At 44.5% G+C, this 72,089-nt stretch overlaps 1 long non-coding RNA gene and 1 pseudogene across 2 annotated transcripts; both read right to left on the reverse strand.

The window, feature by feature from the left end:
• Positions 1–7,704: 7,704 nt before the first annotated feature.
• On the reverse strand, positions 7,705–12,256 carry LOC149869289 (4-trimethylaminobutyraldehyde dehydrogenase pseudogene; annotated as a pseudogene).
• A 25,030-nt stretch (positions 12,257–37,286) lies between these two features.
• Positions 37,287–38,318, reverse strand: LOC149869290 (uncharacterized). 2 transcript variants are annotated; one of them, XR_016441091.1, is made up of 2 exons: positions 37,869–38,318; positions 37,287–37,610 (listed from the first exon to the last, which is right to left on the reverse strand). It is a non-coding gene; the product is annotated as an uncharacterized LOC149869290 (long non-coding RNA). The 2 variants fall into 2 exon arrangements; XR_016441092.1 differs by having other exon boundaries at positions 37,825–38,318.
• Positions 38,319–72,089: the final 33,771 nt, after the last annotated feature.

A 72,089-nucleotide genomic window follows, 5' to 3' on the forward strand; every position in this document is an offset into this window, starting at 1 on the left:
TCAGACATAGGCTCAAGTATCTCTGATTGGAATGGCACAGTGCTACATTAGACATACCCCATTTCTTGCTTATGAACATTCAAATGCATAGCAAGGAGTAGGTCCTGACTGAAATTATTTGTATTTATCTCATTTGTTTTGGTCTTAAAGAAATGCACCCATGAAACCAGTATCCTGGTCACCTACAGAGCACCACAGTTAGATATCCTATCAGTCCCTAATGTTCTTGGTTCAAAATTTTGCAGATGCCTACATTTTTGTTTCTGTGCATGCCCAGGCATTTATCCATCTAGAGAGAGCTGAGCTGAGTTTGGTGCCTATCTCATGTGTAAGACCAAATGGTAACCAGAAACTAGTCATTCCTCTGCCTGTCTTCCTTGAGGGACTGGATCTGGAAGGTGTTCACAGGGCAAATGCCTGACAAAATTGGGTTTTTCACAAAATGCACTGGTAGCTGAGGGTCACCATACCTTTGCCTCATGGTGGTAGAGCACTTGCATAAGATGAGGTCCAGGTTCTATTCCTTTCTCTGCTGAATGGGATTCAAACTATATGTTTAACCTCCTTGAAAAGTGTCCTAATTCCAAAGCTGCAGGGTGTTTTGGGATGGGCACTAGCTGCACCTCTCCTGGTGAAACTATGTCGCTATATAAAGGTGGGGAAGTGCCAACTCAACTGCTTCTTGTTCCTTTTCCAATCATGCCTTAAAGGGTGGCCCTGCTCAAGTTTTGAAAGAAATGGCATTATCTTCCAGAGAGGGTTCTTAGCTCTGGAACCTAAGTTGATAGAAGTATCTTTCTGGATACCTAGCAAGGGCCAGGATTTCAGACCCACACCACTCTGCAGCAGTTTCTGTTGGGTAGTTTGAGGCTGCTGCACATTAAGCGTGCTGACTTTAGGTGGTTCCCTACTCAGTGTACTGGCCCCTTTAGATCCTGTTCTGAGATGTTAACTCACCCAATGCACTTAACTTAGGGTTCTGGATTTTATTGCAAGAGCCAGGTTCTGCAACTTCTCACTTTTAGGTGCTTTTTAGGACCTAGCACAAAGAACTTGATCCCAAACCCAAGAAACTTAATGGAAGTTTTCCTGCTGACTTCAGGAAGTTTTGATTCAGACTTCAGGAGAATGAGCTGTCCTGGATCCAAACCATTTCACCGCATGTGGGTAATTTAACCCACTTGGTGCTTTTAGAGAAAATGGGAGTGTTGTGGAGAGGCAGAGTATGGTCCTTGCTGAATTTTTAAAAGGCTCTGAATGCATCCATCTACCACCTAAAATGCTCACTTTTGCAAAAATTGCCACTTGTCTTTACCAGCCTGTAAGAGGTCTGTTATCCTTTCCTTTTTATGGTCTCTTTGGGATACAGAAGATGATCCACAGTCAGCCAGACAATCTGACAAAAATAGAGTTGGCCTGAGGTGGTAGCTGTTAATTTTCAAGGCTGGTGCTACGAGGGCAAAGATTTACGTAGGAGTAGAGAGCTCATTAGCATGAACATATCATTAATGAACTCTATCCCACTTGCAGTAAACTTCACCTGATTCATTAGAATTTTTATAACTGACTCAGTTTACAGTGAGATGAACTTTTGGGAGTGAAGTCAGTTAACTGCTCTATCGATACACTGAATATGGATTAAGGAATGAACCTGGCAGCAAATATACAAAACTCTGGGGAATTAAATCTCTAGCAGTAGTTCCTGATTTGATATCATCTCTTCTTTGCATTGGAAAGTGGCATTCTCATTCTTCATGTATTGTGCTCATGTTTAAATAATAAAACATTTATCACAAGGTGATATTTCCTATACTTAAACTTAATATCATATTGAATTCGTTATACTGTACCATAGTGAAATAGTCATATTATTAATGCATCATTTGGTGATCTTGCAGTATTAATATATTGAACAGGTCACCAGTTTCTTGCCATATTTGTTCTCTTAATTCACTTGGAAGTTGTCACTGAAGACAGCTTTTCTAGACATGCTGCAAGGAAAGCTTGTGGTGTCATTTCCTCTCATGTGTTTAAAAACAAGTACTTACTGGCTTGCAAAAGAATTCTTAGCCCATGTTTCACATGCTGTTTGACTTCGAATGGCCATGTTTATTTTCCTGAAAAAAATGGAAAAATGGAACTGTTGTTGCAAATGTGGGCTCATTCAAGATTCTGGCGCAAGCTTTTGTACAGTACCTATTTACATAAGCAAAACCCAACCTGCATTTATGCGCTCACAGAAACTTTGGGCCTAATTAATATAGGTCCAGTCATTTAAAAAAAAGCTATCAAGAGCAATAGAACTCTGAAGAATTATAGGAGATGATGATCAGGTGACTAATATAAGCACAAAAGGTACTTGATTGCTTGACTTAAACATGTAAACACAGATGTACATACAGGTTCTAATTTTGCATATAACTTGAAAGATATGAGTTTGTGAGTGAAATGGCCAGTGACATGGTCTTATTTTTAAAGTAAACTTTGTAGTTATGGGAAACAAAACTGAACATGTATATAACTTCAAAGAAACTGTAAGAGATATAAACAAATAAAGGCGTATTCATTTATCAAAGTAAGTGCTCACATAGTAGCTCACATAGTAGTTACACTCTTTGAAAAAAGGCAATATAAAAATGCTTTATGACTTTTCCTTAACTAAAAACATTCTTTGTCTGCTCATAACAACAGTTTGTACATATTAAGAGATTAAACTTCTTGTCTGTATTCTAAAGACTCAGACTTGAGAGCTGCACAAATTACCTTGCATTGAAATGACTAAAAGTAAATTTTCAAAGTAGAGCATGAGATATAGGAGCACAAATCCTGTTAGCAAGTAATGGGATTTTTTGTGTTCTTCCTGTGCACCACAATGCAAAATCAGCTCTGAAACATTCATTATCTCTTTTTATTAAAAGATGATATGGGTTATAAGTGCTGATCTTTCTGTACTGGACAAATGGCCTGTCTTTAACAGGTTAAAACCATGATTACTAACTGGATCCCAGAGAAACCTGGTACTATTCTGTGTTCCTTACTGAATCCCATAGAGATGGGGTAAGTCAACATCTAAAGATCAGCATCTTTAAAGAGTATATGACTAATGGCAGTGTCAAGTTAATTATTTCTTTCCATGAGATCAGACAACCTTCCCAGAGGTATCAGAAATATTTGTTTAAATTAATAGCACTGGATCTTTGATAGATAATTGAATAAATAATCCTTTTAATATCTATATCTCTGTTGATACTACATTTTTTCAAAGTACCACATGCCCTCAAAGGGCACATACAATTTGCTCTGGAGGACAGAATTAAGAAAACAAGATTTTTTGAGGGTCTTCCCTTCTACAGCACAGTCTCACCATGGCTGAGGGCTCCCATGCATGTGTGTCACTCATCCTCTCTTTCTGTCTCCAAAGCTCAAGTTTTAATCATCGCAACCACTGCCAAATTGGCAGCAGCTTTGTGCTGAGCAGCCAGATTTGGCAACTTGATTGAAGTTTCAGTTCTGGATCTGGAAGGAGAGCTTGAGTAATGCTGAGCAACTTTTCTGCATGGGTCCTGGAAGGTAGCACAGCCTCCCATAGCCATTACAGCATTCCCATGCTGCCATGGAAGTCAGTTTCCTTGCTGACTCATAGACCATAGAAAATTAGGGTTGAAATCAGGAGGTCATCTAGTCCAATCCCTTGCTCAAAACAGGACCATCCCTAGCTAAATCATCCCAGGCAATGCTACCTGGGTCTTGAAAACCTCCAAGGATGAAGGTTCTATAATCTCTCTGAGTATCCTGTTCCAGTGCTTTACTACCCTCCTGGTGAGAAAGTGTTTCCTGATATCTAACCTAAACTTACCTTGCTACAACTTGAGACCATTGCTCCTTGTTCTGCCATCTGCCACCATTAAGAACTAATGGTCTAGCTCCATTCTCTTTGGACTCGTTGATCAGGTAGTTGAAGGCTGCTATTAAATCCCCTCTCGGTCTTCTCTTCTCAACACTAAATAAGTCCAGTTCCCTCAGCCTCTCCTCAGAAGTCATGGGCCCCAGCTCCCACATCATTTTCATTACCCTCCACTGGACTTTCTCCAATTTGTCTACACTCTTTCTGTAGTGGGGGTCCCTAACCTGTTCTCTTACCAATGTCAGCTGCTCACTTCCTCCCCAAACTGTGCTGCCAGGTGCAGCAATCTGGGAGCTGGCCTTGCCTGTGAAGACTGGGGTAAAAAAAAATCACTGAATACTTCAGCCTTTTCCAAATCCTTGATTACTAGATTGCCTCCCCCATTCAGGAAGGGACCCAACCTTCCCCTGATCTTCCTCTTGTTTCTGACATACTTGTAGAAACCCTTCTTGTTACCCTTTATGTCCTTTGCAAGTTGCAACTCCACTTGTGTTTTGACCTTCTTGATTTCATCCCTACATGCCTGAGCAATATTCTTATATTCCTTCCTAATTTTCCAAGTTTTTACTTCTTGTAAGCTTCCTGCATATTGGGATGATTCATTCCTGTGCCCTCATTCAGATTTCTTTAAAATGAAACCAGCTGTCTTGGACTCCTTTCCTCCTCAGACTAGCCTTCCAGGGGGTCCTGCCCATAAGTTCCTTGAATGAGTCAAAGTCTGCTTTTCTGAAGTCCAGGGTCCTTACTCTACTCTCTTTCCTTCCTTTCATCAGGATCATCTCAATCATCTCATGGCCACTGCTGCCCAAGTCACTATTCACTACTACATTCCTCACAAATTTGTTGCTGTTTGTGAGTAGCAGGTCAAGAAGAGCATGACATTTAGTTGGTGTCTCCAATACTTGCAGAACTTCTGGGGAACACAACACAACTTCTGGGGAAGTTATCCCCAGCACTCTCAAAAACATCTCAGAAAACTTCTTCTAGCTGTTTGAAGAAAGCCTCACCACCCTAATCATCCTGGTCTGGTGGCCTATAGCAGATATCCTCTACAACATCATCCTTGTTGCCCTCCCCTCTGACCTTAACCCAGAGACTTTCAACAGGCCTATCTCTAGTTTCATCCTGGAGCTCTGAGCAGTCATACAGCTCTTTTACATAAAGCACAACTCCTTCTTTTCTGCCGTCTGCCCTTTCTAACAGTTTATACCCATCCATGACAGTGCTCCAGTCATACAAGCTATCCCACCAAGTCTCTGTTATTTCAGTCACATCATAGTTCCATCACTGTGCAAAGACTTCCAGTTTTTCCTTCCTGTTTCCTAGGCTCTGTGCATTCTTGTACAGACTCCTGAGGTAAATAGCCAATTGCTCTACTTTCTCAGGAACAATGAGAAGGTCTCCCTTTTTGTCCCTTCCCGCTTTTGCTTCTTTCAGGTTATCCATTTCCCCACTTACCTCAGGGCTTTGTAAACCTATTTTAAAGCCCTCCTCACTAGGTTAGTAAGCTTGTCTGTGAAGATGCTCCTCCCTCTCTTCATCAGGTGGATTCCATCTCCTCCTAGCAATCCTTGGAACAACAACCCATAGTTGAAAAAGCCAAAGCTCTGCTGGTGACCATCTCCACAGCCATACACTGATCGGCAGGATGTCTCTGCTTCTACCTGGGCCCTTTCCCTTGACTGGAAGGATTGAGGAGAATACCACCTGAGATCCTGCCCCGTCACACTTGCACCCAGGGACCTGTAGTCACCTTTTATCTACTCAGGATCACCCCTGGCAGTATCATTGGTGCTCATATCGAGGAGCAGCGTGGAGTAGTAGTCAGAGGGCCAAATGAGTATTGGTAATCCTTCTTCTCCTTCTAAAGCATCTGGATCCAGGCTCTGGGCTATCATCAGGCCTCCCAAGACAATAGATCAGGCTGGAAGATGGATGCCTCCATCCCCTTTAAAAGGGAGTCTCCAACCACCATCGCCCATTGCTTCCTTTTGGTGGCAGTAGTCTTGATACACCCAAACTTGCAGAGGCCTGGCCTGGTCTCTTCCACTAATGGAGCATGCTCCATCTCCTCTGTTCCTAGGTCTCCATATCTATTCTTCAGGCAAACTGGTGCAGGTGGAGATGGTTCATTTTGGAGAAAAAAGATGCATGTTGCATGTGAGTAAATACAATACAGATATAGTTATAATGTGCAAAGCATTTTATAAAATCAGTAATAGTCTTTGCCAAGGGGGATGGAAAACTAAGACCTTGATCCTACAAATCTTTTCAGACATATTTAACTTTAGACACAGAAGGGATGCATCTATACATTAATTTCTGCACATTACTTACTGTGCATTTAGTTTAGTACTTGGTTAATGAAATACAAATTAAGTGTATAGTAACTACAGTTACTGCACAATAATGCCAGTGCATGGTTTTTTACTGATGCTTACTGCTCAGTAGCCTAATACTACTGTGCAGTAGCATATTAGCACTGTTTTTGCCCAGCACACCACTGCACATTTTTATTAGGCTAGTGTGCATTAAGCATCTTGTGTAGATGTGCCCAAAGAGTCCTATTAATTTCAATGGGGCTAAACATGTACACAGAGTGTTTGTAGCAGCTTCATGGCCCAATTCTGTAGTCACATCCTGTTAGACTTGGAACAGATTAGCTACTATTTGCATTGTTGCACTTGATCAGATCTGTGTTCAAGCTAATCCCAGTATCTCTATCCAGTAATTCAGAGGAGGCCAACAGAAGCCTTATAGTTGGCACTTAAAGAATGGGCATTTTTTTTTCTCAGCATCCCTCAGTTAGGTGATGGCTAGCATCTTGAAGCTTGGGCATTTGTGTCTTCTGCATAATCTTTTCATCTTTCATAACCCTTGCTATTATAACCCTTAATGTTTTCATTGTCCATATAAATGTCTGATCCTTTTTATTTTAATCTAGTGAATCACTTAGCCTGAAGGCTATCTTGTTGCAATGATTTTTGTAGGCAAATTGCAAATGGTGCAAATAAAAGTATTCCTGTTTATTTGTTTGTGTTTGCTGTAAGAAGAGGGGCTAGTAGAGAAGGACAATAATGCTGGGATTATGCAGTCTCATGAATAGCATGTGTTAAGGATAAGCATGTTTTAAGGATATTTGGACTTAATTTCATAATTATATTTTAGACTGTCGTTCTCAAATATCCATGAAGAGCTAAATTTTAAAGATGGACATAAAATCTCCCAAGCTTTAGGTGACCAATACTTGATATTTTTTGAAAGAAAACAAAAAACAGCTAGATTTTATATATTCATTAGTACCTTGTTATTCTTATATGTGACAACATCTTTCTTTTAAGTTGATGTGTGATTAGACATATTTGTCATTGTTTGTTGTCAGGAAAATGCTAATTGTTTCATTTTAATTTTTTTTAATTGAACATGAGATATATTTTACCAGAAGAACTTTAGATATTTGTGATTTCATATGCACTGCTGTACATATTTTAAATTGTGATGTTCAAAAATGTCTCGTGCTAGTGGTGTAGTAAATATACTTATTAGGGACATAAATGTAAAATGTATTCCTCTGCAGGTAGCCAAAATAGAGGAAAAAATTTTATACAGTATTATGTATGTTATTTGTATGGTCATGTTGTACTAGTAATACTTGCAGAAGATACATAGCAGATCACCATGATTCACAATCCTGCTTTATGAAGTGAGCATTTATTCCCCTTTTCCACTAGGAAAACGGATGAACAATTATCTAGCCCAATGACATTAAGAAAATTAGTGGCAGAGCCACTCAAGGTCTCCTAATTCCCAAATCTTTTTTCTAAACCATATTCCTTTAAGAAAAAAAGTAAGAGAGAGAAAAAAAAAATTGACCTATCCTTTGAGTATCTTTCTCAGAAAAGTAGTGAAGCAAGATGATGGCTGCATGGATGAGTGCTCATTCATTTCACTGCTGTGAAAGCTGTTCACTTGATCTTCAGTAATGTCTGTATGGAAATCTGGTAGTTGCTGGAGGCTTAATCTCCAGTGGCTTTATTTTTTGCACAAATTTTGAGATGGTGTTGAAGATACAAGAAAGGAAGAAGCAGGTGGCAAGTCCCCCAAAGCAGTTCTTGGACCTATAACCTCTTATTGCAACTGGAGTGAAAAAAAAGAGATTCAGCAACTTTGGCCTTCCTGTCACTGTGGCATTGAGACACCTTGGAAGTGTGGCTGCAGATGTTAAAACTGTTTCCAGTGGAAAGATTTCTGTATTATTAGGACAACAATAATTTTATTAGATACTTCCTGAGAAGCTTTCAATTCAAGAATTAATTCACTTAGTCCTGATTGGATAGGTCTGAAGAAGAAAACAATCAGAGAGAATATGGCAGTGGACAGAGGGGGAAGGTCTCTAATCAGAGTTGGTTAGCCCTATCCTTTTCTGCTTGCTTAAGTAATCAAAGACAATTTTACAGTGAAAAACTGAGATTCTCAAAACTACTTTCAAAAAAATTTCTGGTGGTACCCTGCCCCAGTGAAGTCAACAGCAGAATTCATATGGACTATAGCAGGGCCAGGATTTTAAGGCTCTTTAAGGCTGGGATCTGATTTTGCTTCAATTTACATTCAGTATGATTCCACTGAATGTCCCCTATGGAATAGCACCTATTTCATGTACCTCTTAAATATCTTTTTGGTCTAACTAAAATTCATAGTAACACAAGGCTTTAGAAGTATATTTATAGATTCATAGAGATTGTAGGGCTGGAAGGGACCTTGAAGGATCATTGGGTCCAGCCCTCTGCACCCAGCAGGAAAGATAACTGGGGGTCAGGTGACCCCAATGAGGTGACTGTCCAGGCTCCTCTTGAAAATTTGCAGGGTAGGTGACTGCACCACCTCTGGAGGGAGCTTATTCCACAGTCTGGACACCCTGATTGTGAAGAAATTTTTCCTAATGTTGGGCCTGAATCAACCTTCCAGGAGTTTGTGGCCGTTATTCCTGGTTTTCCCCTCAGGTGCCCTGGTGAACAGTTGCTCACGTAGCCCTTGATATACTTCCTTAGTGTATCAGTAAGCTGCCTTTGTGTGCTGAATTTTGTGCCTGTTCTTAAGTCAGAAATAAGGGCTAAAACACCTCCAATTAACACTGTGTGTAATAACACATGAGTATTATACCATATGGCTGAAATGACTGAAAAGTTGCCACCTTACATTACAATTTACTTTAGGCTGGCCACTGCACTAGTTCTAGAATGAGAAGAGTCAAGAAGACTGATCTTCCTGTTTCACTTCTGATATCTTGTTAAAGATTACAAATTCTTTAAAATGAAATTATGGATTTGGCACAATAAAGTGTATTTATCTACATGTCTTGGCCTTGCCACTTGAGTGCAAAATGCCATAGTGAGTGTATGCATGTGTTTCTACACAGAAGTTGATCATCCCAGACACATAGAAACACAGGATGAATAAGGCAGAATGAATAAAAAAAGAAATGGTTCAAATAATGGAAACAAATGGTTTTATGGCAACTAATTATAGAGGGTTGTCAAAAGCATAGCTCAGAGGAAGGAAGGTACAGAGGAAGTACAAAGAAGGGCAACCAAGATGATCAGGGGCATGGAGAACCTACCATGCTAGGAGAAACCAAAAAAACTAGGACTTTTCAGTTCGGAAAGAAGAAGGCTGAGGGGGGATATGATAGAGGTCTATTAAGCCATGAAGAGTGTGGACAAAGTAAATAGAGAACTGTTATTAACCAAGTTCCAGAATTAAAGGGCACCCATTGACGTTAACAGAAGATGGGTTTAAAACTAACAAAAGAAGGTATTTTTATGCAGCTTATAGTTAATTTGTGACATTCATTACCACAAGAGGTGGTAGAGGCAGGTAGTATAACCAGGTTCAAATGGGGACTAGACAAATTCAAGGATGCTAGAAACCATTAATAGCTCTTAAACTGAACAGTCAGGGATATTTCCTCTGGCACCTCTAAGCCAAGGGTGGTAGATGCTGAGGAAGGTATGTCGGGGATAGATCACTCTAGATATATCCTGTTCAATGCTGCTCACCTTCTAAAGCATCCACTCCTGCCACTGTTGAAGGTAAGCCTATTTTCTGTGCAAAAAACTAGTGGGCATAGGTGCACCAAAAGAATGATAAGTCTTCCTGAGTCAGGAAGGCCACCAGAAGCAAAATAACTGATTCCAGGTGCCTGTTGGAAACAGGCCTATTTCTTGTACCAAGGGAATCATGGGCCTAGGTTCATCAAGAAAAGTGTAAGTTTCCTTCAATTAGGGCAGCCACTGGGAGCACAACAACTAATTACAGGGAACAAAAAATTAAAAAACAAACAAACAGGGATGGGAGTGAGAAATCTAGACCTATTGGAGACAGGACTTTTATTTGCTTACTATAACAAGGAGTTAGATGGTTATTTTAAAGTAGTTTCTGAAAGTGTGTATACAAAGATCAATAAGCAACCTACTCCTGGGCATCTGTGGGGGTGGGATGGGGAGCATAGGGTTGTCACACCTCTGTCAGAATGAAAATTGGAGCTGTAGCAGCATCCCACAGCCACTTGGTATCATTATGCACTATCCTCACTACACATGTGCTTGACAGCATCAGCCTGGCCTCTTCATGTGATCACTGCATGTAGCGACAGCCAACTTAGGTTCAAAATGTGTTGTGAAGCCTGTAGACTTGTCAAACTAAGAGAGCTTTAGTAAAGGAAATAGAAGTAGATCATATAGCCCATGTTGTGTCTACTGCTCCTGGGACTGTTCTTCAGCCCTTAAATGTTTGTGTACATTGATTGTAGTAAGACGGGGTTCTTTGGGTGAATCTGATATCTTTTATTAGACCACCTTAAACAGTTGGGGGGAAAACATTTCTTAGCAAGCTTTTGGGTTTAAAACCCCTTTGTCAGGCTGAAGAAGCCTCTGCAATTTGTGTGTGCTTTTCCTGGTAGTAACACTTTTGTAAAGGGAGCCGTAACTGAAGAGAATGAGATTGGGGTGCAGAGTTTTCAGCTGTGAGTCATACTTCATTGCTGCTTTGCTGTTCTGTCTGCCAAACTATGGCATCTTGTACCCTCCAAATGGCAGCTGTATGGGGATTATGTTGTAGTTATTAATGAAGCAAGTTCCAGCCTGGAGAGCAGCCACCACTCTGTAAGCCTGCTGGATATCCCTAGTGAGGACACCAACCGCAAATCCAAATGAGTTGTTATTGGCTCTCTCCACAGTGTTCTCCTTAGTGTCAAATGGCAGGATGGACATTATAGGTCTAAAGAGCTCTTTCAGAAATTGTGTCATCTCTCCAATTACTAGAACAGAGGGTTTCATGTAGTTGCCATTTTTCAGCTTAGGATCTCCACCACATAGCACTTTTGCCTTCTGCTCCTTCACCTGCTTAATGACCCCCTAGACTCGCTCCAAGGGGGCTGGCTAAGGACATTTTTGTGTCCTCCAGAAGCAAGTCTCCCATTTGATCTTCTGGGTATGTTTCACCACTTCCTTTGTGAAGGCATCCAGGATCTCCCTCTGCACAAACACTTGAGTGCCCTTGCTGCAAAACACACCCTGGGTGAGGAAGCTGGCCATCAGAGCTCTTTCTCCAAGATTCAATCAGAGAAGATGATGAGGGGGGATTTTCCCCCCCAGCTCCAGTGTGAGTGGTTTGATCCCTTTGGCTGACATCTCCATGATCTTGATGCCTGTTGGCACACTCTCAGCGAAAGAGACCTTGGCCCTATCTAGGCGATGGTACAGAAACAGGTCACAGGTCACAGCTTCAGCTTGCACCACATTGAACAGTCCTTTGGGTACACCAGGCTTCGTGAAGATCTCTGCCAACATCATCACCTCATGGGGGTGAGGGGGAAAGGCTTGCCAAGACTAGAAAAGACATCCAACAGGCAATCTGGAAGAGGTAGTTCAAGACTTTATCCCAATTCACAACCCGAATGACTCTCTTCTGGTGTAAGCAAAAGATGTCCCAGGAAGCTGGACATGCTGACTTGCTAGGGCCCCTGCTACCTCTGCATAATATTCTGGGCACTGTCAAGTTATATCAAGGTGCACGCTGGCTTCAAAGATGAATTTCCCACGGTTGCTGGTTTCTGCCTAAATAACTTCATCCCTCCATTCCCAAATAATCCTAGCTGCCTCCAGCAGGACTCTGCTCCATTCCATGCCTGATTTCTGACTTCATATTTTAAAATCAGCTTTTGCACTGCACAGCCAAATCTACCTCTTTCTTCCCAAAGTGGATAAATTTACCCATCACGCAACCTGTGGCCAGCTTATGCACTTCCTCATTGTGGCTGCCATTGGTGGGCTGCACCCAGGCCCCTGCATGGTAGTTGAGCAGCTACTGCAGGTGAAGGCAGGATACTAGGCTTGATAAACCTTTGGTCTGATCTAGCACAGCATTTCTTATGTTCTTATGTTTTAATATTAATTTTAGTGATAGTAGAATTATGATCAGCAGAGAATGCATGTGAAGACATCACCCTAAATCACTGAGGAAGAGAGAGAACTCAGGAAAGAAAATGAATGACAACTGAAGGAACTATTTTCCACCAAAAGAATGATGGTAAAGAAGCTGAAAACAAGAATACAACAATAGTTGTTTTTTTTCCTTAATTGAGAACAAAAAGCGAGAGTATTGTATGAAAAGTTAACTGTAATTGTAGCTCAGTGACTAACAGTGAATAGAATACAAATTGGGGGAATGGCTGATTTTTTTTTAAGACAAATGAATTAAAATAAACATCCGTCTAGGAGTTAGTGGAAATAATAGATGCACTTGCACTAAGAAGTTGTTCTCAGGCTGTACTTTTCAGGTATTTTCTTATTTCATTTTTAAATACAACGTGATCCCTACTTTGCCACATGCAGTTGCAACACACACAGCTTTTTCTAATGAAAATCCCAGTAAGGAGTATGATTTTTAGTTTTACTATGTTTTATGAAGTGCTGGTGCCGCTGCACCGTGAATAAGAAGTAGGCTCAGTTATCACTGACAGATTAGCTTATTATGCAGATAAAAGAGATAAAGGATTAGCTTAATAAGGAACAGTTATAATGGAAAAAGACTGCAACTTCATTAAGAAGAACAACTACGGAAGTGGCAGATAAACTTTGCTGTAACTACTGCCTGAAACCCTTTAAGTTACAGTATTCTCAGTGCATGTTCAGATGGCTTGAATAGCTCTTTCCAAATGTGTTTTATTCTGAAGATTACAGCCACCTTTTTACAGTCACTCAGGGTATTTCTTCTCTACTAATGTGGATGGAACCCCCCCACTCTATTTCTTTTCCTTAGTAATGCTAAGAGTAATGCTGTCAGCTTACCAAATTGTTGGTGCAAGGAACAGCTGATATAGAATTGTGTCTCCTCCTGCTTTTAAGTATTGGCAAGGATGGAAAATAACAGATTCATGTCTGTCTCTGTAATATGCCCTGCCAAAATTCAGAGTTAAACCACAGACTGGTCTCCACTCCTCCAAAGCATCGGTGGACATCAATCCTGCAAATGAAGCACCTAATCCAAGTAGCTGACTGCACTCTTCTGCCAGATCCATTCCCAGAATTGGGACCCTCCCATCTCCTATAGGGATGTACATATTCATGCATATACATTGGCCGTGCACTGGAATTATCACTTTTATGAAAGTGTTAGAATAATTCTCATGGCAAACTTAATTTTATTAAAAGAAATAAAGGCCAAAATACTAATTTAATCACGTTCTCAGATTTTTGAGGTTCACTCAGTGACGTGACAAAATATAATATTTAAGAAAGTGCATCTTAAAACTCCTCCAAAGCGTTGTCATTAGAACCAAAGGGTGACTAATAAAATTGAAGAGGTAAATAGTTCAATAAATCTGAATGAAGAGGTTAAAAAAAAAAGGTCAAAATAATACAGTGCCACTAAATCCTTTTCTCTAAGGTATGAATTGCCAATCTGGCACAACTGCCACCCTGAGCTGCTTTGTTTAACAATGAGCTTAATCCAAAAAATAGCTGTCTTTGACAGATGGGCTATCAGTTCTCAAATATGGTAGCCCACTAAATTTATCCTCAGGCATCTTTTGACCCATTATCAAGTGTAAGCATGGTGATGAAAGCATATTTGTTGGAAAGATGTTTGCTGAAGTCATTTTATGAGCTTTCATTAAGCCTCATTCAACTGAAATACTGTAAGCTTATTTAAGGTATTGATAAAGATGAAATCCTTCTGAGGACAGATGATTCCATGTGTGTTAAAAAAGTTATTACTATGAAAGGAGGAACTTTCCTGGCTAAACCCAGTGTCTTTTATGAGTCCAATGCTCAGCTAAGCTCAAGGACTGTTCAGCCCACTGACTGAAATCCCTTATCTTATTCTATTATTTCTGGGACTGGGATTTCTGGGAAGACAAATCAAAAAAAAAAATCCTGGATGGGAAAAGTGATCTCTCTGTTGCCTAATTCAGCAGCAGAACACCCCTAAAGCCTTAGTGCTGCAGATGCTTGGAGTGCCTGAGGTAGCAACATGTAGTAATCACTTCAGGTACTTTGTGAGAATCTATAAAGGAGAAAATAGCACCATGTGCTAAATCCTTCCTTCATCCTGGTAGTGAAGACAATCAGGACAGAATTCAGTTTTGAAGTTTGCTTTGCAGATCACATTTAAAGGAAATAAGTAGAATGTGCACAGAGGTCTTGTTTTGACTACTATTACCATAAAAATATTTATCTTGTCTTTTTCGATGTGGCTCATTCAGACAACTTGTCCTCTAAAGACCTTTCTCTGCACAGTAAATATAAAAATCATTCTATAAAACTTATGGACTTTCTAATTTTCCACAGTTATGGCTGATACTCATTTTACAGGTATCAATAGTTGTACTTGACTCAATATAATCACATAAATTTAAAGGCCGACAAGTGTTTCTTTCTGAGTATGTCAAATGAATTAGTTATCCGAAGTGTGTGAGTTTGCAGTAGATAGTCTGATTCCTAGGATTAATCAGTTCATTATGACTGGTTAAAGGAACAATCTGAGGACAAAAATACAGCTTTAAAATTCTATAAATACTTTATTAAACCTCTAACAACTTGTATAGCTCATTTTTAGGGTTCCTAGCTTCAGCTGGCTACATAGCTCATTAATATTAGTGTAGTGGGTCTGGGCACATAATTTCATGTCTACGTAGAACTTCTAGTCATAATTCACAGTCGAAGGCAAGTTTACCAGTGATGGGAGCAGTAGTAGCTGTGGTAAGTAGATCTCTTACAGGTAGTACTCCTTAACCTGTGTAGCAGAAGGATTTATTTCCAAACTTAAATGGATTTCCTTAGAACAAGCACAGTTAGTTATATTTGACTGCCAGTGAGACTTGCACACTTCTAGAAACTATAAGCTGGAATCATAAACCTAGACAGAAACAGAGTGTAGAGCAGAGGAAGAGCATGCAAGAAACCATATTAAAACATCAACCCCGTTACTTCAAGGTGTGTAGTTGGATTGTATTCATACAATGATAGTGTGTTTAATAGCACTGTAATCCTCAAAAGTCTGTGCTGCTTTTTAAGGAGGTAGAAATTTGCTTCTGTAGCATGGTAAAAAAGTGATTGAGGACTATGGCTGGAAATCAAAGCAGTGATATAGATGTAAAGAATTTGTGTTGCTTTCTAGTACTTTCCCTTATACTACTGACTGTTACTGTGCATGGACCCCTATGAATATATAAGCACTTGCCTCAGTCTCTGTGATTTTGTCTTGGCTTCCTGGATCTCAGTACTTCCATTTTTTGTGATATTTTTATACTCCCATTTCCTAGAGTCAAGTAGTTATATGAGGCTCTGACCTTTCATCTTTAAAGTCAGTTTTTATCCTTCATGGCTGTAGAGAAAATCTTCACATACATGAAATCTAAATGCTCAAAAGACCCATCCAAGAAACTGGGGGGCAAATAAAGAGAAACCAATATTTATTGTTTTAAAAATCTTGTAGTTTTAAGCAAATATCAATATTAATGATTTTATACTTCTGAAATGTCATAGATTCTAATTCCTGAGTTTAGAAATGCTACCGTCTCTATTACACTGTGCCTTCTATGATCCCTCCACATTTCCTAGTCTTTTCTGAGAGCTACCATTTGTCTCGTTTAGTCACTCATTCAGCAAAACTGTAACTAATATAACCAGGGCAGCTGTGATTGTAATTAACATTATAAAAGATCACAGATTTGCTTAAAGTTCAGTCTAGGTAATGCCACTTAGAGGATCGATTCCAGGAAGAGACGTAGGTCAGCTTTTAGGATACATATTTTATATGTGAAGAACATACAAATATGAATGGTCTTTCATATGAGACAAACATTCCCACATATAGGAGCATTTCCACTGTGTGTGAGTATGTGTGTACATGTGATTCCAGTGTGGTGATCACAGCACTACCCCTCAAGAAACCTGCAAATGAAAATAAAACTATTTTTTCACACAAACTGTAATTACTTTAATTACACAATAATTATATAAATAATGCACTTGAATGTAGGTTTCAGTTTTTCTTTGTTTTCTAAATATTATCATCTTCCTATGTTTTCAGATGTGTAAACAGGAAACATTTAAGTTTAGATGAAGAGCAGGTGAACTGCCTCTGATACAAGGAAAGACAATCAAAAGATGATTAGGCTATTGAAAACTGTCTAACTATGTGGTAATTTTTAAGTGAGCAGGTGTACTTAGTCATTATAACTTTAAAATGGAAAATGCATTTGAATTAAGTACTGAAAACTCTACATTAACAAGTCTGATCTAACAGAGACAAAAAAGTCAGAAAGTTCTGTACTGAGGCTCAAATTCAATTACTTCTTCTGTGTCGTTAGCTAGAATGAAACACAGATGAAAAACAGAATATGAATGCTCATTGTTCCTAATAGGGATGGGCTAAAAGTTCTCTCCCTCAGAAAGCATTTTGGTTCATTACTCATACAAATCTTTGTTTTGTACCATCTCAGTGCTTCTTGGACCAGGGGAAAATAATCATCACTTCCCCTAATTACCACACACACTGCCCCTTTCACCATGCCACTATCGTTTTCTTTAGGGATCATGTTCATGTAAAGACCAGATTGTTACTGTGTCTAAGGGCATGTGAACAAATCCAAGCTAGTTAGCTCAGGTATCAGAAACAGCTTAGTACAGGATGTCATACAGAATAATTAATTACTTCTCAGGGAAGTTCTGCAGCCTGCTCTGAGCTGTAGGCTTCTTCAGCTAGACTGGTACTAGTCCCCACGTTATCAATGAATCCGACTTTCTCCTTGTAGTTCTATCAGTACAAGGTGGTTATACTACATACTTATAGTCTTACTACTCCCCTTAGAGAAGGTTCATTCTAGGGAATCAGAATATTATACCAATTAGGCTTTACAGAACACTTGAAGAAAAATGAGATTCAGGTTGTTTGGCTGGGTGTTTTTAACAAGTTAGTTTAAGCGTTGTGTGTGTAACTGTGTGAATTTTATGGGTAAAGTGTAGGACCACAGGTCAAAATTTGAGTTTCATTTATTGTTCTGCAATAGATTTCCTTTTAAACTTGAGCAGATCATTTAACTATTCTTTTTGGCCAAAAAGAAAGATGAAGGCAGATGAAAGACCCCAGGCATCCATTCTATGGTCACATAGAAGTAACTAAATGACTTAAAGCATGAAAGTTAATGTGACCCGTGTTGTGCTGTTGGACATGATGGCTGACGACATGACTGAAGTTATGGAAGGAAAGATGACATGAAGTTAGGTGCACTAAAATGGACCTGGAACCCCAGGAGTACCTTCCTAGAGGGCTTGATCTAGACTGGCCAATAGAAGTGTGTGAAGCTTCGGGTGTTGATTCAATTCAGAGGACATTCAGCCCAATTTGGTGGCCAAATCTTTAAATCCAAATCGAATCAGGAAACCAATTAAAAGGTCTGAATCAATTAGAAGCTCTCCAAATTGATTTGGAAAAGATTTGGAGAGCTTTGGTGATTCCGGCAGTCCCTGTTCGCTGCACCAGGGATCTGAACCTAGACTCCATGTTTGTAAGTAAGGGGTGGCGGGGGGGAGCTGGAGGAGGAGGGAGGGAACAGTGGGGGGATCCCTGCCAGGACCCACCCCCTGCCTGCTCTCCTAGTCCCCCTGAGCACCCCTGACTCCCTCCCACTCTCCCAACCCCTCCATGGCTGCCCCACCCGCATCAGCCCCTGGCCCTTTAAAAAAAAAAAGAATCCCCCACTCACCAGCTACTGCAGCAGCCTCTGGGCTTCTGGAGGCTCATAGCAGAGCTTCCCATGCAGTGTAGAGCAGTGGGGTGCAGTGGGGATTGTCCCCCCACACACACCTGGCAGCACCCACTGGGTCAGGGCTTTTATTTATTTATTTATTTTTAAAGAGGTGGGAGCTAGGGCTGGTGGGGAAGCCATGGGGGGGCTGGGAGATTGAGCAGGATTTGGGGGGGCTCATAGCAGAGCCCCCCACGCAATATGGGGCATCAGGGATAGCGGGGATCGCCCCCCCCCCACTTGGCAGCAGCCAGTGAGTACAGGCTTTTTTAAAAAGAGCCAGGAGCTGGGAGAGCGGGTGGGGCAGCCATTGAAAGTGGGCAGGGGATGGGGCCAATTTGGACATTCGGCCAATTTGACTGCAGCCAAATCTCATGATCAGATTTGGCCAAATCGATTCAAGACAGTGTTTTGAATCACTGTCCCTGGAATCAGCTGAATCCGAATCTGAAGCAAACACTAGCTGCTTTGCACAGGCCTACTAGCCAACATGGTGATGCCTGAATCACCGGCACATGCAGACTGGAAGATCAATTGCCTGACCACCTTATCAGGGGCCACCAGCAGGGACTCAGGGAAAGTCTGTTCACCATGGGCCCCGCTTGGAGTCACCAGGAACAATGGCCACAAGCTGAGGGAGGACAGGTTTAGGTTAGATATTAGGAAGAACTACTTCACTGTAAGGGTGGCCAGAGCCTGAAATACGCTTCCCAGAGAGGTGGTTCTCTCACCTTCCCTAGAAATCTTCAAGAGGAGACTGGATAGGCACTGGCTGGGGTCTTATGACCCCTCCCACCCCCAGTGCTCCTTCCTGCCCATGGCAGGGGGTCGGACTTGATGATCTGTCTAGGTCCCTTCTGACTCATTGAATCTATGATTCTATGATTCTATAACCAATCTGGTTTTGTTTTATGACAGGGTCACAAAACTCTTAGATGCAGGAGTAGGTGGATGTTGTTTTCTTGGATTTTAGCAAGGTCTTTGATGCAGTATCTCATCCCATTCTCATAAATAAACAGCCTGTGACATAGATATTTCCATGGTCTGGTGGTTGGCAAATTGGCTTAGCAGCCACACCCAGAGAGTGGCAGTAGATGGGTCAGTATCAGCCTGAAGCATGTGGGTAGTGGGATCCTGCAGAGTTCGGTCTTTGGACCTGTACCCTTCAATATCTTCATCAGTGACTTGGAAGTGGGTGTGAAGTGTACTCTGTCCAAGTTTGCAGATGATTTCATAGATTTCATAGATTTCATAGACATCAGGGCTGGAAGGGACCTCGGGAGATCATCGAGTCCAGCCCCCTGCCCAAAGGGCAGGAAGTCAGCTGGGGTCATAGGATCCCAGCAAGATAAGCATCCAATTTACTCTTGAAGGTGTTCAATGTAGGTGCTTGAACCACCTCCAAAGCCGGCTGTTCCAGACCTTGGGGGCTCGGACAGTAAAGAAATTCTTCCTTATGTCCAGCCTGAAACGGTCTTGCAGGAGTTTATGACTGTTCGACCTAGTCATTCCTTGGGGCGCTCTGGTGAACAAACGTTCCCCCAGATCCTGGTGGTCACCCCTGATAAACTTATAGGTGGCCATCAGATCACCCCTGAGCCTACGCTTTTCCAGGCTAAAGAGTGCCATGGCTCTCAGCCTATCATCGTAAGATCTGTTTTCCTGACCTCTGATCATGCGCATGGCTCTCCTCTGGACTCTCTCAAGCTTCTCCACATCCTTTTTGAATTGTGGAGCCCAAAACTGGACGCAGTACTCCAGCTGCGGCCTCACCAAGGCCGAGTACAAGGGGAGAATGACGTCCCGGGATTTGCTCGAGAAGCATCTATGGATGCAAGCCAGCGTTTTGGTCACTTTACTAACCGCAGCATCGCATTGCAGACTCATGTTCATCTTGTGGTCAATGATGACCCCCAAGTCTCTTTCTTCTGTAGTGCTATCCAACGTAGCACTGCCGAGCCTATAAGGATGCTGCAGGTTTTTCCTCCCAAGGTGGAGAACCTTGCATTTTTTGGTGTTAAATACCATCAGGTTCTCATCTGCCCATTTGCTGAGCTTGTCCAGGTCAGCCTGGATCACCCACCTATCTTCTGGCATGGATGCTTTGCCCCAAAGTTTGGTGTCATTGGCGAACTTGGCCAGTCCACTCCTGACTCCAATGTCCACATCATTAATGAAGATGTTGAACAGTATGGGTCCAAGGACAGAGCCTTGAGGGACCCCACTGGTCACAGGGCACCACGATGAGTGACTGCTATCAATTACAACCCTCTGGGTCCAACCACGGAGCCAGTTTCCCAGCCAGCAGATCGTGGTGGGCCAGTTTGGCCAAGAGGTGATCATGGGATACCAGATCAAAAGTTTTTTTGAAGTCAAGATATATGACATCAATCTCTTCTCCCTCGTCCAGGTGATAGGTCACCTGGTCGTAGAAGGAAATGAGATTGGTCAAAGAAGACCTACCCACAACAAACCCATGCTGGCTGTCCCTTAGGATGTTAGCCTGGGCCAGTCCATCAAAGATGGCCTCCTTAATAAACTTTTCTACGATCTTCCCCAGGATAATAGTCAGGCTAATGGGCCTGTAGTTAGCCGGATCCACTCTCCTCCCTTTCTTGAAGATCGGCACCACATTGGCCTTCTTCCAGTCTTCGGGCGCTACACCAGAGTGCCAGGAGTTTTCAAAGATCCGTGCCAGGGGCTGGGCTACGACACTCACCAGCTCCTTGAATACCCTGGGGTGCAGATTGTCAGGGCCAGCTGACTTGAAGGTATCCAGCTTCTCAAGGTGTTCCTTCACGAGGTCAGCATTGATGGAGGGTAGGGGATCCCCATCACCCGGATCTCCCTGTCCCATAGCAGGCATGGGCATCCCATGGGACTGATGAAAGACTGATGCAAAGTACCTATTTAATAGGTTGGCTTTTTCCTGGGCATCAGATGTCAGTTGCCCCATCTGGTTTAGCAGGGGTCCAACGTTGCCCTTGCTTTTCCTCCGGCTCCCCACATATCTGAAAAAGGACTTTTTGTTGTCCTTGATGCTTGAAGCTAGTTGGAGTTCAGTTGCAGCCTTGGCTTTCCTGGTTTGCTCCCTGCAGGACCGGAGCAGTGCAGAATAATCCTCCTTGGAGGTGAATCCCATCCTCCATCCTTTGTAGGCTTTCCTTTTTAGCTGTAGGAGGTCCGCTAGGTCCCTGGAGAGCCAGGGGGGCTGCTGTGGGTGAAGTGTGCACTCTGGAGGGTAGAGAATGATTGCAGACAGACCTGGACAGGTTAGAAAAATGAGCAGTACACAATAGGATTCAGTACAACAAAGATAAGTGCAGAGTACTGAACCTAGGGCACAAAAATATCCAGCATACGTACTGGCTGAGAAGTGACCCTCTCAGCAGCACAGAAGCAGAAAGGGATCTCAGAGTCATAGTGGACTCCAAGATTAACATGAGTTGTCAGTGTGATGAAATCATCAGAAAAGCTAACTGCATTTTATCATGCATCAGCAGATGCATGACAAATACATCCAAGGAGGTGATACTTCCCCTCTATGTGGCATTGGTTAGACCGCAGTTGGAGAACTGCATTCAGTTTTGGATGCTGTACTTCAAGGAGGATATTGATAGACTTGAGAGGGTCCAGAGGAGGGCCACTCATTTGGTTAGGAGCTTACAGGACAAACCCTAGGAGGAGAGACTGAGGGACCTGGACCTCTTCAGCCTCCACAAGAAAAGGCTGAGAGGTGATCTTGTGACTTGCCATAAAATCATTGGGGAGACACAGCAAGGGATCGGAGATGCTCTATTCACCAGGGTGCCTCTTGGGGTAGCAAGAAATAATGGTCACAAACTGACAGCAGATTTGGGCTAGATATCAGGAAAAACTTCTTCATGGTAAGGTTGGCCAAAATTTGGAATGGGCTTCAAAGGTGCTCTCCTGTACTTTGTGGGTCTTTAAGAGAAGGCTGGATAGGCATCTGGCTGTGGTCATCTGACCCTAGTGCTCTTTCGTGCCTAGACAGGGAGTTGGACTTGATGAACTATTGAGGTCCCTTCTGACCCTAGCATCTATGAATCTCTGAATCAAAACAAAGATGATCTAATGGGGCTACTCTGATCACAGGAAGATACCATGAGTGCAGTAAAGTGCAGACCATGGATGACCTGGTCATTTGTTGACTCCTTGGTGTGACCTGTATGAAGGAGGACCTCATTGTGGCACAGTGGCACCTTTAATCTCACTTTTTGCACCATACCTCCCCACCACCACCACCACCACTGGGTAGTGGAGATGCAAAAACCATGGCATTAATTGCATCTCAGTCATTCAGCAGCAGGTGGCAGGGGGTCATGAAGAAATGAGTGAGATTAAAGGTACAGCTGTGCTGCAAACCTGTGCTGAAATTTAGGTAGGTCCCTATTTATGGGTGAAAAGCCTGTAGAAAATAGTGGCAGAGTGGTCAAAGGGTCTTGAATTTTTTTCAGAAGCAGAAGCCAAGTCTAACTCTTGGTTTGTGACAAAGATTGTCCCAGTCAACCCAACCTGGTCATTTAAACTAGAGAATCAAAGGTGCCTGGTTTTAATGCTAGACACACAGCCCCACTATTGGTTACTGAAGCTGGCATGCCTTAACTGAAATAGCTTACTGGACTGCTAGCCTCAGGCAGATTTGTGGCCTTGACATAGAAGGCATATGCAGTGCCTAACACACTGACAAGCTGCTGGTATGTAAAGCTAAGCCATGAAGTCTATATCTAGACATGTGCCAGTAAATAATTGGCCTTATCTACTGTTCCTGAGCTCCCTGAAGCTATCTGAATTTATTTTATTTTATTGATAGACTTTTCTGTTGTGTTCATCACTATAGTAACTGAGGATGTTCCTCATGAACATTAACAAAGTTGTCCTGGTTTCACCCTTCCCAAGAGGGGAAATATTATTATTATTAACTACCCCTATTTTAAAAGAGGCGGCACTGAGTTACAACGAGGCTAAAACATTTTCAGAATTGAGTCCTAACTTTCATTCCTTCAAGGTTTTGATACCCAGCTTTCGAACCTGTCATTAAGAGGTATTGATCATCATCTAATCTATGACAGGTAGAAAGATTGAGACTTCTGAAACCCAAAGGTCTTGTTACAACTTTCACTGTAAGCTGCACACATGTTGATGTGTGTTAGTGATACCTCTGGTTTGTAGCAGTTACACTTCAGGCCAACACAGGCCTGCAGGACTGAAAAGTAAGAATCCCCTCCCCCATTCTGGTCTTTCCCCCTGCACCCTGCAGTTCCCCCAGTTTTCTCTCATTCCTGAGCTCCCCCCTTTCTCCTTTGGGGCTCCCCCACACCTTCTCCAGTCTTTTTGCCCCTGGGGAATTACTTGTGGCTGCCTACACTGCCTGTTCCAGAGGAGCAGGCAGGGAATTATTAATCTGCCTGTCTGGCCACCACTGCTGCCATGCTGTTGGTCTTATGGCCCAGACAGTAGCAGCAGCAACTGTGGCCAGGCAGTAGGTAATCCTTACCTGCCCTCTCCCCTTGGACGGACAATGCAGGCAGCCACAAATAAACAGGGGTGGGGGGCAGGGACAGTGAGTGGGGATCCAGGGTGCTGGGAAGGATGGAGGCAGGCAGTGTACCCAGTCTGGGCAAACAAGGGAGCGGGGAAGGTGGGATAGTTACACTAAGGTATAGCTTAGAATGGCTCCTCCTTAGTGTATCATGAACTGGGTAACACAGACCACAGATAATCCTGCCCTGAAGTGGTGTAACTTTGAGCTGCATAACAAGTAGTTAAAACTAGTTTCAGGTATTGATATGTGGACCATTCAGGGGTTAAGAGATACAGGAGCTACCCAAAATTACCATGTAAGGAGGCCTTCCAGCCAGTGGCCTACTGATGTGGAGGGGGGTGGTAGGGGGCCATGGCCCCTGGGTGCTGGTCTGGCGGGGGAGGGCACACCAGCAAGAGAGGCCAGGGCATCTCCCACATCTAGCAGGTTGTGGGTTTGTTTTTCAGACTGAAATTCCAGCCACTGCCCTTCCCCCCCATGGCTGGTGTGCCGTGCTGCTAATTCCTCCACATAAGTGCCATGAGGCAGGAGGTGGGGCCCTGCAGAGGCTGATTTGCCTCGGGACCCACACCCTGCTCAGATTGTCCTGGGGGGGTGCTGTAAATGCAGGCATTGGTCCCTGGGTGCTGGAGACCCATGGGACACCACTGCCTCTAGCTCTTGCAGCAAGATCTACAGACTTAGGTGTTTTACCATCATCTGACTATCACTTTCAGTGCCTAAGTCCAAAAATATGGATCCTTAAAACCTCAGGTGCTCTCTAATTTTGGGTTATTTAGAGTTCACCAGTACCTTAGCTGACTAAATGTCCATTGCTGTATGAGTCAATAGCAGTTGTGTCACAATAACACAAGTCACATTTGCTCAGCAGTTGTGGAAGTGAAGCCACTTATTTAGATGCCTAAATATGAATGTTCATGCCTAACAAGAACTGAAATGCACTAGCAAAGACAGGAAAGACACAGACACTTAGTTCTGTTAGTGTTTTTCAGCTATAGGTCATACAATGCTATTGGTCAAATGGCTTTAATGAAAATAAGTTCATGAAGTACAATCCTTGCAATAGAATCTTTTATCGTAATCATTATATGTGTGTGTGTGTGTGTGTGTGTGTGTGTATAAACACACACACACATACACACATATATATAATGATATACACATATATATATACACACACACATACACACACGCACACACACACATATATATAATATATATTCTTGTTTTAAACTTTGGATATGTGTTGCATGTAAGACACAAGCCTAGAGATCAGAGCTATTTATACTCATTGCTCTCGATATTGTCATTAGCCTGTAAGAACACATAGATTGTCCTGATAGCTTTGTTTTTATATAATAAGATATATTTTGACATATATTTAATAATAAGTATGTTATATATATTTAATTTATTTCTACGTGAAACTGGAATAATTGTGCTCTTCTTTTACTCTGTGCTCAAAACCTAGTTGGCTTTTAATTTTTATCGTGGACCTCTTTGATAGCTTCATTGCAGTTGGCTTCATGTTTCCTATGAGTCCTTCCATTGTTTAAATTCCGTAGAGATATTTGCTGATTATTCAATCAGATTATATCTTCAGCACTGTGATCTGACAAACATGTAGCCCCACAGAAATGACTTCAAAAACAGGAAAAAATTAAAACTCAAATTCCAAGCTATGAAGTATGACACAGTCACAGGTAAGAATTCAAACTAACAAATCATTCCTTTCAGTTTCTATGGTCTGCTTTATTAGCAGTTCTCTGAACACTTGCAGACTGAATTCTGCTTAGTTACACCAGTGCAAATTTGACAAACTTCACAGAAGTCAGGATTTGATACCACAGCAATAGATGTTCTGATGTCACTAGAACTGACAGCAGATTTTGAACCATTGTTTTTATTTTCAATTTACCCAAATACTTTCACTGTGAAACAGACCCAAACACATTTCAGCAAATATAAGGCTACTGTAGTGTCTTGTGTCAGATATGCTGTTGCAGGCATCCTTTTCTTGCTCCCATTAAGGCTGGCTATAATCAGACTATCTTTGTAGATTTAGATATTTCCTGCTTTGGGAAGTAAGGAACTATATGCTTTTTCTTTGCATGGACTTGTAATATATAAATGTACAAGAGGACATTCAATGACCTTTGTTTTTGTTTTTTTGGGGGTTTTTTAAATTCAGATACCTGTCTGCCAAAGGCACTGATTTGTGTGAGATAAGTAGAATAAAAAAAATTAAATGTCTGTCATGAAAGATAGATAACAGAAGGTAAAACGACAGGTATAAGAACATGCATTTGCACTGTTATTTCTATTGTTCTACATCCACAACATCATAGACTGCAGTACATACTGCTGGTGGAACAGGATACAAACAGGAAGAAAGCAGGAATAACAGAAGACAAATTTTCTTCTCATTGCCTGCTCTTGCTCTCCATGCTGTGCTTTCTGCAAGGTGGTGACTTGAAAGCAACCCTGGTGCCATTATCTCAGAGCAGTAATTTCATAATGACAGAAATAGATGCAAGAGAAGGTTCTTTTATTTCTTAATAAGACTTTTTAGACTTCATTAGCCAGATCCTGATCTTAGTTACACAGTACAAATCTATAGTAATTTTGCAGATTTCAGTGGAGTTACCTCAGGCATACATTGCACAATAGCATACTGCAGGTTCTGGCTACAAATCCTATGGCCTTCTTTACCTAGAGTAACTGTTGTTTATTGAAAGATGATTTTAGTCAGTTTATTTTTGATGCTTTGTAAAAACAACATCTAGCTTTTGAAGAAAAAATATTCTGAATATATTTTTCAAAGAAAAAGAATGCTTTATTTGGTATTCACACAATGGTGACTCCACTGTAACATGTCAGTAGGGGAAGATCCTGTCTTAAGCTCAGGACTGGACTAGATGACTTTGTGAGGTTTTTTCCAGCTGTACTTTCCTATGATCCTGTGATATTATGCTGTATACGTTTCTTTAAGGGAGCCAACTGTAAATACAGCTTTGCATTTTGAACCCTCCCCTCCTTAAAATAAGATACATTTTAGTAAAAATAATGATTTCAGTGAGCTGTGGGTCTGGCAAATCTGGTACGTGGTATTAAAACACTGATTCTCAATTGGTACTATTTCAGCACAACAAAAAATTCTAGTGTCCCCATCTTGTACCACCATTTGTTGGCAGTTCATCTACTAATTGACGGTCATCATTTCAAGCATAGTCATCATCCCTTTAGGTACAGCATCAAAAAATTGCAGTACATTTGCATGATACTAGAGAATCTAGTGGAAATTTTGATACTGTCCCCTAAATCCCAGTGTTTAAAATGTCTAGGCATAAAAATTCAGAGTCAGGAAGAATCCCCCTGTTTGGACATATCATACTTTTTCATTGTTGTTGCAGCTTTGTGACCATGACCTCTCTCATTAAAAATGGAGCATTTTCTTTTCCATTCCTGCTGTTCTTTCTCACTTCCCAGCTCTTAGACATTTAAGTGGTGCAAGCTGTTTATAGTACATTAAACACTTATGCTATTTCATGTTTTCCAAGTCATTTCCCATCATTGTCATATGAAACCATGTGAAAAAGCACTCAAACAAAGAAATAAACTACCAGTACCAGATATCAGAAGTAGAAGCTTGCAAATCATCTGTATAGTCAACACCTATATGCATTATAGAACTTGTGTTACTGTATGCCCAACTGTTTGTGAAGGGATACTGCAAGTCCCTAGTATGGGAGCATTTATTTGTTTTTTAAAATGAGTGCTTATTGGGCATTTTTTCAATAAAATACTTTGAAATCTACCCCGAAAAGGTCACTTTGAGCTCTCTCACATACATGATATCATCTACGGGATGAAAATGGGAAAGCCAGGAAGTAAGCAGTTCCCTTTAATGGAGAGGGATGGCAATTTCTCCAACAAATAACTCTCCATGATGACATTGTAGTTCAGAGAAAGAAAAAATATATTGATGGGAATTACACTGCAGAATCAACAGCTTCCTCAATCCCAGGGGGAAAGAGCTCGCTATTAGAACTATTGTTCTGACTGGCTTCGACAATTAAGTACTGTATACATTTGCTAAGTATTCATTATTTCAGATGTATTTACTATGTCTATTAGGACTCATGATTTGTATACTTTTACTTACTGTTACTGTCCTTGTTTATGCTTTAATAAACACTTATAGCACTCTAATTACAATACAGCAAACACTATATATGGCTTTTAATGTAAATAATCATGCTGCTTTCTGTTTTTGCACACAATTTTTAAGAAAAAGTTATTTAGCTTCAGCATTACATTACAAGCATCAAACTAATTAATTCTTCTAGGATCACTGTGATAAGATGTAATGTATATCTGTACTATACAGTCACAAGAAAATGTCTATGAGATGATTGGGACCAGTGTCATTCTTCTCTTGCCATGGGATTTGTCAAGCTTATGCTTGTCAGCCTCCATCTTTGCCCTAACGTTAAGGATGAGCTTTCAAGGTAGGTAATACTAACTAAACTCAAAAGAAATCCTCATTGGATATTGAAAATGGTTATGAGCTCTTTCATAAACTAGCATTCCTGTGGCTGCCAGTAAAACTGGCTAAAGCAACCTGTCCATTCTTGGTTTTCCAATTGAAATATCTAACTAGTATCTCAGTGTGGACACTTCTAGAGTTGGAACATGAATGATGAAAAGGCTTTGACCTTTTTTAAATAATGGAGTATAATCAAGTTTGAATTGGGTCCAGAAAGCCATATAATTCATAGTCTACAACAGTATCTCTGAGCACTGTACTGTATGCCTCTACTCATTTCTAAACTTCAATTATGTCCCAGCCCCACCTCTTAAGAGGTATAACTAATTTTGTCATGACTTGGGTCTAATTTGAAGTACTTGTTCTGTATCCCATGACATCATGGAGTGGGTCTCATTAGACCATTAATATTTTTGGAATATTTATGTTTTAAAATTATGAGATATGCAATTTTTAAATGTGGCTAATGAAAAAAATAAGATATTGTATAGCATACCTATATTTACATGATAAATATATATGTTGCATTTATTGCAGTCTGCATTTAAATTATTGTGCTAAAACCAGTTGAATAGCAATATAAAAACTCAGATAAATGAGAGGTTAATAAAACTGTTTAATTTTGATAGAAAATCAACAGACTTTAGGAAGAAGACTTAAAAATACTTGAAAATAGAAGCAATCAGTTACATGCTAACTAATACCTACCTGGAAATCAATAAAGTGGGTCAAATGAAATCATCACAGAGAAGAATTCAACAAAATAGTTGTTCCCTCCAAAACTATTCCATAGAATGGAAAAAAAAAATTATATATATATATATATATATAAAGGCTTGGGGAAAATTCTTCTGTTTGTTTTCATTTATCACTTGGTTTCTTTTTGTCATCCTCCTTTCTTCCTCCTCATTTCTCCCTTCTTGATAGGACTTTTTATTTTCTTCTTGCTATGAATTGTAAGGAAATTCATACAGGAGAGCTCTAGGAAATGAAAAAAAAATTCCTTAACCACTGAAGCAAGGGACATTTTTATGAACTCCAGCCTCAATCCGTATATCTTCCAAAGTAGCTACCTCCCAATACACATCCTTTGTTCCCAGGTGAATTAGTTACCAATAACACACTTATGGTTAGGGGGCTTACAGAACAAGCCCCATGAGGGACCTGGACCTTTTCAGCCTCCGCAAGAGAAGGCTAAGAGGTGATCTTGTGGCCACCGACAAATTTATTAGGGGAACACAGCAAGGGAGTGGGGATGCTCTATTCACCAGGGCGCCTCTTGGGGTAACAAGAAACAATGGTCACAAACTGACAGATTTAAGCTCAATATCAGGAAAAACTTTGTCACGGTAAGGGTGGCCAAAATTTGGAATGGGCTTCCAAGGGAGGTGGTGCTCTTCCCTACCTTGGGGGTCTTTAAGAGAAAGCTGTATAGGCATCTGGCTGGGGTCATCTGACCCCAGCACTCTTTCCTGCCTAGGCAGGGAGTCAGACTCAATGATCTATTGAGGTCCCTTCCACCCCTAATATCTACGAATCTATGATCAAGAATCACATAATTGCAGCAAGGAAGATGTTAACAATATTAGTTCTTTAATATGAGTATCAATATTCCTTATGTATTGCTTTTATTAAAAATGCATTTGATGCAGTCGTTGAACTTCTCTAGTTCACTCCTCTTGTATTCGTGGTCTAATCTGCACATCTAATCTTTTTTCATCCCATTGATACATTGCAGGAAGAGAAAGTGGCTAGGCAAGGGAAAGAGTCATCCCACTTAGCCATAGAGGATGTGTCCACATGAGTGAGCTTGTGTCTGTTGCAGCTCTTCAAAGCAGTTTGAGATGTCACAGGAGATACACCATGAACTAAAAAATGTTTCCCTCACTGTATATTTGTAGGGCAGACTCTAAGTTTGATACCAGGGAATCCCCAAATGAAAACATGCTGGGAAAAAAGTGGCATAGGGCATGCTTCTGGAGCGTCCCCCAAAGCAACTGGAGGCTTGGTCCTCCAAAAATATGCTTTAGCACCCATTCAGTTCATCTCTATGCCTGCTGCATGCCTCTCCAACATGCTGTCTCAGTGTGCTGGACGAAATAGGAGAAGGGCATGGCTGGCAGCAGTGGCTGGAACCAAGGTTCTGTCCCTGGTAAGCAGGAACATGAGGGTGGTGGGGGGTGATGTAGGGATGCAGGGACTTTGTGGTTGTGGGGGGACTGTGGGGTTGGGGGGAGACTGTGTGGGAGGAGTGAGCCCCTTGCTTGTCCCCCTGATGGTGCACAGCCCCTGCCACCATCAGCAGCATCAGCAGCCAGCAGCAGGCCCTTGAGGTGCTTTTGACCCACTGCAGAAAGAGCCCCCTGGTGGTGCACAATGCCACCTGAGTCCTGGGAGCTACATGTGGCACATGGAGTTGGCCTGGCCTGATGGTGTGCACCTTCAGGCAGGACTGGACTGGCTCCTGCCACCAGCCAGAGCTCCCAGCACTGCAGACAGGAGCTGTGCAGCATCAGGCTAAGCCAGGTCCTGCCTCCATATGCCCACCATGTAGTCAGGAGCTGGCCCAGCCTGATGGTACATGGCTTCTACCTGCAGTGCTGAGAGTCTTGGGTGGCATCAGGAAGCAGTCTGGTCCTGCCCAAAGGTGTGTGCTAGTGTACAGGCCAGCTCCATGCCTCAACTGTAGCCCCCAATACTCAGGTGGCACTGCATACCACCAGGAGGCTCTGCCTGCAGCAAGCCATGAACACCTGGTGGCCCCCTACTGGCTGCTGTTGCCGACAGTGTGGGCTGTGCACTATGGGAGTAGATCAGGAGGGTAGGTGTGTGATGGCCCCCCCTTCGGAAACCCCACACCCACACCCTTCCTTGTGACCTTCCCCACAATCCACCCACAACCCCACACCTCCACATTCCCATCCACAAGCCCCACACCCACAACCCCCCACAATCCACCTATAAACCCAGTGTCCCACCACACAATCCCCACACCCATAGCCCCCACAAACCCCATACCCACTCTTATCCCCACCCACAAACCCTTCCAAAACTCTTCTCACAACCCCCACACGCACCTCTACAAACCTGATACCCCTTCCCCACCCCTGTCCAAATCCCACATCCTCCCCACAAATCTCACAACTTGCATACCCAGCCATTAGATGGGATGGGACCTGCTGGTAGGGGGTTGCGGTTACAGGGGCAACTGCTACACTGCAGCCCTGCCCCATGCCCACACCAGTGGTCCCAGGAGCCACTTGGGGAGAGTTATGGGCTGGGGAGAGGGTTGCAGGTGGCAGCAGGAGTGAGTGATGGGCAGGGGGAGATTGAGATGGCAGCATGGTCTATGGGTGTATGTGATGGGCCAGGGTGGAAGCAGAGGGATGTGTGTGTTTGTGTGAGTGTGTGTGTGTGAGAGAAAGAGAGAGAGGGAGAAAGACAGATTGGGGTGGGGGATGGGGGAATGTTCTGGGTAGGAGAGGCTACTAGAACTGGTCTTGAGCCCCTTGAACCCCAAAGCAGTCTGTACATGGGGAGGCTGGCCTGGAAGGGAAGGGGCTTGCCCAGCTCACTCCCTGAGCCCCAGTTGAGGGCTTCCTACGCACAGCATGGTGATTGTTGGGGCCTAGGCACAGGCACAGGCACAGGGAGCAGAACAGTAAGGGTTGGCCCTGTTCAGAACCAGAAAAAAGAGGATGGAACAGCTGCAGATGGACCCATGTGCTGGGATGGAACTCCTGCCAGGAGTGAGCGGAGGGGAAGGGGGGGTTAGGCAGGGGCTGTGAGTCAGAAGCAAGGGACAGTGGTGGGGCTGTGGGTTGGGAGTGAGTGGCAAGCGCATGGGCATAGGCAGGCCACAGCATATCAGTGCTGCTCAGCACCACAAAGCAGCTGTGGGGACAGCTGCAGCTGTCCCCACATCCTTGTGAGCAAAGAGGGCAGGGGAAACTCTGATTTTTCTATAATTAAAAAAACAAATCAAAAGCAAATACCAAAGTTTATAGATATTTAGAATTTTTTTATGATGAAAGAGGCACTGGAAGGCTTCCAAATTGTTTTAAAACTGTAAATATATCAATGAAACATTGCCCAGCTGATTTGATATATATTCTATATATAGTGGCATTTCATTTTAATCATGGAAGAATGCAGATTTGGGGTATTTAGATGAGAAAGTTAGGTTTTTTATTAGAGAATTTGTAACTTAAACAGGGAACACCAGAATCCCTGCTGGTGAGGCAAGTGGCGGGACCTGGGCAGAGAAGCCTGCCCAGGGCCAGCACCAGGGACCAGTGGAGGGCAGATGAGGTGGTTGAGCTTCTAGCCATTTGGGACTAGGAGGACACACTTTGACAGTTTAAAGTGGGCAACCACAATGAGCACATCTTCTGAGTGACAGCTGCCCAGATGGCAGAGTGGGGGTGCCAGAAGATATGATAACAGTGTTGCCTGAAGGCCAACTGTGCAGCCATAGCCCATTGGTAGCTGGCTCAGAGGTGCAGGTGGCTCTGCTGTAGTGCCCATACAATGGCCCAGGTGGCTGTGTGTTCCCTGTCTGGGTCTGGCAGGCGCTCAGCCGTGGGGCTGCAGGTCCAAGGGTGTGGATGCCATTGCAGGTGGCAGCAGGTCACAGGCAGGCAGCAGCCCCCACTGCTAGGCTGCTGCAGTGGGTAGAGGGTGCAGGGGTCACTCTAGGTTAAGACTGCTTCAGCAGTCCAGCTGGCACAGGAGGCTAGTGTCCCCAGATACCAACCGGCCAGGCCTCAGAAGCTCTGGAGGGCAAGTAGCCCTAAGCTGCTTGCCAGGGCAGCTTTTTATACTGCTGGGCCCAGCTCTCGCTTCCACAGGCTGAAGATCTGGGAGGGCTGGGGAAGGTTAGTTTGTCCTTAGTGGCACAATTTGCCCCACACCAAAGTGTATGTTCAGGCACATGTGCTGAGGCACAAATCCCCAGCACAAATTTCTGTCACTGCTATTTGAACTGCTGCAAGTACATGTGCTTGCATGTGTGGATGCTCCCAGAGGGCTCACAGGTATAGATAGTGGCTTTCCTTGGAAATTTGCTGTCAGCAGCAAACATATGTGGTGGGAGCGTTAGGTTATGGTCATCAAACTTTATGGCTACATCCAGATGAGCATGGCCATGTGGTATGTTCAGTTGTTCTCCTCACTGCAAGGAAGCAGTATGGAGGGGTGGGGGGGTTGATCCCTGGATAAACAGGGGTCAAAAAAACCTGTAGAAAGAAAAAGCAGAGCAGTGTACATGGAGGCAGCACATGCTGCTCAAAAGTGGACCTGGGCCAGCTGAAACCATGCTGTGCCTGCTGGCCAGGCTCTGTGTGGCAGAACTGCCACTGCTGCAGCCCCAGGAGGTCCCCAAGACCCCAGCTTCCCCTAACCCACTTGGGGTAACTTGCTGCATGCCAGAGCAAGCTTGGTACAGGCACTCCCTAGGGACAGCTAACAGTGGCACAAGATGCACTGCTGCTAGCTGTCCCTGGGGAACCAAATGTCCACACCATGTGTGGACATGGCTTATGAGCAGTGTTGCCTCTAAGCATTCCCTCTAAGCTCATGCCATGCTGCCAGGCACACCTGCCTGGCCGTGCACACCAAACAGCTTAGAGAGAACACTGCTTGTGAGTGTGAAAGTGCAACTTGAACTAGGACATGAGACCAGATTTGATTTACTTTACTGCTCCTTTGTACCACTCTGGCACCAGGAAAAAGCCTAAGACTTAGGGCAAAAAAGAATTTATTTTTATTGTAAGCTTTTCTTAAATAGAACAATGTAAAAGGACTTGCAGATAATGAGAATAATGTTTGGAAGCATCTGGAGTAGTAAAGAGAAAGTGAAGCAAAGTAAATTCAATGGCAAGTGAATTTGCAAATGTTTGTTAATAAAAAAATATAGGCTCTGATCCTTGTCCTGCTATATTCAGTGATAATTCTACCATCAGCTGTACTGAAAAGATTAAAAAACTTCTAGAAACAATTCATGGAACATTAAAAACTTGCTTAGTTAGCAGTACTGAACTTATAGTTTCATAGTTTCATAGTAGCTAGAGTCGGAAGGGACCTAGGTAGATCATCTAGTCCGACCCCCTGCCTTAGCAGGAAAGAGCACCGGGGTCAGATGACCCCGGCAAGGTGCTCATCTAACTTCCTTTTAAAAATCCCCAGGCTCGGAGCCTGCACCACTTCCCCTGGAAGCTGGTTCCAGGCCCTAGCCACCCTGACTGTGAAGTAGCGCCTCCTAATATCTAATCTAAACTTACCCTCCGCCAGTTTGTGACCGTTATTCCTGGTCACTCCTGGCAGCGCACGGGGGAACAGGGACTCCCCCAATACCTGCTGATCCCCCCTGACCAGTTTGTAGCAGGCCACAAGGTCCCCCCTTAGCCTTCTCTTGTGGAGGCTAAACAGGTTCAGGTCCCGTAGCCTATCCTCATAAGGCCTGCCCTGCTGACCCCTGATCATACGAGTGGCCCTCCTCTGAACTCTTTCCATATTGTCCACGTCCCTCTTGAAGTGTGGCGCCCAGAACTGGACGCAGTACTCCAGCTGCGGCCTGACCAGTGCCGCATAGAGGGGGAGGATCACCTCCCTGGACCTGCTCGAGATGCATCTGTGGATGCATGATAGGGTACGATTGGCCTTCTTGACTGCCTCCCCACACTGCCGGCCCATGTTCATCGTGGAGTCAATGACGACTCCAAGATCCTTTTCCGTCTCCGTGCTGGCAAGAGGAGAGTTCCCCAACCCGTAAGTGTGGTGCCGGTTCTTCCTCCCCATGTGCAACACCTTGCACTTATCAGTGTTAAACCCCATCCTATTCTCATCCGCCCACCGTTGCAACCTGTCAAGGTCAGCTTGTAGCCTATTGCACCCTTCTAGTGCACCCACATCCCCCCACATCTTAGTGTCATCAGCAAACTTGAACAGGGTGCTTTCTACCCCCTCATCCAAGTCACTGATGAAGATGTTGAACAGTGCAGGCCCGAGGACCGAGCCCTGCGGAACCCCACTGCCCACATCCTTCCAGGTCGAGAAGAACCCATCCACTACCACCCTCTGGGTGCGGCCCTCCAACCAGTTGGCGACCCATTTGACCGTGTGGGCATCGACACCACAGTCTCTCAGCTTTTTGATGAGGACAGGGTGAGAGACAGTGTCGAAAGCCTTCCGGAAGTCCAAAAAGACTACATCCACAGCAACCCCTGCGTCTAATGATTTGGTGACCTGATCGTAAAAGGCCACCAGGTTGGTCTGACAAGACCTGCCACTGATAAACCCATGTTGGTTGCCCCTGAGCATGCATTCCCCCGCAAGGCCCTCCTGGATGTGTGCCAGGATAATTTTTTCAAAGAGCTTACCCGGGATTGAGGTCAGACTAACTGGCCTGTAATTTCCCGGGTCCTCTTTTTTTCCCTTTTTGAAGATAGGGACCACATTGGCCCTCTTCCAGTCCTCCGGCACCTCGCCAGAGCACCACGAGTGCTCATAGAGCCGTGCCAGGGGTCCCGCAATGACCTCAGCCAGTTCCTGTAGAACCCTAGGGTGAAGATCGTCCGGACCAGCGGACTTGAACACGTCCAGCTTCTCCAGAAGTACCCTAACTAACTCCTCGCTAACCCTTGGCCCAGGCGTGTCTCTCTCGGGGCCCGAGGGGGGCCCAGCAGGGAGGTGGCTGAACTGGTCCCTACTTAGGAAGACAGAGGCAAAGAAATCGTTAAATATGTTAGCTTTGTCATCTGGCGTGATGACTAAGTTGCCCATCGTGTCCTGCAGGGGCCCCACATTACCCGGGACCCTCTTTTTACCCCCTATGTATTTGAAGAAGGACTTCTTATTGTCCTTAATCCGGGAAGCTAGTCCTATCTCCAACTCTGCCTTGGCCCTCCTGACTGCCCCCCTACATCCTCGGGCGACTATAACATAGTCCTTCTTGGCGATGACCCCATCTCTCCATTGGGTATATGCCTCCCTTTTAGCAAGGAGACATTCCCGGATGCTCTTAGTGAGCCATGGGGGTTTATGTGCCCTCCTGCTCCCTTTGACCCTTGTTGGGATTACCTCCCTTTGGGCATGGAGGATCGTCTCCTTAAGGAGCAACCACTCACCTTCGACATCTGATTCCCTTCCCCTCTGGGTCCTCAGCGCTTCCCCAACTATCCTCCTTAGCTTGTTGAAGTCAGCCCTCCTAAAGTCTAGGGCTGTTGCCTTGCTGCAGCCCTTTGCCACCTTACGCTGGATGGTGAATTCCAGCAAGCGATGATCACTGTCTCCCAGGTGGCCCATCACCCGCAGCCCCCTCACCAGGTCATCACCCGTGGCCAGCACTAGGTCCAACAAGGCGTCTCCCCTGGTGGGGCTGTGCACCTCCTGGGTTAGATGGAGGTCCTGCAGTCTGGCTAAGAACCGACGTGAGCGATCAGACTTGGCTGACTGCTCCTCCCAGCAGATGTCTGGGAAGTTTAGGTCCCCCATGATGACCACATCCTTAGCCCTCACTGCCTCTGTAAGCTGACCTAAGAATTCCAGGTCGAGCTCTTCTCCCTGGTTGGGAGGTCTATAGTAGACTCCCACCGTTAAGTCTCTCTCCCCTGGACTGCCTTTTACTCTAACCCAGAGCACCTCAGAGTGCCCCCCCTCTACCCCCATGCTAATTAACGAGGAAGTATATTCCTCCTTGATGTAGAGTGCTACTCCTCCACCTTTCCTTCCTATCCTGTCCTTCCTGTATAGCCTATAGCCCTTGACACTCACCGCCCAGTCATGCGATGAGTCCCACCACGTTTCTGTGATCCCTACTATGTCAGGGCTGGTGACAGCTAGGAGGAGGGCGAGTTCCTCCTGCTTCTTCCCCATACTTCGAGCATTCGTGTAGAGGCATTTGAGGCCTTCAGCGGTTGTGCCCACTGACCCCCTAGTCTCAGCAATGCCCCGTCCCCTATCGCTTACCTGTTTCTCCGTTTTGACCATTGGTCTGGGCTCGCTGGCTGTTGCTGGGCCTGGTATGTCATCGTCTCCTCCGCCCTCATCTTCCCCCTCCCCCGACGAGCCTAGTTTAAAGCCCGCCGAAGGAGGTTCACCAACCTGGAAGAGAACACACGCTTACCTTTAGGGGAAAGGTGGAGCCCATCCCATCCCAGCATGTCTCTCATCACGATGTGCCGGTCATGGCTGAGGAAGCCAAAGCCCGCCTCGAAGCACCATTCCTGTAGCCTCCAGTTGGTCTCCGCAATGCACATCTCGTGACGTCTGCCGCGTCCGCTCACTGGCAGGATGGAAGAGAAGACCGCCTGTGCGCCCATCTCCCTCAGCACGCCTCCCAGAGCATGGTAGTCCTCCATCAGGCGATCAGGGGCTCTCCTGGCCGCATCGTTAGTACCCACATGGACAAGGACCATGGGGTAATAATCGGAGGGCTGGATGATGGACTGGAGCATCCCCTTCACATCCTGAATCTTCGCTCCGGGCAGGCAGTATACCTCACGTGCTGAGGGATCCTGGCGACAGATGGGGCCCTCCGTACCTCTCAGGATGGAGTCACCAATCACGATGACGCGACGCTTCCTCCTCTTAGGCCTCTTGACTCCCGCCGCCCGCACAGGACATTGTGTGCACAAAGTCTCCTCCCTGGAATCTTCCACTGCTCCCTCCTCCTCCAGGGCTGCCAGGACCTCATATCTGTTCTCCAGATGGACAGGAGGAACTGGTGCCGCAACATGGTTAATAGCTCTGGCGCGGGAGACTGTCTGCCACTCAGCGGTGGAGGGCTCATCCCGGTCTGCCCTCTCCTCTGTTGTATCACCCTGCAGAGAAAGAAAATACCTATCAATTTCCTCCTCTGCCTCACGGATTCCCCTCAGCCTGCTAACCTCCTCCAGGAGCTCCTGCACCCGCTCCTCCAGGGTCCTAAGGCGGATACCTACAGGACAGGTGCAGGAGTCCCCAGTCCCTGCCCCCCCAGACCTTGCCAGGCAGTTCCCGCAGGCCAGGGGGTTGGAGGACGGCAGCCCCCCCGAGGGCTCTGTCTGGGTGGAGGCCTCGGACAAGCCCCGAGGCTTCGTGTAGAGGCATTTGAGGCCTTCAGCGGTTGTGCCCACTGACCCCCTAGTCTCAGCAATGCCCCGTCCCCTATCGCTTGTCCCCTAATACTGCTAGAACCCAAAAACAAGACTGGATTTTTTGATGCATCATTCACAAACCATTCATGATTTATGTCAGTGTACTAGTATTGTAAGTATTTGACATGTAGTTCATCTGAATGATTTTTTTTTAGACGCTAGGCTGTTCAAGGAGCATTCACTTTGATTGTTCAGTATTTGTGGGGTATGATTGGTATATTTTTGGTTTCTTGATTAGATGACTGCAACTTTAACAGAAAATGAATTATGACTAAAAAATAACAAGCAGTAAGTAATGAAGGCCCCACTTAGATTTACGAATGATTAGTGATTCATAAGCACTTTTATGAATTCTAGCCATCATATATTTGTAAATTATTTATGGTGTGGACCCAGTGAACAACAGTAAATCAAATGGGTCATTTGAGAAAATATTTGCAAGTCTATTTCTTTCTTATACCACCAGTACTAACTCAGAGATAGATTATGGGTAGAATGGAGGTAGAGAAGTAACTCCAATGGGCTAGAGTAACCAAGAGCACTACCGTATTTATTAATGTTTCACATGCACCATTTCCTCAAAAATTACCCATCTGAAATTGGCATGCATGTTTCATGGGGATGCTGTAATGGCTTCCAGGGGCTGTGCTGCCTTCCTGGGCCCATGCAGGATGGGTGGAGTTCAGTTCTCATTGGGCACGTCTACATATTGCCATATGGCAATGTCGCTATGGCACTACGCTTCAGTACTTCCCTTTGGAAATACTACAGCACAGTGCAGTATGGGTGGTTACTGCATCCTGCATGTGGCACATGATTAGATTTTGTCACTACATTGCCGTAGCAGCGCATTATACCAGGAGAGTGTGCTGCTATGGCAATGTAGCTGCCATCACGTGTAAGACCACATGATCTTATCACCATAATGAACTGTACGGTAACATAGCTCATCACTATGTCGCTGTAAGGCAACCTGTAGATGCTCCCGATATCACTTGCCCTCTTCTCCCAGGTCCAAAATTCAAGCTTTAACCTCACTAGAGCCACTGCCAAACTGTCATCCAAAATCTATGACAGGGTTAAAGCTTACGCTTTGCAGCTGGAAGAAGAGGGTGAATGACACACACAGACAGAAGCATTCAGTCATACTGAGCCATTGTGGCACAGGAGACTCTGGAAAACGCTTTTATTTTCTTCCTCCTGGTTTCCCGAAACAAGGTGAGTATTTTATCTGGAGGAGTGTGTCAAAGAAAATGCTGTCTTTGATTGCATACATTTAGTATCATCATTCCATGCCCATCTACCTTCAGCAATATAAATATTTGCTCAAGATTTGAAAGTCCAAGAAAGTGGCATTATCCACATTTCAGACCTTTCAAAGTTAGCACCTATGGAATGGCCCCCTTCACCTTGTTGAATGTTGGTGTTGTTGTACCATGCTTGCAGTAAACACAAAACATCTTTGCTACATTGTTTAGTCACCTGAAAAATCTAACTATGGCTTTGCATTCCTCTATCACCGCTATTATCCTTTGAGTTAGGGCTAAGGTAGGCAGACTCCTATAATATTTTATCAGGAAATCAAGTGTAGAGAATTAGAGCTTGTGACTTCCAATGATGTTAATAGAGATTCTGAAGCTGAAACCTCAAATGCTACTTTTAAAAAGTGCCTCTTTACAAATTTAATGAAAACATATAAAGTTAGGACACCAAAGTCTCCATTATAGCAGTGAGGAGGCTATAATTGTATATTAGCTACAGTAATTCCACTGAAACTGAAACTTGCTTCAGCATTGCAGTTCCTTATAGAGAAAACCACAAGAACATATGCAGGAATTGCAATGCTCTTTTGGCATTGCAAAACTAGTTATGTAGTAAGACTATACCATTAACTCATCATCTTTAAGAAGCAGAGGGAAAAAAAGTAATGTTCCTATTGTACTTTCAGCTCTTGTTTATTTCATCCTATTATCATTCCAGAGTCTAATATATGAGCCAAATGAAGAGTATCTCCTATTGGCTTTTCTTGTAGTGGGGCCCATTTATCCATGAGCTGAATTTAGAATCAAAGAATCATAAAAATTAGGATTGGAAGGGATCTCAGGAAGTCATCTAGTCCAACCCCCTGCTCAAAGCAGGACCACCCCCAACTAAACAATTCCAGCCAGCACTTGTCACACTGGGCCTTAAAAACCTCCAACATGGAGTTTCCATCACCTCTCTAGGTAACCCATTCTAGTGCTTCACCACCCACCTAGCGAAAAGGATTTCCTGATATCCAACTGAAGCTTCCCCGCTGCAATTTGAGACCATTGCTCCTTGTTCTGTCATCTGCCAGCGCTGAAAATAGTCTAGCTCAGGGGCAGCCAAAGTCCGTCCCATGAACTGGATCTGGCCAGCAGTGGACTCCATTTCCCAGCAGCCCCTGCCTGCATGGTAGCGGATCACGGCTCTGTGCTGACTCAGGGCCATGCTGTCATTGCTGCAAGGAACCAGGGCAGAGCTGTATCTGAAGCCTGCACACTCCAAGCAAGGGCATGCAGGCAGCGGATCATGGCTCTGTCCTTGCTTGGGACCATGCTGTCACGACTACAAAGAGCCAGGGCAGAGCTGTGATCTGCAGCCTGCATGTGCTGGGTAGGGATGTGCAGGCAGCGAATCATGATTCTGCCCTGGCCCCAGACCAAGCTGCCCTGCCACAGGATCCCAGTGGCTCAGGAGCAGCGCCCTGCCCTAAGACTGGCCCCAGCCATGCAGGCAGGGGCTGCTGGGAAATGGAGTCTGGCTGCGGGCCGGATCTGCCATTTTGCCCTCCCCTGGTCTAGCTCCATCCTCTTTGTAGTTAAAGGCTGTTATCAAATGTCTTCTCCAGACTAAATAAGACCAATTTAGTTTTCTTTTCTCCAAGCTAAATAAATCCAGTTCCCTCAGCCTCTCCTCAGAGGTCATGGGCCCAAGCCATCTTACCATTTTTGTTGCCCTCTGCTGGATACTCTCCAACTTATCCACATCCTATCTGTAGTGGGGATCCAAAACTGGACACAGTTCTCCAGATGTGGCCTTACCAGTGCAGAATAGAGGGGAGTAATTACTTCCCTCCATCTGCTGGTAATGCTCCTAGTCATGCATCCCAGTATGCTGTTAGCCTTCTTGGCAACAAGGACACACTGTTGGCTTGTTTTCAGCTTAATGCCCACTGTAACGCCGAGGTCGTTTTCTGCAAAGTTGCTGCTTAGCCAGTTGATCCCAAGCCTGTAGCAGTGCATGGGATTCTCTCATCTTCAGTGTAGGAATTGGCACTCATCCTTGTTGAACCTCATGAGATTTTTTTTTGGCTCAGTCCTCCAATTTTTTTAGGTGTCTAAATCCTATCCCTACCCTCCAGCATATCTATTATTTCCCCAGCTTGGTGACATCTGTGAACTTGCTGAGGGTGCACTTCATCTTATCTTACAAATCATTAATGAAGATATTGAATGAAACTGGCCCCAGGACTGACCCCTGGTGCACTCCACTTGATAATGGCTGCCAACTAGACATTTAACCATTGATTATTACCTAATAAGTCCAATGATCCAGACAGATTTCTATCCACCTTACAGTCCATTCTTCCAACCCATACTTCCTTACCTTGCTTGAAAAATGTTGTGGGAGACTGTATCAAAAGCCTTGCTAAAGTCAAGGTATATCATGTCCACTGCTTTCCCTGCATCCACAAGCTAGTCATCTCATCATAGAAGGCAATCAGGTTGTTCACTCATGACTTGCTCTTGGTGAATCCATGCTGACTGTTCCTGATCACTTTCTTTTCCTCCAAGGGCTTAAAAGTGGATTCCTTGAGGACCTGCTCCATAATTATTCTAGGTGCTAAGGTAAAGCTGAGTGGTCTGTAGTTCCCTGGATCCTTCTTCCCGTTCTTAAAGATGGGCACTATATTTGCCCCTTTTCAGTCATCAGGGTCATCCTTCAATTGCCACAAGTTTTGAAAGGAAATGGCCAGTGGCTCTACAATCACGTCAGCCAAGTCCCTCAACACCCTCAGATGCATTGCATTCACCCCCATGACCTTCACACATCCATCTTTTCTAAATAGTCTGTAACCTGGTTTTTCACCATTGAGGGCTGGTCACCTTCTCCCCAGACTGTGGTTCCCAGTAGTCTGGGAGCTGACCTTGCCTCTGAAGATGAAGATAATAAAGGCATTGAGTATGTCAGCCTTTTCTTATCATTTTTCACTAAGTTGCCTCCCCCATTCAGTAAAAGACACACACTCTCCCTGACCTTCCTCTCATTGTTAAACTAACATACCTGTAGAAACCCTTCTTGTTACCCTTCATGTCCCTTGCTAGCTGAAACTCTAAGTGTCCTTTGGCCTTCCTGATTTCATCCTTGTATGCCCCAGCCATATTTTTATACTTCTTCCTAGTCATCTTTTCAAGCTTCTTCTTTAAAGCTTCCTTTTTGTGTCTAATCTCACTGAAGAGTTCTTTGCTAAGCCAAGTGGGTCGCCTGACATATTTGCTAGTCTTTCTGCACATTGGGATGGTTTGTTTCTGTGCCCACAGTAAGGTTTCTTTATAGTACTACAAGTTCTCCCAGGAGATCCTACCCATCAGTTCCCTGAGGGAGCCAAAGTCATCTTCTCTGAAGTTCAGGGTCCATAATCAGCTGCTCTCCTTTCTTCTTTTTGTCATGATCCTGAACTTGATAATCTCATGGTCACTGCTGCCCAAATTGCCATCCATTTCTACGTCTACCACCAATTCTTCCCTGTTTGTGAGAAGCAGGTCAAGAAGAGCAGTCTCTTGTTAGTCTCTCCAATACTTGTACCAGGAAGTTGTCCGCAACACTATTAAAAAATTTGCCCACTTTTAATTTAGAAGCAGATTCAGAATTTAAAATTAACACCAAAATGGCTGTGTTTTCTGTGCTTTGTTTAGTCAAGTAGGTAGGTTTTGTTCCTACTTCTCTGATGTCTTAGGAGGATAATTCAGTTTCTTTTTCATACAGGAAGTTAATACAAACATTAGACAACTTTCACAAACTTCAAAGGAGATATTTGTAGCCTTAGAAAAAGAAGTCTCTCCCTCCCATCTTCCCTAGCTTTGCAATAACAGATATGATTTAAGAAAATGTGGTTGTAAAAGGCCAACTGCATTTTCAGAGGACATTTCTTTTTGGTACAATGCTGGAAAAAAAGAATGTGGATGTTTTTCTAATCTTTGGATAAAAACAGGTATCCTACGACTTCAGAAATTTATCTCTGGAATTGAATGAATACATAGATAAGTGTATTGGGGATGGGGGTGCTTTTTGCTGGGGGCGGGGGGGCAGGTTTCCCTCCCAAACTTGAAAGTAGTAATATTTTTAGACAAGTCTTTAGTGCAGCAGTGCTATTGCTAAAAAGCAAACATGAATGCAGACTTCTTTTTATATTCACGGGGCAAAATATCAGCCTCATTTGTATCTATGACTGGAATTGTATAGACTGTTCAGTATTATGTATCTTCTGATCCACTACTTTATTAAATCAAGTACACTGTATTTGTCACCAGAATGCATTTTATAGTATGCTTTTAAAATGGCCAAAGACTAGCCTGTTCCCTTCAGCTAATATGATAAAGGGACTAAGTTCCTGGAATAAGTTAATACACAGAACCATCTGAAATGTTCTTGCATTTATGGCTAGATGAATGGCTTGGGTGCACTGTATTCCATTATGAATGTGGTTTATATGGGAAATCGGGACAGATTTCCAAAGCAGTATGTAACTTTTACATAGGTACCCAGAATGCCATTTCTGTTCCCCACTGTTTCATAGTACTACAAGTGCCTGAATTCCTGAACAAATGTAAGAGTTTGAGTGGGTTTCTTGTGTCTCTCCAGACAAGATGGTTTCACTGGGTGTAAGGAGACCTATGTTCTGACAAGTGATAGAGTCTAATGTCTTATGTCATTCTTCACACACTTGCAGCTTTAGGGTGCTGACAAACATGCAGCTCCCCACTAACCCACAGAACTTCACAGGAAACACCATGAGTTACAGCAGTCTCTGGACCCAACAGACATTTGCTGTTGGATCCCAGGGGTTGGGGGATTGAGCTACAGTTTGGAGCAGCTGTGAGTCTTCAGCCACTCTACCCTAGCCTTGCCTTTTCCCTCTTCCAGCCCTAGTGCTGTCTTCAGAATGGGTGGGAGAGAAAGGGGTGGAGGGAGCTTGTTCTGGGTGTCCTAGCTGCCTGCAGAGGGTTGAGATTGAGAGTGTGGTTGGGGGTAGAAAGATAAGAAAGATTTATTGACTTAACAAAAACACAACTATGTGTAGTAACAAGACAAACCATGACAGACAAAAGCAATTCGCATTGGCAACTTATCAGTAGTCCCTTTCATGCCTGATACACAGCAAGCTTCTCTTTCCACAAAGTTCAGCGAAGTCGGCGTCCCTGAACAACGCTGTCTGAAGGGAGCTGGGAAGGACCCTGGACTGCAGTTCTTGGGCTCCTTGAGGTCCACAGGCCCCCTGATCCAGGCAACAGCTAACTAATCCTTTTCACAGCGCTGCATCTTCCTTCTGAATGGTTTCCAAAATTTCATCTAATTTATAGCTTCTGAAGGACACTGATAATGTATGACCACTTAGATTACTTTTTCTTCAACTGTGCTTAGACTGACCAATAGCAGTACAGGCCTTGCATTCCTTTGATAAGGTAATTTTAACTGCACCACAGGGCCTTACTACTTCTAGGCTTTGCTAAATTTACTAAGCCTTACTTTATACAAGGCCTCACTATATTTTAAACTATCATTAGGCTTTTAGCAACAACTTATAGCTTAATATCTAAACAAATACAGAAAAACACTTGGTTTAATCTTTATAGAGCCTTCAGCAAGCACTTTAATCACACAGACATACTTTTCAGCTCTCACACTGGGGGTTGCCCAGCCTGCTCTGGAGAATGCTGTAGGTAGATTGGAGTCCCCCCATCTGGGAGCAGGGCTGGGCTGTGTCTTACGTCATGACCCAGCCACACATTCAATCAATTAATGGCATGTTAAAACAAGGAATAAGCCACAATGTCATTCCACAAAACATGTGTAATAACTTTCTGGTTCATTCTTATGATGCCATTAACTGAACTTGTGGCCACCCCTGTGGCTGGAAACCCCATCAGTTGAAAGGGATTCCAGCCTCCGGAATCCACCTTGCACTACCATGACTGCAAGTCCCTCAGCTGAAAGGGCTTGCAGCTATAGCCGTATGTAGGTTCTGCCATGGTTGTGAGCCTCATCAGCTGTGAGGCTCACAGCTATGGGAGCCTGCTCCTTGCTGGTGCAGGTAGATCCTGGGATCACGATCTCAGGTTCCCCTTGTACTGGCAATAAAACATGATTGGATCTGATGCTGGATCCCACAACCATGACAGCAGCCATGCACATGTGGCATGGCAAAAGGCATGATTGAGTGGATCTTCTATCAGATCCTATCCTGTATTTACCTGAATGTCTAAAGCAGTGGTCCTCAACCTTTTTTTTTTTTACCAGGACCCATTTGTTAACATTGATGGCTAGTCCCAACCCAATAAATTGTTTAAGTAGCTAGCCTCCTGCTAGCCTGCAAAGGGAAACCCATGGTTTCCTCACATTTTTCTCCTTTAAAGGACAAAATCTGTGATTTTCTACATTTTCCCTTGATAGTTTGTGATCCTTTCATATATTCTTGTAACCCACTTTTGCAGTGCGACCCATGGGTTGAGAAACACTGGTCTAGAGGGCCCTGCAGCAGAGCAGTTACTCTCAACCAGGGTGCCTTTAAGATCCTTTCAACAATACCATGGGGTGTCACACAATGTTAGCAGTGTTCAGTGTGCAAACATGATTCACAAGATAAACCAAAATACTTCAATGGGAATCCATTATGTTAAAAATATTCTGACCTGCTGTGGTCTGAGTTCTTTGCAACAGAAGAATTGCTCTATTATTTTGTGAAAATTAAGAGGTGGCATTTTCTGCCAACTGCCATGAGTTTGAAAAGGTTGAAAATCACTGCATTAGAGATTTAAGTTTTCTGTGGACAAGGAGGTACAATTTAGAAAACCTCTGCCCCCTAATTTATTGTCTTGATCCATTGTCTTTTCATGTATTATCCCCACACAAATGAATGAATGATCCCCAACATAATTAATTAAATTAACAGAAATTTCCTTATACCTGGAAAGTTAGTACATTTTGGGACAATGATGCACATAGGGAGCTATATGCACAATATAAACTTGCCAAGGGGACCAGCAAGCAATGGGAGAGTCCCTGTTCCCCCAAGCACTACTGGGAGTAACAAGGAATAACAGCCATAAGTTGACTGAGAGTAGATTCAGGCTAGACATCAGGAGGTGCTACTTCACGGTCAGGGCGGCTAGAAGCTGGAACCAATTTCCAAGGAAGTGGTGCTCGCTCCTACCCTGGGGGGTCTTCAAAAGAAGGCTAGACAATCACCTAGCTGGGGTCATTTGACCCCAGCATTCTTTCCTGCCCATGTCAGGGGCTCAGACTTGATGATCTGCTTAGGTCCCATCTGACCCTAGCAACTATGAAACTATGAAACAACTTGAATTAATATTAATGGAAGGTGCTTTCTGCTTAGATCTGATGCATTAATGGGGAAACAGTCTTGCATGTTGCCCTTATCTATTCAGAACTCCAGTCACACACAAAGTGAGGATTTATTTCTGAGCTGTGTGTGTTTGTATACAATTATTTTACTTAGGTTCCACATGCATTCATACACACCCGCAAACAATGACTGCAGCCATTAAGCTGCTTCTGTTCAGGACAAAGCAATTATCAGGCTCTCATATTTCTTGCAGGCCTGCCTCAACACCAAAAATAAATTCATGCAAGAGTGATTAGAAAATAAGTCAATCATGACTGTTATTTAATTTAAATACACTTTAAAAATTCTTTAAAGCTGTTCAAATCTTTATTTTTTTTCCATAAAAAAATCATTTACTTCCAGTAACCATTGTAGGTTATAGCAGACTAGTCACTGAAGAAGAAGGTGACATACTTAGACCTGTATTCAAGGGTCACCATGAGGGGTCCCCTGCTCCTCTGGAAATGTATTTGCCTCCTTCCTCCCTCCATGTAAAAATAAGATATGTTCCAGTTTTCTTTTTCCTAGTTTCTTAGTTTTAGTTTCTTCAGGTGAGGAATTGTAGACCCTAAGGTAGTAGAATAATAGTCACAATTCTTGTAGCTGGTATACACTAGGAACATGTTATTGATGGTGTTTCAGCTAAGTGATGTCTGATGGCTGCAGTATGTTGCTGCTATAATAAAAGATGTGTAATCCCAGGAAGAAAGTGTCTGCAGAGGGAGCCTCTGCATAGAGGCTTGATCTATATAATGCAGCAAAATGCTGGAGTTTCTGTGGTTGGACCCCTGTACCTGCGTGAAAGTAAAGAAGAGAGGAGAGCATTCCTTTCAAAATGAGAGAGGTGAGAAAGGACCTTTTGGAGCACCTTAGGGAGTGTGAATGAGTTGACTGGAATGGGAACGCTACTAGAACCCACAGTCAATCATAGATGGATGGTACAGGGACTGTGATGCTGCTGCAGTGGAGCTCCTCGAGTGACTGGAAAGTGCGTGTGTGCAATACACACTCATTAATTGTGGAGTGTTAGGACTACTTGCAGTCCATTTTGTTTTGCTTTTCCTTTACCACCAGTAGGTTTCCTTCTGCGTAGAAATTGAGCTTCAGGGTGTTAGGGAAGTAGTCTCTGAACCTCCCTGAAAAACTTTTGTCCTTGAGAGGAAGCCACCATAACATAGCAGAAATCTGTCAAGGGGGCTGAGACACTGTCAGGTGTAAAATCCTCCTCCAGAAGACCACTTCCTTGGCCCAACAGGAAGGTAGTGAAGTAGGTAGCTGTAAGCTAAAGCAATTACCACTCAGGGGGTAGATCTGCATGAGACACTAACTGCATAGGAGCCTAATAATACTGTGAAGTAGCATGTCACAGCACAAACAGTGGTAATATGCTACTGTGCAATTTTATTAGGCTACTACATGGTAGTGTCACTAAAAAGGCATACACTGGCACTACTGTGCAGTAGCAGTGGTTACTGTGCATTAATTTAGTACTTGATTATACAAGTACTAAGCTTAATGCGCAGGAATTGGTGAGCATTAATGAATAAGTAGATGCACCTAGGATAGCTCTAGAGGATTTGAGAAGTCTAAATCCATTATCTTGAATAGGATCCAAAACTTCATTTGTTGTTCCCACATATGAGAATTTACTAATGTCATTATTCTAATATATTCCTTTACTCAATAATGTTAATGAACAATGGATTCGATAGTGATGCTTATTTTATGATGGCTTATTTTTTTCCGGTGTCATAATTTCAATTGTTGTGTTAAGCTTACAAATTGAAATGGGCATAATTTAAAATACACATTGGTAAATATTTTCCAGATTGTTTGTAATTATTATCCAGTTGGTAAATGACATGCCTCTAGAAGAGATCAATATATCATACATTTCAAGAATTTAGAATTTACTCTAAACAATTCATGAAGAATTGCTTCATTGATTAGCTGAGATTATACAAATTATTTTTTAGAATTTTTCTCCTGTAAATACAGTAACTTTCCAAAGGATATAATGTAGCTTACTAAAGGATTTTAATTGATTACAGTTGCTCATAAACAGCTTCAACAAAAGAAAGAAAAGTTCAGATTTTTTTTCTCAGAGATTTCAGCCAAGAATCTTGTTTTGAGAGATGGATCATCAATTTTGAGTAGTGCCAACAAAAGTTTCAAGATATTGCCCCTACTGTTTCAAAATTCAATAGCCACCAAGTATTTTCCCCAGTTTCAAAGTGTATATGAGCAGTGGGAGTCCCAGACTTAATATGATCTGTATGATGAGGCCAGTGGTAAATTATGAACTAGTCCAAGTTATACAAAATTTTCCAAGTTGTCCAAGCTTGTCAGCAGTCATTCCCACTAGCTCTCTAGACTTGTTGAATTTGGAATCATTTAGTTCTTTGATTGACTCACTTGAATGAGATATTGAGAAGGTAAAAGTTTAAATGGCTGCATATTAAACACCAATAATATGAAAAATTACAAAGAATTTGCAAAAAGTTATTGGTACTGCCAAGGAATATTAGAAGAGACTCTCCCATATGTTATTGCTATGTCTACAGTGGCCTTGTTATTTGGAGCATCAGCTACAGCTTTCAAAATTCCTTTTCTTGTTTGAAAAGAATGTTATCACACTAAAGGATGAGCATAACTTACGAAAGAAAGAGAAATATCATTGTCCTGTCATGTGAAAATGATTTGACTTCAGAACTGAACTCAAATGTCTTTGAAAGAATTCAGATGCCATTATTCAAGAAAACTGTAACTGCAGCTTCATAAACAATCTTTACATTATACAGCACTTTTATGTTAAGATCTATACCTTTTGTAATTCCAACTCTGAATTTTTTGAATGCTTGAATATTTATAATACTGAAAAAATGCATAAATATGACTCCTATTTTCCATAGTTCATAAAAATAAAGTTTAAAAAAAGGCTTTTGAGACTTCTCTTTTTTTCCCCTCCAAGTACATGAACTAAAGGCAAGTGTAACTGTCCATCTTGTCATGCAGTCTGTTTCTCCTCTCAGCCCTGCAGTGTTGGTGTTAAAGCTACGTGCCTTTACATCTGGAACATATGGAATATGTATATTTGTTCCCTTTCTATGAGTTTGATTTCACCTAGGAGACTAACAGATTACTAGAGTACAGATCATGAGCTATGGCTTATTAGAGTAGTCATAGACTGTAGGTTAGTCAGACACTTTGAAACCACAGCTTTAAACATGGGGTAAGTTGATGATTTTTTCATAGTTATAATTTATTTCATCTGGTTTATTGCCTGGGCTTTTTCAGGTAAGAACTTATGCAAAGGTTCTATGTAAATAGTCATGTGAACAGTGATGTTTGTATACAGGAGTGTAGGTTGTAGCCGTGTTGGGCTAAGGACATAGGCAGACAAGGTTCTTTGGGTAAATCTGATATCTTTTATTAGACCAACTAAATAGACATATCAGATATCAGACATAAAAGATATCAGATTTACCCAAGGAACCTTGTGATGCTTGTATAGCATCTTCATAACATGCTATACACCAGAGCAGTCCTGCCTAAAAATATCTTTCCTATGTATTGCTTGGAGTGTCCTCTTAGCTGCTCTTATTCCACCCCAATGCTTTACCCCATAGATTATTCCGTATTTGTAGCATTTGTAAAAATCTTGATGATTAAAATTGTTATATAAAATGTCATATTTATAAGTTCATTATATACAGAGCCACTATGTCACCAAGAGATGTGAAGATATCTAGCAGAGGACAAAAAATGGGATGCAGTAGATCTTATTTTCTCCTTCATGCCTAGTTATCCCACTCCCAATTTCCTTTCCACTACAAACAGTCTTCTTCCTCAAACTCCCTGGTCCAAGTCCCAACCTCCTCTTTTTTTTCCCTACTCCCAACTCTGTCCAGTCTCAGTCATTGTTCTTCTCTTCCTAACTCGCAGGCCCACTTCTTTCCACACAGTCACTGGTTCCCATTGATTGGTTAGAAAACAGCCTGCAACCTCAGCCGGGCCACCTGGTTTCAAAGTGACATGAGCTGCAAGGGTCAAGCTCTTGGCTGCAGGGGAGGTTGAGACCAACATATAAGCCCAGATCCTTTAGTTGGCTTTGGCTGCTCAGTTCTTCATAATGGGCATGTCTACACATGCATTACATCCAGGAGCAGTTTATTCATGAGTAAACTATTTGTGAGTAAATGCTCCTGGGCAGGCACCTGCACATTTAGGGAAGTGGAAGCAGAGTTTCTGCTAATGGCAACAAACTGCTTTTGGTTCCTGGGTCCCTGCAAATGGGCCTCTGCTGCCACCAGAGGTAACTCTAGGCCACCCCTGTGCTAGCCTAGGGGTTGGCAAGGAGTACCTGGCCAGGACACATATGTCTTCTGTTTAGGACTGGAACATTGCTCCCTGCCCCCAGGGGATGCCTGCTGCTAGGGTGGGAACAATGTCCCCCTGCCCCAGGAGCAAGGACCTCCCAGCTGCAGTTCCCTGATCATGGCAGGGGACTTAGAAAGAGCTGCAGGGGAGGGGCAGGGCCCAACCCCCCATCTCACTGGTGGGGCAGCTAGCAGTGAGCCTCTGGCTGGGCTGGGATTCTCCACCCAGCCTGGGGCTCACTTTTTTTTTTTTTTATATATATTAAAAACATTTTATTAGAAAAAGATGTCACTATGAAACACATTAAGAAAAACTACAAGTAAACAAAATGCACCTGAGGTTTCACAAAGTTAATACAAACTCACTTTTACAAAATTTCCTAACATTCACAGAAGAAATAAAATCACTTGTGAATTCCTGAAAACCCATTGAGAAATCATTTAACTTGTTTCTTATATAATTGCAAGTTCCCTCACCCACTCTTGGAGCCCCTTATCCATTTTATCAGAGGGGAAAAAACAAAAACAGGCACTATTAAACACATTGTGGAACCAGAATCCCACCTTATTACATAATATTGACATATTAAATGTCGCAATCGACCTGCTGAAGGCCCCCCCCCACCCTTGCTGGCAAATATGCTGTCCCTTAACCTATCCTATGCCTACGCGGGGCTGAAACAACCCTCTGAAGTCCAGCCCTTCCCAGGGCGTTGTATCCCCTCCTTGCGTTCTCTGCTTTCCTCCACCTCTATAGAAATACAACTCGTGCATAGCTAATTGCAGACACTCTACCGTTGAAAAGCACAAGCCCTTTAGTGCTAGCAGTGAACGCACTTTCCAAATTGCTACTTTAATACATGTGACAAGCACCCTCACACCCCATGACCCATCCGTCCCCTCTGTCAAACCATAGAGCACGTTTTCACTCGTGATCCCCGTTGCCTTCCCTGTCTCCTTCAAAAAAACCCCTGCCCTCCCCCACACCTTCTGTGCATAAAAACAACCCCACAAAACGTGCGCCACGGACTCAGGTTCGTCACAAAGTTCTCTTGGGCACTTGGGGGACCGTGTGAGTCCCCATCGATATAGTACTTGTCGCACTGGCAGGGCGTTTCTGACGGCCCTCCAGGCCAGCTCCTCGTGCTCCCCTTTCCATTCCTTCCCCACCAACCCTCTCCACACCCTGCTGACCTTGTCCGTGCTCAACTCTTCGACATCAGCCATTCTCTGCTTCCCCCTGAGGAACTTGAGGACTTTCCTGGCATCCCCCAGCCCTTCCATCCCTAACCCTGCCAAGCCTTCCCTGGCCACAAAGGATCCAAGGCGTGCGTAAGGGAGTGACATCCGCCAAGCCCACGCCCCCCGCCACCCGCTCCCAAACAGTCCCAGCCTCTGTAGGAGCCTTCCCCCCCAGAAAACGCAAAGGTTAGAAACCGGTCCCGCTGCGCCCCTCGCTTCCCTCACGACCATCTTCAGAAAGTGCACATAAACAAAAACCTCTATATTCGGGAGAGCCCATCCCCCCAAGCCCTCTTCCTTATATAACTCTGTCCTGGCCACCTTCTCTGTCTTCCCCCCCCAAAAGAAGAGGCACAAAGCCCGCTGGACCCGCCGGGCCTGTAGCCAGGACGGGGGGTACGCCATCGCCGTGTACAAGATCTTTGGCAACAGGCACTGTTTGATCACTTGCACCTTTCCCCTTGAGGATAAATGCCGGGTGCTCCACAACCCCACCGTCTGGTTGACTCTCGTCTCTAACACTTCCCAAGCCCGCTTCCCTTTTCCATGGGTATCCATCCACACGCCCAGGATTTTTAGTTCCTCCCTTTCCACCCTCAATCCAAATTTCCCCAAATCCCCCCCAGTTCCCCACCGCCAGGACTACGCTCTTGTCTGTGTTCACTCTCGCTCCAGATACCTCCCCAAACTCGGTAGCGTGCTTCACCACTCTTTCTAAGGACACCTCGTCCCTCACCACGCATGTCACGTCGTCCATGTACAGGAGGACTTTTAATTCCCCGCCCCTCGGCACTCGAACCCCGCTGATCTCCCTATCACTTCTAATTCGTTGTGCCAGCGGCTCAATGGCACAAACAAAGAGCCCCGGCGACAGCGGGCACCCTTGCCTCACCCCCGAATCCACTGGAAAGGCTTCTCCCAGGAAGCCCCTCACTAGCACCCTGCTCGTTGCCCTCCCGTAGAGCGCCCGCAGCCACCCCACAAATTCCCCCGGCATCCCCATGCCTGCCAGAACCCCAAACAGAAACTCGTGCCCGATGCTGTCGTACGCCTTTTGCAGGTCCAGACTCGCCACTATCGTGTTCCACTTCCAGTCGGTAATGTACGACAGCGTATCCCGGAGCAGCCAGTGTGCATGTGTCGTCCGCCGCCCCCCTACCACGCACATTTGTTCCCCGCCCAGCACCTGCGATAACACCTCCCCCATCCTTGTCACTAGGATCTTGGAAAATAATTTATAATCCGAATTCAGCAGGGTGATCGGTCTCCAGTTCTTAATGTCTTCCCGTCCCCCTTTCTTATAGATCAAGACCACGACTCCCTGGGCAAAGCCCTCCCCTACCTGACCCCGATCCATAATTTCCTTAAACAGGGCCAACAGGTCCCCCTTCACTAAATCCCAAAACTTCCCATAAAATTCCACCGAGATCCCATCGCCTCCCGGGGTCTTCTTTAAAGGCATTGTCCTCAAGACCCCCAGCATCTCGGTTTCGGTCAATTCCTTTATCAGCCCCTGTCTCCCGTCTTCCCCCACTTTGGCTTCCAAACTCCCCACCAGCCCCTCCAGGTCTTCTCGCCTCCCCGCTTTCCTACGAAACAAATCCCCGTAGAACCTAGTCACCTCCCGCAATACCCCATCCACGGCCTCCACCCTCCCTCCGTCGGCCGTGTGGACCGCCCCCATCACCCGCTTCTTCCTTCTCACCCACCTGGGGCTCACTACTAGATGCCCCACCAGCAGATTGGGACAGGAGGCTATGACCTGCCCCACCCCTGCAATGCTGTCAAAGTCATGAGTCTCAAGTACCTGATCAGGGTGTGGGGCTGGCAACTGCCCCTAACTAGAACAGTTTCCAGCTCCCAGTCTGCAATAGCAGGATGGGGGCTGAATATCTTGTTCCCTGCTCAGCTCCACAGTCATGGAGCTGGGTGAGGAACAGACTCCCCAGCCCCCACCAGCAGGGATGTCCCAGCACTGACCCCACAACCATGGAGCTGGTGCTGGGAGATACCCAATGCTGGCCTCATGACTGCAGGGCCAGCACTGGGAGATAGGTGTCATGTGTTTATAATTTATAAATAAATAAATATACATATATTGGGGGTGCGTGCTCAAAAATTTTTTACTGATGGGGTGCTTGATCAAAAAAGTTTGGAAACCACTGCTCTACACAACCATTCTTTGAAGGCAGAGCTAAACTTAAAAAGAAATTGCAGCTCACTGGAAAATGTATGACAATTCTAAATCTTCATGAAAATTTATTTTAGAGATGCTGGCATCTTTGACATAATGTAATCTGTTCACCAGCAGTGAGTCCACAAAGAAAGAAAAAAAATGTACCATAGGAATTTTTTATGCTATGTAAAGATATCAAACAAGTTGTGAGACTAGTCACAATGCATCTGAGTATCTGGTGAGTGCTTTTAGTAGGTCAGTAGCACCTCTGCCGTACTGTGATAGCTACAAGAATTCAGAAAAGAATGTAAAAGATAAATATCAGTCTATCATATTTTCTACTCTCTTGGGTGAGAAAAATCCCAACCTACTCATGCCTTCCAATGCCAGAGTTATCAGTGTTCTTCTTCTCACTTCCAAGGTCAGGATTAACTAATTTCCTTTTTTTCAATACTTTTACCTATGAAGAATGAACTAAATAAATTGAATTGACAGATAAAGTAGTTTATGAATAAATTAGGAAGTCTTTCCCTATTGTCATTTTCACCCCTTGAAGTGAAAGATTAGCTGCTGATCTAAAATCTATCAAGTGAATTCTTTTGGGGGGAGAGAATCTAGCTAAATAAAAACAGTTATAAAAAGCTCTTTCCCCCCACCCAGAAAGCTAGAAAACGTGCTGAACCTTATGGGTAAAGTTCACATTCAGCCTTAAATTCAGGCCTTATGCAGATATTTTTTCGTGTTTGGAACATGTCTTTTTTAGGTAAAAAGGAGTTGCCATGCCTGAAAAATTACATTTACTTCATGATATGAATTTGTACTCTTAGTGATGTGCCTGAGATCTGAATCTGGCCCAGTATGTTAGTTTTCTACTGAGACAGAATATCTTTGATCTAGTTTTCCTCATTAAATAAATTTTAAAGAAGTCCTCTGGCTAATGTTTAAAGTTGTTTTACAAACAGCTAATTCAAAGTTGAGGCTAAAATTTCATCCTCAGCATACCTACCTATGCCTAGATATTTTCAGCATATATCGTATAGAATGTTATGCATTGATCTCACACAGTAAAATATAGGGACCCAAGGGAACAAATTATGGCCCAAATCCTCATTTCATTTCTGCTGTGCATGGATCAGAGATAAGGAGTACAAATTATGTTCCTTTCTCAACTGCAATGCACATATGTTGTTTCATGAGATTCCCCTCTTGGCTTCAAAGAAAAATTGTGCCAGTTGTGCAAAACATCCTTTGGGCCAAACAAATCTCTGAGAGTGTGTGATCCTGGAAACCCTGGAACATTTTGTTTTTAAGTCTTTTCTCACATTAGATATGTTCACACATACACAGTCCACTGGTCATAAGATTGATTCAATACATACAGGCCTGTTAGGGAATGAAACATGAGCACTCAATAAAATAAATAAATAAAGACTTGAAGCTCTCTTGGATTTCTTGCTGTTTTATTTGTGAATTTTCTGTGTATACCCTGGTGCATATACACATGCAATTAATGCATGGCAATAAATTCTGGCACATATCACGCTGGAGTTTATTGCTCCCAGGAACTGCATTTGAATGTGTGCCCGGGACCACAGCACATTGAGCTGAGTCAGAGCAGCCCCGGCTGGCAGGGCGCCAAGAGGATCAGCTTGCCAGCTGCTTCAACACACCTCAAAGTGCTGTGGAGGGGCTGGCTGGGTCATAAGGGTGCTCTGCTGTGGGTCTAGCCAGCAGGCAGCCCCTCCACTAAATTGCTCCGATGCTCCAGCCAGCCCCATTAGTGTCTACATGTGCATTGGTGTGAAATAAAAAACCGCAGGATAGTACTTGTATTTACCACTTACTGCAGAGCTAATTAGGCAACTCAACAGTAAATGTCTCATGTAAATGCACCCTGTTTTGTATATTTGTTACAGTTTACTTTCAAAGAATTTATTGATGATCTTTTCTATTTCTCTTACTTGATATACACTAGGATCCTTTTTCATTAGTGCATGAAAGATTTAAGTTACCTTTAATGTTTAATGGCAGCTAGCATCTACATTTCCATGCAGTTCAGTAGAAGAATGCCCCACATCCTGAAATATGAAAAATATCTGCTGTGCTTCCCTTATTCTGAAAGTCACATAATCTTTATGTATGTCAAAATGATTCTTGGAAGAGAGACTGCCTCTATCTGAGAACCCCCAAATAAATTATTATTTACTGAAACGCCATTGTGAGCTTCATCTATCTCTTTTTAATTACATATGTATCTGTGCTCACAAGAATAAGATGATATCCAGCCCCATTCAGGGGATGGAACACTCCTATGATTTGTGATTAAAATGCACCACCTTGAACCTAGTAAATCCAAATACAGAGCCAGATATTGGTGGCTGAGAATTTAAGCCATGTCTGTCTCAAAACCTATGGGCACATCTACATATGCAACTGATTCAAAGCAATAAAGTCCAGTGGTTATTGCACCAGAATGTATTGCTCCTGGGCATGGCATTTGACTGTGCTCCCAGGACTGCCACACATTAGGCTGGGTCAGAGCAGCCCCAGCTGGCAGTGGCCTGGGGGGATCAGTGTGCTCAACATGCCGTGGAGGGGCTAGCTGGGGCATGATGGTGTTCCAGTGTGCGGCTAGGCGGCAGGCAGCCCCAGCACTGAAGCACCCTCATGCCCCTGCAGCTACATCAGTGGCTACACATGCACTGCTGCACAAGAAAAACTTCTTCAGCAGGATAGCACTTGTATTTACAAGTCCTACCCTGCTGCAGAGTTCATAAGTTCATTGCAGCCTAGTAGAGCTGCATATGTATATGCAAGACATTCACTGTGGAGCTAATTAGTCTACTCTACAGTAAACATCTTGTGTAGAAATGTCCACTATGAGGTTTAGTATTCCTCTCATGGGCATGGGTCTATAGACTTTCAATAGATTTCTCAGCTGATATTTCTCATTTTACATATGGATTTTGAAGCCTTACATAGAGCTCAATTTGCTGGATTCAGGAGATGGGTAAACTGAGGCAAACTGGTAGGGCTGGCCTTATTTAAGTACTGAAAGTCTGAAGTTCCTATTATTATTAAGAATATGTGGAAATAAAGTTATAAGTGGCTTGGCACAAGGTCATACAGGCTATTCTTCCTTGAGTGGATAGCCATCATTGACCACAATAGTTGGCTGGAGACTCCCCATAAGTCCATGCTCTTTATATGGCAAATTATGGACATCCTTGCACCGTGGGATCCAGGCTGCAGCCATGCTGTCTGAAGCAGCAGAGGTGGCCTGCCTGAGCCCCTGCCCAAGGCTGGCACCCACGGTGACATGTCACTGGGGGAGAGCCCCTCAGGTGTCCAACAGCTCATCCCACTGAGCTCCCTGGCTGCACCCTTCACCAGTAGCTCAGGGAGCCCAGCCCAGTGCCTTCCATGCCATCTCCATAGCTTCAGCCCTCACCATGAGGTACAGCTAGCCACGACATTGCTGGCTGTCAGCAGTGCCAACTTCTCCCCATGGGGGTCCCCTGGATGGGCACCAGCCTGCCATACCCCACCATCTGAGGACAACATCTCTGACAGCCACCCCCAGCCATGTGGTAAGGCCTGCACTGGGGGAAAGGACACTCTCCACCCGTCTGTGCCCCTTCCCCCCCTTCCAACCCATAGTCTTCTGGCCCTGGGTTCTCCCCTCCCCCCCGCAGTATGCAGGGAGGTGGGAGACAGTAAAAGACTTTACTGAGCAGTCCATGCCCCTGCAGCTAGGTGGACATGGGCCTCTCATATTCCGAGGAATACATTGATGCTGGTGGTGATATTCTCCTCAGCTGTGGGGGTAGGGACATGTAGCACAGCCACCAGTATCCCTCCAGTCAGTGGTGGGGCTTGCAGGGTAGCCTAGGCTTGCCCCCAACACCATCAAAGCTCAGAGTCCTGTGCCAGGTGCACAGGTGTGCCTGGGGTAACATGGCCAACAGCAGCAGCAGGACATAGTGGGTTGGGCACCCCTCAGTTCTCACAGTCATCTCCTTGTGCACTGCCTTGGGCACATACACCAGTGGCATTCTCAGGGTGCAGCAGCAGCATGGGCAAGCTGGTCCTAGGGTGCCTCCCCAGAGAAAACTCTAGCGGGGAGGGTGGGGACATAGGAAGCTCCTTATTTCAGTTGTCTGGGAGTCCTCGCTCCCTGAGCCTGGGACTAGGCAGAAGTGCAGCAAAGAAGTTGGCCTACATGAAAAGTGGGGGCAGCAGGGTCTGGAGCCATGGCAGGGAATGGGGCAGGGGAAGTAGGCTACCTGAGGCCAGCACTCAGTGGTCTGCTGGCCCCAGGGGAGGGAGCAGCATGCGGGGCATGGGCTCACACCTGCCCACCTGACTTTCCATGGTCCCTGGGTACCCATGCACACCTGACCACTAATCTGAGGCTGGGCAATGTATGGTTCTTGGTACAGCACATCTTATCTCTGAAATGTTGCAAGCACACACAAACAGCATCTTTTTCATGGCTCTACAGGGCCTGCAGCTGCACCCAGGGTAGAGGCCTTGTGGATGCACTAGCTCTGCCAGAGGAGGACCCTGGACAGGACCCTTCTCCTGGACCAACTGGTCATGGCATTGGAGAACTGACTGTCAGAGCTCGGGTCTGGCAGGAAGAGGGTGTGGCATGCCAAGACAGGTGGCAGGTGGAGGACATTGCCCACAAGGATGCATGGAATCAGCACAAGGAGGCACAGGACTGGCACAAGGGGGCATGGGACTGCATAAGTTGGGGCTTTTTAGCCTGGAAAAGTGTGGGCTCAGGAGTGATCTGATGGCCACCTATAATTTTATCAGGGGTGACCACCAGTACCTGGGGGAATGTTTGTTCACCAGAGTGCCCCAAGGGATGACGAGATTGAACAGTTATAAACTACTACAAAACCATTTCAGGCTGGACATAAGGAAGAATTTCTTTACTGTCCAAGCCCCCAAGGTCTGGAATAGCCTGCCATTGGAGCTGGTTCAAGCACCTACATTGAACACCTTCAAGAGTAAATTGGATGCTTATCTTGCTGGGATCCTATGACCCAGCTGATTTCCTGCCCTTCAGGTGGGGGGGGGCTGGACTCAATGATCTTCTGAGGTCCCTTCCAGCCCTAATGTCTATGAAAGCTATGAAATCTATGAAAAGTTCCAAGTGCAGTTCCTGGCCCTGGAGCATGAGCAGGTGGAGGCCCTGAGGGTGCAGAACACCACCCTAGCCCGGGCAGTGTAGGCCACAGAAAATGACTCCTGGATGCCGGGAACCATTCTGGCCCTGACTATCACCTTCATGACCCCTGCTGCCTGGCCCCCCACCCTAGCACTGCCTGCCCCCTGGCAGCCACCTGTTGGCCAGCAGCAGGCCCCCATCTGCACTTGGGTTTTGCAGTGGGTTCACCAGCAGGAGTCCCTGACCTGGTCCCTGCCCTTGCCCCCAGTCCAGCACCACCCACCTCCCCCACCTTGGCCCAGCCCTGCCCTCACCCCAGCACCATGTGGGTACAGAGTCAGAGCTGTCTGCTGCCAGGCCAGGACCACACACCTGGCCTGCTGGCCCCACAGGCTGCCTGCCAGAGGGGGAGCTGCTTGTACCAGGGGAGCACTGGTAACCGTCGCCTCTGGGTGACCCCTTCACCCGCAGGACTTGCTGAAGCATGTGCACCTGTGGGAGAGCAGCCATAGGCCAGGGTGGTGGCCACCTGTCCCCAGGCTCTCCCCTAGGCACGTCCACCCTCAGTCCCCCACCCCAGGAAGTCCCACAAAGGAAAATGTATATAGTTTTCATGGGGAAAGTTTTTTAATTGTTGGTGGGGGGAGTGGTGAAGGGACTCTGTTTGTCGATGTGGGAGGGGGCTCTGTTTATTAGGGAGGGAGGGGGCCTGTTTGTTGGGGGAGGGGGGCTGTGGTGGGGGTGGGGGAGGGGGCTGTGGTTGATGTGAAGGGAATAAAAACTTGGTTTCATGAGACGTGTGCAATAAGCATGGTTCTTAGGGTTGGCAGGGGGGTGGGGGTGTCCGTGGGCAGCGGTGCAGGTGGGCTAGAGCAGGAGGAGTGCTGGAGGAGCCAGGGCAGGAGCAGGTAAGTGGGGTCCCTGATGAGGAAGGAGAGGACCACCAATGCACCCAGCTGCAAGCACCCAGGCCACTCTTCACCAGGCTCAGTAGGCCAGAGTTCTGGAAGACATGGGCATCATAGGTGCTGTCCACCCAGCCAGCGCTCACATGCGTGAAGACCCCATGGTGGTACAGAATGGGCTGTAGTGAGTGAAAGCCCTTCTGGCTGTAATAGGGTCAGTCTCTGTGGGGTGGGCAGGTAATGGGGATATGTGTTTCCTCCAGGGCCCCAATGCACTGGGGGATCCCAGGGCATGGAACCTCACCACCACTGCCAGGGGGTCATTCATATGGGCACAGTGTCCCTCAGCACATCCTGAGGGGTGCCATACACTTCCAGGACAGCCTCCCAGGTGATATTCTTGCCTGTGCCAAACAGGTGGTCGACATACCGCAGGCTGGTGGGTGTGGCCAACTTCAGGAGGGCAAGGGCCAGCTGGGTGTCCATGGGGTGGGGTAGCCACATGCTAGTGTCCTTGTACTCCAGGGGTGGCCAGAACTGATCCACAAGGTGGCCTGTGGCACACAGAAAGCCTCCAGCCATTGCTTGTTGTCCCAGGTGTGCTCTATGATGTGCCGTCACCAATCCTGCCTGGCCTGGTGGATGATGTGCTGTCACCAATCCTGTTGAAGGCCCGGAAGGGTGAGAGAAGCTCTGGTGGTGACATCCTGGAGCCCATGGTCAGTCTCCCTGGTGGGGTCTGGCTAGGTGGATGGGTTCAGGGTGGCAGGTGTGTGGCGCCAGGACTGGAACAATGCGCAGTGGGTGGTTAGGTGGTCACTGCACATGGGGGGGCCAGGAGAGGCACGATGGCCATTGGCCAGGCAATGGCCAGTGAGGTGGGCCAACAGGACCAGAGCAACAGCCAGCAGGAGCCTAGGGTGCTGGTCATCGCTTCCAGGGAGAGGGGCAGGAGCAGCCATGGCATGGGGAGGCAGAGGCATAGAGGAGGGCACAGCCACATGCTGTCCCTGCACTGCTTACACTGCTCCTGACCAGAGCCCATTGTAAGGCCGTAGGAAGTAGAAGCAGATTGGCAGCAAATCTGTGCCTGCTTCTCTGCATATGTAGATGCCTACCCAGCACCATTTACTTGTAAGTTATTTACTTGTGAGTAAACTGGTGCTGCAGCAAATTCACGTGTAGACATGACCAAAATGTCACTGCTGTACTGTCATTAGAAGACTTTTTGTATCAAGGCAGTAGTGTTTTTCTCCTTTAGTTTTCAGGAAGCTTTTTCTGTGCTGGGACAAGTGTATGATTAGATAATGGGTTGATCCTTTTTCAAGATAAACAGCCTTTATCAAGGGACTGAAATGTACCTTTATCTGGAAAAGTTGTTTATGAAAGAAATACAACTATTCAGAAAGATAATGCTTTTTGTTTTCTTAAATTATTTGGGAGAAAAGGAACCTCTGATCCACTGATCTGTAAATAGATATCCCAAGCTGTCTCAGCATCATGCTGCCTGGTTCATACAGATTATTGAGCAAGGAAAAAGGTTTTCTTTTTCTATGGCAAAGTGTAACACTTTGATAATATCATAGAGGTCTATTAATCAAATTAATATAGATAAGCAGCTTTTCTTTGTATAAAAGGCATTTACACACTCCTCTTAGACTGATTTTATTATCCAAAACTTTTCTTCAGACTGCTCAGAGTTCAGAACTTGAATCACGAAATGGATATAGTCAGGCTTTTAGGAGCTGTAGTCTCATTAACACACATGCTTTAAAAAGCTAGCTGTCTTTCTTGTGTGCAGAGAGAACACAGGGTTATTATTGTAGATGTGTTCTTCTCTGCACCTACAAAAACCACCTGGAGATCCTTGCTTTATGAATAGAGGGAGCATGGTTGTATGGAGCTTTGGAGAGTCAGCTTTCTGTTTCTGAATATTTGACTTTTTATACCATGGCCTTTCTAAGTAGAAAGAAGAAGATAACATTTTAAAAAATCTGAAATGTGGTGTTTTGACCAAATTTTAGAAAGGGAAAAAGGACAACATTTGTCAAAAATGTCTGACAAATAGCTATTGAAAGGGCCACAAGTTTCAAAATCCATCATTTACAATTTGAGTGTGAAAAACAGTCCCATTTTTACAGGTTGTGAGAACATATACAGTATAAGATGCAAGTCTGTTATGATGCAGATCCTATTTCACCTCTAAGACATGTAAGTAGTATTTATATAGCTTTTAGGCATCTAACTTGCCAAGTACAATCCTATTCCAACCTATGCAGCTATTACAAATCCTCTAAAATGCCAAAAATTCTTATGCACCTCCATTTTGGCCTGAAAAGATCCTTAGGCAGCTAGATCTGAGGTACTGCTCATGTTTAGAAGCAAGCCAGATTAGCCACATATCTAACTTTACCTTAGGTTCATTGCAGTCCTTGTCTATCTCCAAATGGATCAACACTGGGATCAAAACATGGCTTTAATTGCTAAGATTGGAGAAATCTTTACAGGAATTGTACTCCTGGAGTACAGACATACCAAGCTGTACACTGTGTCTTTAAGCTGTATTTTTATTGCTGTCTGTCCTAATACTGTAAGCTTCCCCCCATCACTAAACACCTCATAACTAAGCCCATTTACTTTGGGTTCCACAGGGGAAATGAGGTTTACAGCTGTAGATCAGGGTTCAGAATTGGAGGCTATCTTAGTACCAAAACCTGTTCAATTCTAATCACAAAGATATTGAAGTTAGTAAGACTACTCATAGAAGGTGATCAAGCCTTGGCTGAGTGTACAAAAAGAGTATAAAAAGTGAGCAAACATCAACGCTAGGAAAATAGAACCCTTAGGAATTATCTAAAGGTCATAGAAAATGAATAAATATTAATGCACTTATCATGCAGAATCTGAGAAATGTGCTGTTATGACTGAAATATAATTCAAAGACAAGTATTGTAATTAAGGTTTTTCTTTTCCCTAGGCAGTGATAAAAAAAATGCTGGGTTTATCCTCAGCCTTTAGCCTGTAAGAACTTTTTTAAAAATTCTAATTTGAGTTCTTAATGCAATAACCCATTCAGATTGAATGAATAGCTAGTTAATTCTTCAAAAGTGTGGCATTCTTGTTGCTAAGCATTTAATTTTTTTCCCCTCTCCTGCTCTGTTACTTCCAGGTGGGTTACTGGGCTGCAGTAGTGCTAGTTTGTGTAACCCCATGAAGTCAGAAGGCTTAAGAGCTCCTAGAGCTAATACAAAATGTATGAGCATGTCATATCTTGAAATTCCTGCTATCGGAAGTGCCGGATTGAAGGGTAGATGGGAAGCCTGGAGAGGAGAAACAGGGACAAGTCTCAGAGGGGCAGGAGAGGGGAAAGGGAGAACAGAAAAGAAACCTGGGCGTATAGAGTGTTGTAGAAAAAGGAAGACCTGACAACACAGACAGAGAGATTTGGAAGAGGAGAAAAGTGATGCAATACCTTACTGGATAACCCTGACCATACCAAGATCATGCTTTTGTGTATCCCAGGTGTCTATTTAATTGACTCATGAGAGCTTGGGCAGCCTAGAGCTGCCTGCTCTCTCCAGCTTCCCTGGGAAGGCATTTCAGGGACTTGAGGGGCCTTCTCCTACACACCCAGGGAATGCAGGATTAGGCCTGCCCAGCTTTCCCCTCTTACAGAAGCAAGTCCCTGGGAATCGCTGAAATGTATCTCTGTAAGTGTGGCGCATGTTGCCTGTCATCCCTTATGATGAACAGACTGGACAATGGGTGTCATGCATTTTGCTGTATGAAGTAGATCAGCTATGCTGGGATACGTTGTGGCCCAGCTGATTCACTTCATTTGACAATGTCTATCTATGCCATTGAAGACAGAGCCCACCTAGTTCTCCCCTGGATTAGGAAGCCTTATACCTAAATCACAACTGTACAAATATTCCTGACAGTAGTGTATACATTGTGGAGGTCCCTGCTAACGAGTGATGACAGGACAATCATCGCATATAGGCAACATTTATACAGGCAGACCTTGAAACGCAATGGGTTAGGGAGGTAGTGGGCCTTCCTCCTAACACTGATAGACATAGGCAAGCGTGCAACTTAATATGGTAAAAAAATGCAAGCACTCAACATTTAAGCGTACTGTGAAATTACGGATGCATCTATTTTGTTGGGGGGCTAGGGGGCCAGCGTTGTGAGAGGACAGTTATGATAGAATGATGAAACTGGCAGAATTCAATGTTGTTATTTGTTATTCCTTGTTGTTTTGTTTACCCAATGGAGGGTTTGACTTTACATGATAGTTGTAGCTGTCTCTTTATCATTACGTAATTAATATTGCTAACTCATATGATCTGAGATGAGGGACTGTTAATGGGATAGCAAAGTAGTCAGATACCCAGTAGGATTTAGTGTGATGGTGTTTTGAAGGTTAATAACATTCTGTTTAATGAAATCTTAACCAAGATAAATGCTGAAAATACAGGTTTATTTAGCACACATTTCAGGCTAGCTATAGCAGGTAAATAGTTCAGTTTCACAGAGAACACAACATGATACATGCACCATGTATTATAGGGACAAAAGAGGTCCTTGCTGTCTTTTAATGCTGTCATAGACAAGGCTTGAGTGTCACTGAGATGACTAGACCAAATACGAGATCAAAACTGTCCAAGAAGCATTGCTACAATCCTTTCTTGAGCATGGGAGAACTTTCCTGAGAAGATACTACATGTTGATTTGCTTAGGAGCCTAGATCCTTTGTAAACACTGCAAGCTCCCTGAAGCAGTCTTGCTTCAGATTCAGAACCATGTTCATACGGTATCGTATGATGAATGGATAATGGCTTCTCCTTCCACCTTCTTGTATTTATATTATCAGTCAGAAATGTGTATTATTTGTCCTTCCTTCAATGCTGTTTCTTGAGTTCTGTTTTTGTCCCTTTATGACCCTTGAAGAAACTGTTTCCCCTTGGTACTCTGACTTTTGTCAGAACAACTGGCCAAGGACCCAGCCCCTCGAGCTAGTAATGGCCAATACCCTTACCAGGGAGCTTACAGAGAGTGCTGTTGAGCTTTTCCTTGTCAGAGGACACAGTATACCTATTGCTTCTCTGTCAAGGGGTATAGCAGAGGGTGCTGTTGGAGGCTGTTATCACTTCAGCTATAGCACTGTAATTTGTGGAGGGTGGCCATTTCACCCTCCACAGGGCTGCATTCATCCAGTTCACAATAAAAGTGGTGGTGGTTATAGAAGCCTAGGTAATTGTTCTCATGTTCCAGAACATACAGACAAAACCCCAAATGGTAAGAAAAGCAATAAATAGACACATGCTTTGTGGAGAGCCTTTCACCTCCTTGTCTCGGTCCTGCTCAGCTGTTATTCCTGGAACTGCTTCTGCAGCTCTTGCCTCTATTAAGAGATTTCAAAATAGCAATATAAAGGGTATAGACCAGATTCTGTTACACCTATTAGGTTTGTAAGTGGACCTTGAAACCTAGGTGTGATTCTGTTCCATCCTGCTCAGGTCCCTGAAAAAGAGTTAATGTGAAAGGTGTTCTTCCTTGCTGTTTTTCGTGATGCAATCTTAAGGGCAAGATGAGGGCATATTAAAAAGGTACATTAATGGATTTTCGAGACTTGAAAAGGGTGGCATAGGTTCATACTTAGGTCCCCAAGTCTATCTGTCTTCACAGGTAAATGTGATCATAGCATGTGCTATCTTACCTGTGCTAGCTTAGTTTGGTTGGCATTAGGGGTGTGCAAAATGGGCTGTATTCAATTCGGATTCAGTTTTGGCCTGAATCTCAGACAGTGATTCAATTAGTTGATTCAGGTCATTGTCCCTGATTAAATTTGGCTGAATCTGAAGATTCAATGCTGATTCAGAGAATCAGTGATTCAGCCATAGACACAGCTTTAATTGTTTTTTCTACATACCTCGAGGTACCAGGGCATGGCTCATGATCACTGCAATGCTGGAGTGAATGAAGCATCCCACAGGAGCTCCAGGGGAGGCCTCCCGCATGCTCAGTGATGAACCCAGAAGTGGACTGGAAGTACTTCCGGTCCACCTTTGGGTCCACTGCTGAGCATACTGGGAGACCTCCCCATGCCCCCCCGGCTAAGCGATTGGCTGTGGGGAGACCCTGGGTGCCCCCCCAGACCCAGGAGACACCAGCTAAGCCAGGGGGTGCGGGCTCCTCTCCCCCTGCACCCCCATCTACTCCCTGTCAGGCCCAGAAGTGGACCAGAACTGGTTCTGGCCCTTCTAGGTCTGCTGCCAAGCATACTGTGGATTCCCCCATGTTCGTGTGGGACACTCCATCTGCCCCACCATCTCAGCATTCATGAGCTACCTAGTACCTTGAGGTATGTAGGAAAAACATTTAAAACTGTGTCTATGTCTGAATCACTGAATCTTTCCAAATCTCTCTGAATCAATTCGGAGGGTTCCGATTCAATTTGGAGAGATTAAAGGGTCTCCTGATTCAGTTTGGATTCAGAGATTCAGCCACTGAATCGGGCCAAATCTCCGCCAGATTGAATCACAGACCAAAGCTTTGCACAGCCCTAGTTGGCATGAATAACAATAGCAGTGAAGACGTGACAGCACAGGTATTAGCACACACTCCAGCAGCTAGTATACAAATGTATATGTATGCTGGTTGCTTGCTAACACAGGCTAAAGCTATTACATCTTCACTGTATGTTCCCATGGTAGCTAACTTATTCATAGATTCATAGATTGTAAGGCTGGAAGGGACCTCAGAAGATTACCAGGTCCAGCCCCCTACACCAGGCAATAAAAACAGTTGGGGTCAGGTGACCCCAGCAACTTAACCTAGTATGTGCTACAACTACAACTTCTGTTTGCTGTATAGATATATGATATCCTTAGGCTGGCTAGTTTCCCAATTCCATGTCTGATTCACTACTGAAATGACCTTCTATCTCTTGTCTTGAACTCTTAATACAGACATATTAATACATCTTGGATACCTTGTTGAGATCTAAATTGGGTACATACAGACGTTATAGTTACATCAACCTAATTGAGGTCCAGTCTAAATACCAATCTGTGCAGATGGTCAGAGGAGTTAAATGAGGCAAAAAATGGCATGCCCAAACTAAGTTAGTTTACCTGTTAGAGTAGAAGGAACACAGCCTTAGGGCTGGGGTGAGTGACTGGGTTTTCCCAGCCCCAGGGTTGCACTCTTTCTATCCTTCCCATCCTGACTGGGCCATTTTTAGCCCCTTGACTCTCCCCACCCCCAGAGGAACAATGCCCCGCACAGACTCATGAATCCCCTTGCTGATGTGCCAGCCCTCCCAATCCTACCTGTCCCTCCCCCCACTCCGAATTACTTACACCAGGTTCTCCACATGGCTCTTGGAACCAGTGAATACCTAAACATGCTACTCCTGGTCTATGTCACATGACTTAAAGCAAACTTCATGAACATAGACCAGGGCAGTGAATGGCTGTACACACCCATTATCTTTGAGTCCACAGGTGCCTGAGTGCTGAGAGAACAGTGAAGCTCATGAGAAAAAGGGGTTTGGCTTCCCTACATGACAGAAGGATTTTTAATACTACTTTAGCTGCTACATTTTTCTTGCTGATAACATTGGCATTGTATTGGTGGAGCACAGTTGGCTGGTAGTGAATCCTGCTCAGAGTAAATGCAGTCTAAAGAGTGGAGCACCTTGGGTAGTAATTGTGTGTGTTGCTTTGTGGTGAATTGGAGAGGTAGGGATCAGCAGCTCAGTGTTCACTAGTGTCAATGAGACCGTAACAGGGAGAAACAGAAGGGAGGATCCCAAAATGCCAGGGGGGAACCCTAGAGTCAGGAACCCTTGGAGGGAAGTGAAAGTAAAAGAAAAGAAAAAAGAAAATACTTACCTGCAGCAGGACCCGCAGTGAAGCCAGAGCCTGAGGAGGGACCCGTGCGGCTCCTTAGCCATGCCTTTATACATTTGTGTCTGGCTGATGATATCAGCTGCAATTGCCAGCTGGCAGAAATAAAATGGGCCGCTAGCAAGGCAGGAGGAGGCAGACTGATGCTGGCAGGAGCACCGGCAGGAGAGGTCTTCTCAGAGCCCCTGCAGGGGCAAAAGGAGCCAGAAGCTACTTCTCCCAGCAGGGAAGGACACAGCAGAGCATGCTGCGGGACAGACGCTGCTGGCTGCAGCGAGAAAAGCCGGAAGCCAGAGGCAGCGCTCCAAGACCGGGAACCTAGACGAAAGGGCAGAGGGGAGCAGGAGGAGCTCAATGCCAGTGGTCACCACAGGGGAGCTGGAGAGGCCAGCACATTTCAAGACACCAGACCAGGTGGGACCATTGAGGGCACTGGGAGAGATGAAGAGGTGCACCAGTTGGGAGACGGGAGGCAAGAGCAGCATGAGAGGCTGTGAAACACGGCCCTTGGGGGCATAGAGATGACCCAGCAGGTGATGTGGCGGCAGTAGTCCACCACAGCGGATTCAACGAAACCAAAAGCTGGGCAACTAGTGAGAAGATGTGTGGAGTGGCCTGCAGGCCACCATAGCCACATATAGGGCCAAACATAGACCCCTAACATAGGTGGTGAGTATTGGTGACTAGGCCGGGGGAGACAGGGGAAAAGGGGCAGCTGGGCCCCTCAGAGTGTATCAGCAATTTTTTGTTTGTGCTTTATGTTTCCCACGGTTGGAGGGGTTGAGGGAATAGGGTTCGTGGAGCAGGATTGTTGTTTGAGCCTCAGGTAAAATAAGACGGCTTCGGGTAGCAGGTAGGATATTTCAGGCTGTTTTCACGTAAGCCAAGAGGACCATCTCGGCGAACATACTCAGGGACTCAACAGTCGGGGATCTGGCCGGAAGGATATCTGTGACCCGTCAAGGCTGGGGGTAAGAGCAAGGTAGAGGGGAGGTGGAGCCTCATAAAAGACTGCTAGACAGACGTCCCACCATCGAGAGACTCCCGGTGGTCGGACCCCCCACTGAAGTAAGATTCAAAGCTGTGGCAGGCAAGACTGGGGAAGACCACACCGGAGGTAAACCCCTACTCGACGGAACACCTGGGACGGACAGGCGAACACCAGCAAACATCTGGGCCTGAGCGGCACGTGACTGGATGTTCAAAGCCAGATGGGCACAGAGACTTCTGAATAAGAGAGACTTATAGGGGCTTAGGAGGGCCTAACAGTTGAGGCACAAAAAACAGAAGACATAGTTAGATACAGTATACTTAAACAAAACCAAAAGCATCCAACTCCCTGCTAGGTGCCAGGTGATCTAACCATAAAGGGTGCCTGTAGATGTTCTGGGAGGCTGCTCCAACACACTGTAATTACAGTGCATCAGAGCAGACTCAGTTAACTGAGTTTTAGTTTCTTCTTTATTTAGCAACTTCATTTGGAAGAAGCAGAAAGTTCTGGGTATTTCATAGGAGAGACTGTTCTTGCAAGGTTTTTCTTAATCTGATCTTGCACTCTAGAATCTTGGCTAGTTTGGGCAAAGTGACTTTGTATCTGAAATCTGAATCATTTGGGGTGCTCTCAAAAAATTACTCATGTTGCATCCAGGATCACTCGAATGTGTCCTTATAGGAAGTAACTTGAAGCTGGTAGGCAACCAGAGTTAGGTCAAATTTAAAGTGGTGTCTGAAAAGCTACGCTGCAGGAAAGGTCACAGTGAGCAGATTCTTTTGTATCCCATTAATCATTACTATAAGTGGTACCAATGGGATGTTGCTAGGATCTGGGAATCTGCATACCTAAATCATGGGAAATCTGCTTCAGTCTGTAGGATTAGATCTGTACCTCCCTGAAGCTACAGAGCTGTGGGGGGGAGGAAAAAAGTCTGTAAATACAAACAAGTCAAAATGGCTTCCATAGCCCTGTTAAATCCTTTACAGTTTTGGTGTGACAGAGACTGTTCCCCATGATAGTGTTACAGCTAAAGTGAGCCTGTGAGAAGGAGAAAGGGGGAATTTGTTTTCCTTTGCAGGTTGCTTGATCTCATTGCAGTGAAAGGCTCAGCTCAACAAAAGGAAAGGAACACTAATGAGCTACTTCAGAGTTTTAGAGGCATAGCACTACTGGTTTGTTTACCTGATACCTGGAAATGTTACATTATGGTCTATTTAGTTCCTCTCTATCTTTTTCTGCCCTCTGCATGGTACCAGAAAAAAACTTCCTTTTGCAGCTTTATCATTATACAGTATCAGTTGTAATCAAGGTCATGACATTTCTCCTAAGCACCACAGTATTGATTCCTCATTCTGTTTTGTTTTGAAAATGTAACTGTGCACGCTGACGAAATATCAATACATTGAAAAACGGTAGAATGTCAAGCAAATCCGTATGCCTCACACTGCTCCATTGCCTTAAGAGTCAGTGGTGCAGCTCAGTGAATAAACAGTGTTCACTAGTCTAGAATAAGTTGGGCTACAAATAAATTATTAAGCTTTTCTAGGAGGCGGATATGCTATTTTCATGTAGTCTGCAATGTGTGTCATCACATACAACAAAAGGATAAACAGGCTTGGGCCAACTTGATGAAAATTGATAGTGACTCAAACATCCCTATTCATAACCAGTCATATCCAGATTAAGGAGGCTTCTGCCAGCAATTTCCAAAATAATCTTACATAACACTACAAAGGCCTCCCTAATCATTAATATGTGTTGATTGGAAAAGCTTTCAGTGTACTGATTCAAAAGTTTAAATAATTGTTGGAGAAACATTTTAAGGTTCACTTTTTAATGTTCATGTTGTAATGTAGCATGAGAAAGGCTGAGAGGTTAGTGTTGGGGGTCCTTTTTATAGAAATTCAGCCTGAAAATATCTTGATAGCTATTTTAAAAGTCATTAACGATATCTATGCATGACAATGTGATTCAGCTCTCAGGTAAAATTTTCAGAAGCACCTAAATTCATTATTCTACAGTCTTAACATTGAAGCATTTCAGGGAGAGTATTTATTATGATCCTGAAACAAAGGACTTCCACTTGCATTTTCTCCTATGAGAAAAATAAGGGATGCTGCATAGTATTTTTAAACAAGTATGAAAATGAGGACTAGGCTATCTGGAGAGATTTGGACTTTTGCTA

This window comes from Crocodylus siamensis, chromosome 3 (genome assembly GCF_052110815.1).
Source record: "Crocodylus siamensis isolate JL-2025a chromosome 3, ASM5211081v1, whole genome shotgun sequence".
NCBI lineage: Eukaryota > Metazoa > Chordata > Crocodylia > Crocodylidae > Crocodylus > Crocodylus siamensis.